General features: G+C 42.3%; 5 protein-coding genes and 2 long non-coding RNA genes across 20 annotated transcripts in view; 2 read left to right on the top strand and 5 right to left on the bottom strand.

The window, feature by feature from the left end:
• LOC126987086 (NHS-like protein 1) overlaps positions 1-4,525 on the bottom strand; it is a 16,827-nt gene extending 12,302 nt beyond the window's left edge. Inside the window, exons 1-4 of one of the 2 annotated variants that reach the window (XM_050843753.1) lie at positions 4,347-4,525; positions 1,066-1,452; positions 613-681; positions 388-499 (exon numbers count right to left, since the gene is read on the bottom strand). In XM_050843753.1, the coding sequence (XP_050699710.1) occupies positions 388-499; positions 613-681; positions 1,066-1,439 (555 nt within the window). In that variant the 5' untranslated portion in view covers positions 1,440-1,452; positions 4,347-4,525. The remainder of the gene's footprint in view (positions 1-387; positions 500-612; positions 682-1,065; positions 1,453-4,346) is intronic. The other variant, XM_050843754.1, reaches the window with a different exon arrangement.
• Positions 4,526-5,946: 1,421 nt separating this feature from the next.
• On the bottom strand, positions 5,947-9,456 carry LOC126987085 (uncharacterized). 5 transcript variants are annotated; one of them, XR_007740162.1, is made up of 5 exons: positions 9,297-9,456; positions 8,431-8,494; positions 7,499-7,921; positions 6,719-6,862; positions 5,947-6,439 (listed from the first exon to the last, which is right to left on the bottom strand). XR_007740162.1 is itself a non-coding variant. In XM_050843752.1 (4 exons), the coding sequence occupies exons 1-3, from the start codon at positions 9,297-9,299 to the stop codon at positions 7,551-7,553; spliced, it is 438 nt and encodes a 145-aa protein (XP_050699709.1). In that variant the 5' UTR covers positions 9,300-9,456; the 3' UTR covers positions 6,473-6,862; positions 7,499-7,550. The 5 variants fall into 5 exon arrangements, 1 of the variants encoding a protein (XP_050699709.1); XR_007740160.1 differs by lacking the exon at positions 5,947-6,439 and adding an exon at positions 6,473-6,579 and having other exon boundaries at positions 6,686-6,862; XR_007740159.1 differs by lacking the exon at positions 5,947-6,439 and adding an exon at positions 6,473-6,685.
• Positions 9,457-11,658: 2,202 nt separating this feature from the next.
• Positions 11,659-39,242, bottom strand: LOC126987083 (holotricin-3-like). Of its 8 annotated transcripts, none has more exons than XR_007740154.1 (6): positions 39,093-39,242; positions 38,444-38,495; positions 37,178-37,368; positions 32,669-33,075; positions 21,677-21,728; positions 11,680-12,177 (listed from the first exon to the last, which is right to left on the bottom strand). XR_007740154.1 is itself a non-coding variant. In XM_050843748.1 (4 exons), exons 3-4 carry the CDS (start codon positions 37,366-37,368, stop codon positions 32,787-32,789), a joined length of 480 nt encoding a protein of 159 aa, XP_050699705.1. In that variant the 5' UTR covers positions 38,444-38,495; positions 39,093-39,242; the 3' UTR covers positions 31,760-32,786. The 8 variants fall into 8 exon arrangements, 3 of the variants coding, with proteins under 3 accessions (XP_050699707.1, XP_050699705.1, XP_050699708.1); XR_007740155.1 differs by lacking the exon at positions 21,677-21,728 and adding an exon at positions 13,033-13,084; XR_007740153.1 differs by lacking the exons at positions 11,680-12,177; positions 21,677-21,728 and adding exons at positions 24,358-24,714; positions 25,157-25,208.
• LOC126987081 (keratin, type I cytoskeletal 9-like) lies at positions 18,936-39,076 on the bottom strand. Of its 2 annotated transcripts, XM_050843747.1 has the most exons (4): positions 34,848-34,991; positions 29,954-30,005; positions 28,810-28,853; positions 18,936-19,900 (listed from the first exon to the last, which is right to left on the bottom strand). In XM_050843747.1, the coding sequence occupies exons 3-4, from the start codon at positions 28,851-28,853 to the stop codon at positions 19,429-19,431; spliced, it is 516 nt and encodes a 171-aa protein (XP_050699704.1). In that variant the 5' UTR covers positions 29,954-30,005; positions 34,848-34,991; the 3' UTR covers positions 18,936-19,428. The 2 variants fall into 2 exon arrangements, with proteins under 2 accessions (XP_050699704.1, XP_050699703.1); XM_050843746.1 differs by lacking the exons at positions 18,936-19,900; positions 29,954-30,005; positions 34,848-34,991 and adding exons at positions 34,191-34,242; positions 38,844-39,076 and having other exon boundaries at positions 28,016-28,853.
• LOC126987084 (uncharacterized) lies at positions 27,874-32,610 on the top strand. Its single transcript, XR_007740158.1, has 2 exons — positions 27,874-28,022; positions 32,565-32,610. It is a non-coding gene; the product is annotated as an uncharacterized LOC126987084 (long non-coding RNA).
• Positions 39,243-39,996: 754 nt separating the features above from the next.
• LOC126987079 (acanthoscurrin-2-like) lies at positions 39,997-67,832 on the bottom strand. Its single transcript, XM_050843745.1, has 3 exons — positions 67,810-67,832; positions 64,676-65,186; positions 39,997-40,368 (listed from the first exon to the last, which is right to left on the bottom strand). The coding sequence occupies exons 1-3, from the start codon at positions 67,810-67,812 to the stop codon at positions 40,355-40,357; spliced, it is 528 nt and encodes a 175-aa protein (XP_050699702.1). The 5' UTR covers positions 67,813-67,832; the 3' UTR covers positions 39,997-40,354.
• Positions 50,737-56,571, top strand: LOC126987080 (uncharacterized). Its single transcript, XR_007740152.1, has 6 exons — positions 50,737-50,839; positions 51,540-51,712; positions 53,066-53,211; positions 54,973-55,455; positions 55,816-56,183; positions 56,362-56,571. It is a non-coding gene; the product is annotated as an uncharacterized LOC126987080 (long non-coding RNA).
• Positions 67,833-70,639: the final 2,807 nt, after the last annotated feature.

Below are 70,639 nucleotides of genomic sequence, written 5' to 3'. Positions count from 1 at the left end.
TGCCGCGGAACCCTGGGGTGCCGTGGACAGTGCCTAGGGGTGCCACAAGATCATCATAAATTTTGAATCATTTTTTTTTCTTCTTTTCATGTTAGTCTGCATTTGTAACTCTTAAGTTAATCTAATTCGACTGATGAGTTCTGTTTGGGCATGTACTGTACCGTATGTTAATTTTGGTTTGAGTATGGATAACAATTTTAATTCATTAATTAAAGTAATTCAAACAGGTACAATTGTGTATAAGAAGTTAATTCATGTGTGTGTGTGTGTGGGGGGGGGGGGGGTGCCACAAAAGGGTTTATATAAGTTCAGGGCGCCATCACTGAAAAAAGATTGAGAACCTCTGCTCTACATACAACCCACACTCCACCTGAGCCCCCTACTCACCCTCACCTTGCCCTTCCCGAGGCGGTGGTTGCAGTAGCGGTCTGATAGGTGGAGGGAGTTGAGGTGGGCCATCATCCTCTCCTCACTGATGTGCTGCTTGGCCACCTGCTTGCTGTGGGGCGGAGGAACGGCATTAGACGGGGACCTTGGTGTGTGGTTCTCTGTTATCACTAATGTCACTCTATTATCCATCTCTCTCTAAATATATCTTTTTTTCTCACTTACATTTCCTCCGGTTCCTCCTCTGGCTTGCGTTTGAACACATAAGGGACTCCATTGAGACTCCCGGCCATTCTGCCAAGAGGGAGAAAATAAATATGAGTTCCCATTACTTAGTGCATGTTCTTATGTCCTTCATTTATGTAAAAGAACTGAGGAAAATAAAATAAAAGATCAGACTTATAAGAAAACAGAGCAACATATTAAAATACAGACAAAAGATAAAATGCCATTCCATAATTATGCTAAGAATAGAAAAAGAAATAGGATAGCAATAAGTAAACAAAATATATTAACAACACTACCTCAACAAACACAAAAATAAGAAAACATGCCCATAAGAATGCAACACAAACCTCAAAGCAACACAAAACAAACACAACATAAAATTGATACCATAAAAAAAACCTCTGCAAACAAAACATATCAAAAAGAAATCAAAACAAAAACTCGACTCACCTAAAATTGAAGCCCATGGGAGCACGGGAGTTAAAATACGTCACATTTGGCATCTGCGGAATACCCAGTGTTGAGGCGATGGTGTTGGGGCAGACTACGGGGGGCGGGGTGGGCATGGGGGGCGTCGTGAACCCCCCGATACCCCACATGGTCGCTATGCTGGGGTGGGAGACGGCAGGTGGGGAGGACAGGCCTGGGGTGCTCTGGAAACTTAGATACGGGGTGGCCTCGGGGGGTGACGGGACTGGTGGGGGTACTGGGGGAAGGCTGGAGTCTGTTTGGGTGGGTGTGGGGGTGGTCGGGGTGTGGGTGGGGGGTAGTCCTGCGCCCCCTAACCCTACGCCGCCCATGGCTCGTACCTCTGGGAAGTTCATGGCAATGGTGCGTCTGTTCGGGGAAATAAGAGGAAAGCGAGTGATTCAGTTTTGTCCGTCTTTGATTAACTATGAGAAAGCAAGGAATGGAAGGGAGAGGAAGGAAAGGAAAGGAAGGGAAGGGAAGGGAAAGAAAGAAGAAAAAGGAACAATGAAAGATAAGAAGAATGGATGAAAAGAAGGAAGAAGGGAAAGAAAGGAAAGGAAGAAGGGAAGGAAGAGAAAGGCATGAGAGAAAGAAAGGAAGAAAAGAAGCAAGGATAAAGGGAAAGGAAAGGAAAGAAAGAAAAGAAAGGAAGGAAAGAAAGGGAAGAGAAAAAAAAGTATATGGTTAACCTAGCTCCACCAAGTAAAGGAAACTACCACCACAAAATAAGTAACCTAATGCAACAAAACAGCTGAAGTAACCTAAACCAACCACACAACTAAAGTAACCTAACCTAACCAAACACCTAAAGTAACCTAATCTACCCAAACAACCAAAGAAATGGTGGTTATTACTGTCTGGTGACGGATATGGTAAGTGTTCCAACTACAAACCGGACCTGACCTAACCTGCCTCAGACCTAACGTGACCTGACCTCTCATGTACCCCCCCCCAAAAAAAAAAAAAATAAATAAATAAAGAGAAGAAACAAAACAAAAACAAAAAAAAGTTGACCTAACCTGACCTCTTATGTGCGGAAAAACGAAAGTGAAAAAGAAAACAAAAAAGCCTGTTTACAATAATATGAAGGAGTGAAGATGCTGGTTAACTCTTGCATGCTAAAAAGGTCAAGAAGATAACCCAACCGAATAGCTAAAGTAACCTAACCCAACCAAACAGCTGTAGAAATGGTTGTGAAGATGCTGGTTGACTCTTGCATAATAAACAGGTGAAGAAGCTAACCCAACCAAACAGCTGTAGAAATGGTGTTATTACTGTTTGGTGGCGAAGATCATGACTGCTCTGGTTACAATATTAGTGGAAAGGATTGGTGTTGGTACGTATATATAGAGAGAGAGATTTGTGTGGCATTGACCTTCTCTGCCTGTTTACTGTGTTCTGACCTGACTTATCCTGATCTCTATTTCTTGACCTGACCTGACCAGCTTTCTCCCTTGATTTCTATTTATACCAGTACTCTTTTTCTTTCTCTCTTTTTCTACAACTAAATTCTAACTGACCTGCATGTTTTTTACCTTGATTTTTCTCTTCATATTCAGTCTATTGATATTATTACCTTTCTTTAATGTTTTTTCTACCTTTTCTACTTCTGAACTCTGACTAACTTGAATGTTTTTGTGGCTAATTTTTCTGATTTGACCTTCATTCTCATTCTTTCTGTTCATCTCTCTATTCCTCATCTTCATTTCATTTGTCTTCTCATTCAGCTTTCCTTCCTCCTTTTCTGTTTCTGAATTCTGGTTTTTATGTATATTTCTGCCTCACTCAACATATCCTAACCTAACTTTCCTCTATTCCTTCTTATCTATTCAGTCTTTAACACGGTAGCTGTGACGGGCCAAATTTGTGGCTTTACCATGTACCAGCGACGGGCCAAATTTCTGCCATGATATAAACCCCCCAAAATAGATGATGCATAAACTGATCACAAATGCATTGATATATATTATGAAATGGTTTGCGTGAGTGATGATTTTTTCTCACTTTTATCGCTTAGAGGGACCTTTAAGAAACAAGATCCCCTACAGCTTCTGGGTTAATTCAGCTCTCCATTCACTTCATCTATATTTTAACTCATTCTTTCCTTCTTCTAAAGTTGTGAATCCTGATTAACCTGCATATTTTTGGCCTGACCTAACTTTCCTTTACATCACATTCTCTATTCATATCATTCTTTCTATTCACCTCATTTACCTTTTAACTCATTCTTTCCTTCTTCTAAAGTTCTGAATCCTAATTAATTTGCATATTTTTGCCCTGATCGAACTTTCCTTTACATCACATTCACTATTCATATCATTCTTTCTATTCAGTCTTTAATTCAGCTCTCCATTCACCTCATCCACCTTGTAACTCATCCTTTCTCTCTTCTCTAGTTCTGAATCCTGGTTAACCTGCATATTTTTGCCCTGACCTAACTTTCCTTTTTATCACACTCCCTTTCCTCCACTCCCTTGACTTAGCAGACCTATTTATATCCCTTCTTTACCTCAGTTCTTGTGTCCACCAGTTTTATCTCCTCTGTCTTTGTTATCTTTATTGATCTGACCCTTTTTATCTCTCTTTATCATGGCTGAACCTTATTTTTTCTACCTGTCTCCTATTGTTTGCTTGTTGATTTGAGTCCATTCTTCTCTCCACCCTCGACACTCTTTCACATCTTCTCTCACTTCCTCCTCTTCTCTACTTCTTCCTCCTCCCTCCTTCACATCTTTCAGCTCCTCCACATCTCCTCCTTCACCTTTTCTTTCCCTCCTCTCACATCTCTCAGCTCATCTCCTCCACATCTTCACCTCCTCTCATCTCCTCCACATCCCTGTCACCTCCTCCTCCTAATCCCTTCATCTCCTCCTTTCCTCTAAATCCCCATCACTTCCACATCTCCTATTCCACCTCTTCCCTCAATCCTCTCCCTCCTGTCAGCTCCTCAACATCCCTTCACCTCCTCATCCACCTCTTCTCTCCCTCCTCTCAGATCCTCCTTAACTCCCTCCTCCTCCGCCACATCTTCTCTCCCTCCTCCATCACCTCTCTCTCCTCCTCCACCTCCCCCCTCCTCCACATCCCTTCATCTCCTCCACATCCCCGTCACCTCCTCCTCCAATCCTCCACATCCCTTCACCTCCTCCTCCTCCACCTCCCAGCTCCTCCACATCCCGTCATCTCCTCCACATCCCCGTCACCTCCAATCCTCCACATCCCCTCACCTCCTCCTCCACCTCCTCCCTCCCTCCTCTCACCTCTCTCAGCTCCTCCTTTCCTCCACTACGCCGGCGGGGGGGCTGCCGTCATGGGTCTGGCCGTCAGGGAGGGCTGGCACACTATCCTCAGCCCCCAAAACGCTATTATAAAGACTTCTTCCACTCTGTTTACCCTCTTCTTCTTCCTCCTCTTCCTCTTCTTCTTCTTCCCAAACATGATCGGCTGCTACAGGTACGAGACGCGTGAGGATCGGGATGCGCACCGCTACAACAAACGGCCTTATTCCAGTGTTATAGGCGTTATTTAATAGGGAATCAAAGTCATTTCAGTGGTCTTTTATAGTTATGTGTAGATATTGGTTACTTAATGCATCAATCCGCCTCTCTAAGTCCCCATTTAGTGTCCATGCATGTCCCACAGCCACAGAGTATGCGTATCGCTAACACACACGTCCTTATTTCAGTGTTATTTGGGTTATTGAATGAGGAATCAAAGTAATTTTGGCGATTTCCCATAATTCTGCGTGGATATGTATTACTAAAGGCATCAGTCCGTCTCTCCAAGTCCCTATTTAAAAATGCCCATGTCTCACAGCAGAGGGGGTCAGTCGGGTTATAATGAGTGATTCTTTAGGTTCAAGGTACAGAAGAAGGGTCAAACTACCACCAGGGTCATAAAGCTACTCCTGGAAATGCCCCAAACTCCTACGAAAGCCTTGTCAGATATGTGAACTTGGGCGACGAAGTGTTTAAAAATACGGTCCCATGTCTCGCGGCCACAGAGTAAGACAGGGAGCACAAGGGACTCACATATAGCCGGATCTTTGTCCCTCTACACAAGTATCGACAACGCCCAAAATGAAACTAAAAGCGATGAGAGGAGTGAAAGAGGGCGAGGGAATTGCAGTGAAGGAAAAAGCAGGAAAAAGATCAAGAAAGGTTTGTGTCGCCCGTATAACCCTATAGCTACGCCCTCAGCACATTAGCCCTACTCAATCTAAGGGGCGTAGACAGAAGTCCCCAGGGCCTCACCTCACCGGGGCATCAAGTATCATTAGCTTATCATGATCTTCCTTTCCCTAGCGACAAGGAGACTGGCTCATGGTGGTGGCTGCCCTACACACACACACACACACACACATAGGAGGCAGGAGTGTACATTGTGTCGGATGAACTCACTTTGATACCTCATGTATATGTATTGTGTCTTATCTTTAATTAGTTGTGTACACCTGACGTGCTACTACTACTACTACTACTACTACCATCTTTATCAATGTTATTAATTGTGACTCTTATCTCTGCTTTTGTTTCGTTGTTGTTGTTGTCATGCACGTGCCTCCTCTCCTCTCTCTCTCTCTCTCTCTCTCTCTCTCTCTCTCTCTCTCTCTCTCTCTCTCTCTCTCTCTCTCTCTCTCTCTCTCTCTCTCTCTCAGCAATACATACCAATGGCGGTAACTATTTTGCCATCACCACCACCAACTTCTTCATTAATAACCAAACCGGCCCTCCTCTTCCTCCCTTTTTAAAATTCTAACCTTCTCTCCCTAATGCATTATGGACGGACTAGAGAGAGAGAGGTGACACATACAAACACCAAACACCACTAGGGGCTCCTGAGTGAATAAAACGAGATATATAGATGTTGACAACGCACTTTATTTCAACCTCGAGTTCAGTATGGGAAGAATAAACGCCCATTGACAACTTATGATAGTGTGTTTTGTATATATTTTTTTTTTCCGACAGATTTCAGCTCTTCCTACCACAGGCTCAAGGGTTTAATGCGACGAGGATGATGCTCCCAACATTGCTTACTTACTTAACATGGCTTTCATAGCGTATCCAACACTAACAAGCAAACCGAGGTCTGTCTATATATCAAGCAATCGGAACCTTTTAAGCAATACATACATAACACCAGTAACATAATTCCGTGGTAACAATAAATACAAAACCAAACAGACACATCAAATGACCCGGGAAATATATTAGAAGACATCAGGGACATTTTCCTTTTTTTTTTTTTTTCTACCTATTTTGAATATATTAGGAACTTGTTTTATACTTTTCATCAAACATATCTGGGACTTTTTTTTGTACCTTTTTGAACATATCAGGGACGTATATACCTTTTTTTCCTTTTCTCCAAACATATCAGAGACTTTTTCTTTCCTTTTCTCCAAACATATCAGGGACTTTTTCTTTCCTTTTCTCCAAACATAGCAAGGACTTTTTTGTACCTTTTTGAACATATCAGAGACGTATATACCTTTTTTTCCTTTTCTCCAAACATATCAGGGACTTTTTCTTTCCTTTTCTCCAAACATAGCAGGGACTTTTTTGTACCTTTTTGAACATATCAGAGACGTATATACCTTTTTTTCCTTTTCTCCAAACATATCAGAGACTTTTTCTTTCCTTTTCTCCAAACATATCAGAGACTTTTTTTCCAACGTCCACGAGGAAGAGAGAAACGGAGGTGCTGCGAGACAAACACACACACACACAGGAACGTGATATGGAAAGAACAGGCGCCTCTTATCTTCCGTAATCTGAAATACGAACAGAAAAAAAAATAGGGAAGTGAGGATCCTAGGAGACAAGATTTTTTTTTTTTTTTTTTTTTTTTTACATCAAAGGACACGACTGATTGGCAACAAAAAGAGTACAAAAAAAAAGCCTGCTACTCGCCGCTCCCATGATAGATAACAGTAAAGAGTAGCCACAAGGGAGGATACGCAAGCGAGCAAGTATTAAGTGTGATTATACTGAAGAAAAAGACAGAAAAGCAGAAAAAGGGGAGAAAAAGGCAATGAAAATAAAATAAAAATATATATCATAACAAACAGGACAAAATATATGATAAAATGAATTACAAGAGAGAGAGAGAGAGAGAGAGAGAGAGAGAGAGAGAGAGAGAGAGAGAGAGAGAGAGAGAGAGAGAGAGAGAGAGAGAGAGAGAGAGAGAGAGAGAAAGGAAGAAGTTAAGAAATAAAGAACGATAGAAAGAAAGAGAGAAAGAACGATAGAAAGAGGGAAAGACAGACAGACAAAGAGGGAGACAAAGAAACAAAGAAAGAACGAAAGAAAGAAAACAAAAAAACGAGAGAAGGAACGAGAGAGAGAGAGAGAGAGAGAGAGAGAGAGAGAGAGAGAGAGAGAGAGCAGTCGTCCCTATAGCTACTTACCTCCCCCGAAAGGTCCAAAAAAGTGGTCGCCGTCGCTGTCTTGCCGCCGCTATCATTTTCTCCCAAAGAAGAAACCGTGGTCGTGGGGAAAACCTTGTCCACCGAATCCACCAAAACCGTTAAAGAGGCCAAAACCACCGTTATGCCCACCAAAACCGCCAAAGCCACCGTGTTCGTGACTACCAAAACCACCAAAGCCACCTTGTTCGTGACTACCAAAACCACCAAAGCCACCATGTTCGCCACTGTGTCCACCAAAACCTCCGAAGCCCCCGTGTTCATGGCTGCCACCGCCGAAGCCCCCGTGTCCTCCAAAGCCCCCGTGTTCATGGCTGCCACCGCCGAAGCCCCCGTGTCCTCCAAAGCCCCCGTGTTCATGGCTGCCACTGCCGAAGCCCCCGTGTCCACCGAACCCGCCAAAGCCTGTGGGAAGGAAGGAATAATGGTGAGCATGAGAGCAATGGCGGAGGGAAAGAAGAGGAAAATGGAGGAAGAAGAGGAGAGGGAGAAAGATAGATAGATAATTAGATATAGATGCATACAGAAAGTCGCCAATACTTGTGGGAATGAAGGAATAAAGGTAAGAATGAGAGAAAAGGGAATAATGGTGAATGAGAGAGGGAGGAAGGAAAGGGAAATGGAGGAAGAAGAGGAAAGAGAGAGAGAGAGAGAGAGAGAGAGAGAGAGAGAGAGAGAGAGAGAGAGAGAGAGATGTGGGTGGAAAAATAAATGAATATGGAGGAGAGAAGAGATAGATAAACAGATAAAAAAGGTAGAGATAAAGAGAAAGGCTATAAATACCTCTCTCTCTCTCTCTCTCTCTCTCTCTCTCTCTCTGTATGGCAGCGTGAATACAAAACACAAACACACCCACACCCACCCACACACACACACACACACACACACACACACACACACACACACTCACGCACCTTGAGGTCTTCCGCTGACGAAGGACATCAGCAAAGCGGCCGAAGTGAGGACCAGCAACGACTTCTGCAGGAGAGAGAAAAGAACATTACCAGAGAGAGAGAGAGAGAGAGAGAGAGAGAGAGAGAGAGAGAGGGTAGGGGGGTATATCTCATAAGGATGCTAAAGAGACATGCCTGGGCGCCTTAACACACGCACACATGACTGTCCTGCATCGCCAAGACCCTGCATACCCACTGGCTAAGACGCACGTGAGTGAAAGGGAGAATGACAACTAGATAGATAGATAGACAAATACACAGAAGGACAGATAGATAGACAATGAGATACATAGAGAGATTGATACATATAGGTAGATAGGAAGAGATAGATAGATAGATAGATAGGCAAATAAGTAAGTGTAAAATTGGTAGATATAAATAGATAGACAGATAGATGGATAGGTAGGTAGGAAGGTAGATACAGATAGATAAATAAATATAAATAAAGATAGATAAATACATATATTGTTATAGATATATAGATACAGATAGGTAGATATATAGATAGAGAGATAGACATAAACACACATACAGAGAGAGAGAGAGAGAGAGAGAGAGAGAGAGAGAGAGAGAGAGAGAGAGAGAGAGAGAGAGAGAGAGAGAGAGAGAGAGAGAGAGAGAGAGAAACACAGCTTCCTATATATGTACAGTCAACCAATCACATCTTAGTATATGGAAACACAAAACATACCACACAAACCTATCCCAAAACAAACCCTTAAAAAACACCCAAAAACCAAAACTAGAACTCTCCTTTAAAACCAACACCACCAAGCTACCTAACCACTTAAAGACACACACACAAAAAAACACTATATAATAATTACCATGATGTCAGGTGTGGCTGAGGAACCGTAGATGAGAACGAGAACGAGGAGGAGGAGGAGGAGGAGGAGGAGGAGGAGGCGTCGCAGCACGTTCTCTGTCACCTCCAAAAATAAACAACTGAGAAAAATGGAGAGGAACCCGTTTATATACTCCCATCATCGTCATCATCAGCTGAGGTGGTGGTGGTGGTGGTGGTGGCGTTGACAGGTAGCCGTGTTGCAGAATCATCAATTATCACCTGCATTCACAGCGTTTGGAGTGGCGCAATATACGATCAGGAAGTGGAAGTAGGAGGAAGAGGAAGAGGAGGAGGAGGAGGAGGAGGAGGACGAGGAGGAATACAGATAATTTGGATATTTCCTTATCCCTTCGCTTCTTGTTTTGTTCTGTTTTTTAGTTTGACGCAAGAGACGATAAGGAGGAAGAAGAGGAAGAGGAAGAGGAAGAGGAGAAGGAGGAGGAATACTGATAAAGTGGGTGTTTCCTCTCGACTTCGTTTATTGTGTCTCTTTTTTTTCTGGTTCACGCAAGATACGACGAGGAAGAGGAAGAAGAGGAGGAAGAGGAGGAGGAAGAGGAGGAAGAGGAGGAGGAGAAGGAAGAGGAATATTGATACAATGGGTATTTCCTTTCTACTTCGTTTATTGTGTCTCTTTTTTTTTTTTGTTCACGCAAGATACGACGAGGAAGAGGAAGAAGAGGAGGAGGAAGAGGAGGAGGAGAAGGAAGAGGAATATTGATAGAGTGGGTATTTCCTTTCGACCTCGTTTATTGTGTCTCTTTTTTTTCTGGTTCACGCAAGATACGACGAGGAAGAGGAAGAAGAGGAAGAAGAGGAGGAGGAAGAGGAGGAAGAGGAGAAGGAGCAGGAAGAGGAATACTGATGATGTGGGTATTTCCTTTTGCCTTCGTTCCTCGATTGTCTTTTGTTTTTTTTAGTTCTCTCCATAACCCCAAAACTAACAATACCAACTAACTAACTAACAACGCTTGCTAACAGACAAAAGCATAATGGAACCAACATAAAGATCTCAATAATTCTCAAGTTTTCCCTACGTCTAAAAATCACCATAAAAAATAAACACGAAAAAAATAAATAGGCGCACCTAACATCACCATGGCCGATCCAGGATTCAGGACATTTCCTAAGTAAAAGAAGGTAATGTAATAATTGTATTTCGTAAAGAATCCTTATAACCAAAAACTAACTAAAATTATGGGTGTTCTTTTTTTTTTTTAACACAACATTGAATAAACATCAGAACAATAATATGAAAATACGTATAGCCACCGTTGCAAGATTGTCATACTCAGAGCATAGTATTTACCGGTTTCTGACGCCTAATGAGTCATCAGGATCTAACTCTTTTAGCGATAACTATAAATGAGTTTCGTTATTGGAGCCCAGAATACAGTTTTGGGGCAGGAAGTCGGGAAATATAAGCAGCTGAGTACGACAATCTGGCAACTGTCTGTGGCCCGAGGCAGCAGCGCCCGTCATTTTGCAGGTATCAGATACCATAAATAGCATAGTTTTACTGCGCAAAGCAGGTGATGTTACTTATTGTGACTTCGTGAACTTTCATATTTATCTATTTGTGTATATTTCATGGTGGCAAAACTTAAATTACTAGTTTCATTTTTACTAGTGACACGAATTTGTGACTGTTTATCACAATAGAATTTCTCTCTAATAAGTGAATCAGACACCACAGAAATATTGCCAGTGTATTTATGAATGCATACAAAGATAAGCACATCTTTGATTTAACTTTAGGATGTCTCGTGGATCATTAATAAATAAAAACAAAATATCCGGATAAGCTACTCTTTGGCAGATTTACCTTCAATGGCCCCCAAAATACAGTCCCTCCGCCAAGTTTGTACCCCACATTTGATGATGTTTGGTGCGCCTATTAGACCCACTTTAGTAATAACAATAATATCTTAAAAATCGATCAGCAGCGTGTTTGACAATATATTTATTTACTTATTCATCTATTTATTTACTTATTTAAAGAAAGGAAGGTAAACTAAAGTAAAATCTAAAACTCACCATTCAAAATAATATCCAAGCGAACCTAAGTAACAATATCATCTCAAACGATTAAGAACGAGAGTAAGACTTCTTTTACTGACTTATTTTATTTTATTTATTTTAAGGAAGGTTAAGTTTTATATTTTCACCCACTCACCCACTCACTCACACACTCACAGTTCAGTCCGAGTTACGCTTTTCCTCCCCCCCCCCCCACCCACCCCCACACACACACACGCACTCATCCATTCACTCACCCACCCACTCACAGTTCAGACGGAGTTCGCATTTCATTTACACCCCCCCGCCCCCCCCTCCACACACACACACACACACAACACACTCACAGTTCAGCCGGAGTTACGCTTTTCATTTCCACACACACACACACACACACTCATCCACTCACACACATACTCACGCACTCACTCGCTCACCCATTCACAGTTCAGCCGAGGAAATTGAAGGCTAGGGGTTCAAGATAATAGGGAGGACGTCAGCGTTCCTGTTGTCGTTGCGCCGGTTTTCTCCGTCGCCGATGAAGCGGTTCACGTGCCCGCGGCCAAGGAGGGATCCACGGTGGCCACTTTCATCACGACCGTCGCCACCATATCCAACATTGCCATTTCCGAAGCCGCCATTTCCAAAGCCACCACCGCTAAAGCCACCTTGTCCGTTTCCGCCGCCAAAGCCACCATGTCCGTTTCCGCCGCCAAAGCCGCCATGTCCGTGTCTGCCGCCAAAGCCAGTATGTCCGTGTCTGCCGCCAAAGCCAGTATGTCCGTGTCCGCGGCTATGTCCATGTCCACCGCCGTGTCCGCCATGTGCGCCATGTTTTCCATCTGCAAATAAAGTTGTGGAAGTCAATGGAAGATGCGAGAAAGAAAGAAAGAAAAAAAGAAAGGGGGAAAGAAAACGAAGAAAGAAAGAAAGAAAGAAAAAGAAAGAAAGAAAGAAAGAAAGAGAGTAAGAAAGGGAGCGAGAAAAAAAAGAAAGTAAGAAAAGAAAGTTGAGAATATACCATCGTCTTTCTTCCATACATGTAACAAACCAACTAACAAACCAACTAACAAACTAACTAACTAACTCCATACATAACCAGCAGTGCAAGGAAATACCCCAATGACTCAGCAAGTGAATAAGCGGGTGAAGAGAATGAATAACAACGCCTTCAGTCCAAGACAGGGGCATACCAATGACATAAAGCACAAAGGCGAGTGAGAGGCGGCAGAGATGCACGGACGGAGGACAACACAGAGTCATATTAAAAGGAAACTACTGCATACACACACGCGAGGAAAGACTCAAACAGTTAAACTTGCGTTCTCTAGAAAGGCGAAGGGTGCGTGGAGACATGATCGAGCTTTATAAATGGATGAAGGGCTTTAATAAGGTGAATAGTCATAAGGTTCTGTTGGTAAGAGAACCGGGTAGGACACGTAGTAATGGTTTAAACTGGATAAATTCAGATTCAACAGGCTGAGCAGTCATGTGGTGAGTGCCAATACAATTCTAACTTTCAAAAATAGATTAGATAAATTCATGGACAGTGATATTAGGTGGGGTTAGATTCACGGGAGCTTAGGATCAAAGGAGCTGCCTTGTACACGCCTACCGGCCTCTTGCAGACTCCTACGTTCTTATGTTCAAAGACTCACCCCCCTCCCATACACAGACACACCCATGCATACACGTACCAGCAAAGGCCATCAACAGGGTCATAGTGGCAGCCAGGACCAGGAGCGACTTCTGAAAGGAAACAGAAAGAGCGGATTAGAGATTCATAGACAGACAGACAGACAGATAGATAGACAGACTGATACAGAAAGAGTAAATCCCGAAGAGTGAATGAAAAGAGGTAACCAAACTATTACATACTAAATAAATAAAACAAGCAAAAATATCCTTTCAGCAAACTATATACTATTTGTTTAGTCTATTTTTTTATCTATCTATTTATTTATTTAATTTTGCGTTCGGCCTGTAGCACCAGTGAGCTATGTTGATGGGGCGCAGCTCGTGGTCTAAGCAAGTGTTTAAGAGGCGCCATCTTGTTTGGCTCCTGCTGCCCCTCGGAACTCATCTTTGCTCCACTGTTGAGAGTTACTCAAGAGTCCGGGTTGAGAAGTGGTCTGCAGGAAAGCATGTGGGTAGTTTTAAGCCACTTGGCGATGGCTGAAAATTGTCATCTTGTAGCGGCGGGGGGGACTTGAACCCGCGTCCTCCTTGACACCGCCCCGGCATTCTGACCACTCAGCCACCGCCTCCGCCTTTAAGGTTCCTCCTTTACTGTAAAAACAACAACAACAACAACAACAACAAAGCCACAAACTGAATACACTTACCATCTTCTTCAAGGAAGCGACGCAGGAGAAATAGGAGGCGAGGAAAGAGGAGGCACACGCGGGCGGAGCAGCTACTCAGTTCTGTGGTCCTTCTCCACCCAAGGCTAGAGGTGGAATATTGCGCATGACCGGTCTCCACCTCTGGCTTCATATATCACCCCCCCCCCTGCAACAGAACGCATAACAAAACACCATGACATCATAATAATCAAAAGTAAGGATGTCCCTAGCTGTTAGTTACTACATGACGACGGCGTAGCAACCATAACCTGCCCTATCATTTCTATGCTACACCTAGATATGCCTCACAAGCACCTACTTATACTAATATAATTAGGGCCTTACGTTAAAAGCCAATGTGAGAACGCGCAGCTACAGGTATAAGTTGAATAAATTTAGGTTCAGAGAGGAAAATAGAGAAAAAATGGATGCGTGGACAAACCGAGAAGGCAAGCTGAGTCATATACCACGGCAGCCACTTTAAATAAGATTCGCTTGCTTCACTAACTGGCTGGGGCCGTCTATCTAACAGGCCCCTCAAGAGAGCCTTCTGACGCTATAGGCAACACGTAAAAAAAAAAAGAAAGAAAGAAAAAAAAACATAACTGAAGATTTTAAATGGAGGATAGATTTCTTTTATAGATGGGAGGGGAATTTGGCGAACAACCCATCTTCAAAAGCTGCCAAGTGTAGGCCGTTTGTCTAGCAATATACGTTTTTTTTTTCTTAAGTCAGACTGTATTTCGTATCTTGTCCCGTTTTCTTCTGTTTGTGCTACACCGTTTTCTTTCAGGTGTAACTGCTCCATTTTTATCAATATTTTCATTTTCTTTATTTTTTCATCTTTATCTATTATCTTGGTGCGATATTTAGTTTTTTTTCAGTCAAACTGCATTTTGTAATTTTAATTCCGTTTTCTTCAATTTGTTCAGCACTTATTTCATTTTCTTTAAGGTGTAGCAGTTTCTTTTTTCCCAATATTTCCGTTTTCTTTATTTTTTTCTACGTTATGTATTAGTCATTATTGTTTAGAGCACAAATTAAACGTGAAGGTATTTCTTTACTTCAACAGTCCAACATTTCTTTATATAAGGACTTCGATTCACTTCTTTCGTTTATTACGTTATTGTTAAGTAGACGTCATACACTCCATCTTATCTTAAAAGGAATACAGTAAACAACCAAATGCTTCCAGTCTCACTTTTATTCGTAGTGCGTGGACATACATTTAACTAATCTTACTCCAATTCACTTCTTTTTGTGGGAATCTTTTATGTCATGGCAAGAGAAATTTATATAAAAGAACATAAATATTTAAATGAAAAATACTTAAAATGAAAAAAAAAAGATAAAGAGTAACTGGCGATTAACCCTTCTTAGTTATTCTGGCGGAGGAGGAGGAGGAGGAGCAGAGGTGGAGCTGAATACATAAGAACATAAGAACGTAGGAGTCTGCAAGAGGCCGGTAGGCCTGTACAAGGCAGCTCCTTTAAACCTAAGCTCCCGTGTATCTAACCCCACCTAATATTGTTGTCCATGAATTTATCTAATCTATTTTTGAATGTGACAATTGTATTGGCACTCACCACATGACTGCTAAGCCTATTCCACTCATTCACCACCCTGTTAGTAAACCAATTTTTGCCTATGTCCCTATTGAATCTGAATTTATCCAATTTAAACCCATTACTTCGTGTCCTACCCGGTTCTTTTACCAACAAATCCTTATGAATATCCCCCTTATTAAAGCCCTTCATCCATTTATAAACCTCAATCATGTCTCCACGCACCCATCGCCTTTCTAGAGAATGCAAGTTTAACTGTTTGAGTCTTTCCTCGTATGGCAAGTTTCTCAACCCCTGAATCATCTTAGTCATCTTCCTCTGCACCGATTCTAACATTTTGATATCCATTCTATAGAAAGGTGACCAGAACTGAACCGCATAGTCAAGATGAGGTCTAACTAATGCTAACTGAAATAATAGAAACATAATAAAAACATAGAAGGAGGATAAGGCATAGAAATACGAAGATGGATGGATCACTCACTCACCCACTCACAATTCAAACGGAGTTACGCTTTTCACTTCCACACACACACACGCACTCATCCACTCACACACATACTCACTCACTCACTCACTCACCCATTCATAGTTCAGCCGAGAAAATTGAAGCCTGAGGGACCATGGAGTGTATTGAGAAGCTGTCGGCGCTCTTCCTCACTGTCGGGGCGCCGGTTTTGTGTTTAGCCCAAGAAGCGGTTCACGTACCCGCGGCCAAAGGGGAATCCACCGCGGCCACTACGCGCAAGACCGCCGCCGTCATATCTGAAGCCACTATATCCAAAGCCAATACCGCCAAAGCTACTATGTCCGCGTCCGCCGCCAAAGCCAACATGTCCGTGTCCGTGTCCGCCGCCAAAGCCACCAAGTCCGCCCCCATGTCCACCGTGCCCGCCCCCATGTCCACCGTGCCCGCCGCCGTGTCCGCCGCCATGTCCATCTGCAAATCAAGTTGTGGCAGTCAATGGAAGATGCGAGAAATAAATAAATAAATGAATAAATAAATAAATAAAGAAAGAAAGAAAGAGAGAAGGAAAAGAAAGATAAAGAAAGAAAAGAAAGAAAGAAAACGAGTGAGGAAGGGAGAAAGAAAAAACGCAGAAAGAAAGAAAAAGAAGAAAGTAAGAAAAGAAAGTTGAGAATATACCATCGTCTTTCTTCCATACATGTAACAAACCAACTAACAAACTAACTAACTAACTCCATACATAACCAGCAGTGCAAGGAAATACCCCAATGACTCAGCAAGTGAATAAGCGGGTGAACAGAATGAATAACAACGCCTTCAGCCCAAGACAGGGGCATACCAATGACATAAAGCACAAAGGCGAGTGAGAGGCGGCAGAGATGCACGGACGGAGGACAACACAGAGTCATATTGAAAGGAAACTACTGCATACACACACGCGAGGAAAGACTCAAACAGTTAAACTTGCGTTCTCTAGAAAGGCGAAGGGTGCATGGAGACATGATCGAGCTTTATAAATGGATGAAGGGCTTTAATAAGGGGGATATTCATAAGGTTCTGTTGGTAAGAGAACCGGGTAGGACACGTAGTAATGGTTTAAACTGGATAAATTCAGATTCAACAGGCTGAGCAGTCATGTGGTGAGTGCCAATACAATTCTAACTTTCAAAAATAGATTAGATAAATTCATGGATAGCGATATTAGGTGGGGTTAGATTCACGGGAGCTTAGGATCAAAGGGGCTGCCTTGTACACGCCTAGCGGCCTCTTGCACACTCCTACGTTCTTATGTTATGTTCAAAGACTCACCCTCCTCCCATACACAGACACACACATACAAACACGTACCAACAAAGGCCATCAACAGAGTCACAGTGACAACCAGGACCAGGAGCGACTTCTGAAAGGAAACAGAAAGAGCGGATTAGAGATTCACAGACAGACAGACAGACAGACAGACAGACAGATAGATAGATTGATACAGACAGAGTAAATCACGAAAACAGTGAACGAAAAGAGGTAACCTAATTATTAAATACTAAATAAACAAAACAAGCAAAAATATCCTTTAGGCAAACTATATACTATTTGTTTAGTCTATTTTTGTTTATCTATCTATTTATTTATTTAATTTTGCGTTCGGCCTGTAGCACCAGTGAGCTATGTTGATGGGGCGCAGCTCGTTCGTGGCCCAGGCAAGTGTTTACAGAGGCGCCATCTGGTTTGGCTCATGCTGCCCCTCGGAACTCATCTTTGCTCCACTGTTCAGAGTTACTCTAGAGTCCGGGTTGAGAGGTGGTCTGCAGGAAAGCATGTGGGTAGTTTTAAGCCACTCGGTGATGGCCGAAAATTGTCATCTTGTAGTGGCGGTCGGGACTTGAACCCGCGTCCTCCATGACACCGCGCCGGCATTCTGAAATTCAGCCACCACCTCTGCCTTTAAGGTTCCACCTTTACTGTAAAAACAACAACAAACCCACAAACTGAATACACTTACCATCTTTTCAAGGAAGCGACGGAGGAGAAATAGGAGGTTAAGAAAGAGGAGCCACACACACGGGAGAAGTAGCGACTCAGTTCTGTGATCCTTCTCCACCCAAGGCTAGAGGTGGAATATTGCGCATGACCGGTCTCCACCTCTGACTTCATATATCACCCCCTGCAACGGAACGCAAAACAACACACCATGACATCACAATAATCAAAAGTAAGGAAGTCCCTGTTAGTTACTACATGACGACGGCGTGGCAACCATAACCTGCCCTATCATTTCTATGCTGCACCTAGATATGCCTCACAAGTACCTACTTATACTAATATAATTAAGGCCTTACGTTAAAAGCCAATGTGAGAACGCGCAGCTACAGGTATAAGTTGAATAAATTTAGGTTCAGAGAGGAAAATAGAGAAGAAATGGATGCGTGGACAAACCGAGAAGGCAAGCTGAGTCATATACCACGGCAGCCACTTTAAATAAGATTCGCTTGCTTCACTAACTGGCTGGGGCCGTCTATCTAACAGGCCCCTCAAGAGAGCCTTCTGACGCTATAGGCAACACTTAAAAAAACAAATAATAATAATATTAATAATAAATAAAAAATAAATACAAAAAAAAAACATAATTGAAGACTTTAAATGGAGGATATTTTTTTATATTTTTTTTTATAGATGGGAGGGGAATTTGGCGAACAACCCATCTTCAGAAGCTACCAAGTGGAGGCCGTTTGTCTAGCAATATACAGTTTTTTTTTTTTCTTAAGTCAGACTGTATTTTGTATTTAGTTCCGTTTTCTTCTGTTTGTTCTTCAGTTCGTTTTCTTTCAGGTGTAACTGCTCCATTTATACCAATATTTTCATTTTCTTTATTTTTTTTCTTTATTTATTATCTTTGTGCGATATTTAGTTTTTTTCAGTCAAACTGCATTTTGTACTTATAGTCCCGTTTTCTTCTAATTGTTCAGCACTTTTTTCGTTTTCTTTAAGGTGTAGCTGTTTATTTTTTACCAATGTTTCCGTTTTCTTTATTTTTCTGCGTTTTGTATTAGTCATTATTGTTTAGAGCACAAATTAAACGTGAAGGTATTTCTTTGCTTCAACAGTCCAACATTTCTTTATATAAGGACTTCGATTCACTTCATTCATTCATTACGTTATTGTTAAGTAGACATAATACACTCTATCTCATCTTAAAAGGAATACAGTAACCAACCAACTGCTTCCAATCTCACTTTTATTCGTAGTGCGTGGAAGTACATTTAACTAATTTTACTCCAATTCATTTCTTTTTATCTGAACCTTTTATGTCATGGCAAGAGAAAAAGATATAAAAGGACAAATATTTAAATGAAAAATACTTAAAAAAAAGATAAATAGTAACTGGCGATTCATCCTTCTGAGTTATTCTGGAAAAGGAGGAGGAGGAGGAGGAGGAGCAGAGGTGGAGCTGAATACATAGAAGGAAGATGAAGCATAGAAATACGAAGATGGATAGATCACTCACTCACTCACTTCTCCACTCACAGTTCAAACGGAGTTACGCTTTCCACTTCCACACACACACACACGCACTCATCCACTCACACACATACTCACTCACTCACCCATTCATAGTTCAGCCGAGGAAATTGAAGACTGGGGGACCATGGAGTGTATAGAAAAGCCGTCGGCGCTTCTCACTGTCGGGGCGCCGGTTTTGTGGGTAGCCCGAGAAGCGGTTCACGTGCCCGCCGCGAAAGGGGGATCCACCGCGGCCACTGTGCGCAAGACCGCCGCCGCCATATCCCAAACCGCCATGTCCGAAGCCGCTATGTGCAAAGCCACCACCGCCAAAGCCAACATGTCCGTGTCCGCCGCTAAAGCCACCGTGTCCGTGTCCGCCGCCAAAGCCAACATGTCCGTGTCCGCCGCCAAAGCCACCGTGTCCGTGTCCGCCGCCAAAGCCAACATGCCCGTGTCCGCCGCCAAAGCCACCATGTCCGTGTCCGCCGCCAGAGCCACCATGTCCGTGTCCACCGCCAGAGCCACCGTGTCCGTGTCCGCCGCCAGAGCCACCATGTCCGTGTCCGCCGCCAGAGCCACCATGTCCGTGTCCGCCGCCAGAGCCACCATGTCCGCCCCCGTGTCCGCCATGTCCGCCATGTCCGCCGCCGTGTCCGCCATGTCCGCCGCCGTGTCCGCCATGTCCGCCCCCGTGTCCGCCGCCGTGTCCATGTCTTCCATCTGCAAATGAAGTTGTGGCAATCAATGGAAGATGCGAGGAATAAACAAATAAAGAAAGAAAGAAAGAGAAAGAAAAGAAAGAAAGAAAGAAAGAAAGAAAGAAAGAAAGAAAGAAAAAAAAGAGAAAGAAAGAAAGGAAGGGAGTAAGGAAGGGAGAAAGAAAAAACGCAGAAAGAAAGAAAAAGAAGAAAGTATAAAAAGAAAGTTGAGGATATACCTTCGTTTTTCTTCCACCTATCAACTCGACACAATCTTCCAAACACCTATCCCCTATTCTTCGACAACACTCAGCTGTCACTGTCTTCAACACTAAACATCCTCGGTCTATCCTTAACTCAAAATCTCAACTGGAAACTTCATATCTCCTCTCTCGCTAAATCAGCTTCCTCGAGGTTGGGCGTTCTGTATCGTCTCCGCCAGTTCTTCTCCCCCGCGCAGTTGCTATCCATATACAGGGGCCTTGTCCGCCCTCGTATAAAGTATGCATCTCACGTGTGGGGAGGCTCCACTCACACAACTCTTCTGGACAGAGTGGAGTCTAAGGTTCTTCGTCTCATCAGCTCTCCTCCTCCTACTGATAGTCTTCTACCTCTTAAGTTCCACCGCGATGTTGCCTCTCTTTCTATCTTCTATCGATTTTTCCACGCTGACTGCTCTTCTGAACTTGCTAACTGCATGCCTCCCCTCCTTCCGCGGCCCCGCTGCACACGACTTTCTACTCATGCTCATCCCTATACTGTCCAAACCCCTTATGCAAGAGTCAACCAGCATCTTCACTCTTTCATCCCTCACGCTAGTAAACTCTAGAACAATCTTCCTTCATCTGTATTTCCTCCTGCCTACGACTTGAACTCTTTCAAAAGGAGGATATCAGGACATCTCTCCTCCCGAAATTGACCTTTCTTTCGGCCACCTCTTTTGATTCTTTTTTTGGGAGCAGCGAGTAGCGGGCTTTTTTTATTATTGTTTTTTTTTGTGCCCTTGAGCTGTCTCCTTTGTTGTAAAAAAAAAAAAAATACATGTAACAAACCAACTAACTAATTAACTCCATACATAACCAGCAGCGCAAGGAAATACCCCAATGACTCAACAAGTGAAAAAGCGGGTGAACAGAATGAATAACAACGCCTTCATTACAGCCCCAAAGAGATGTAGCCACCGTTAAGAGACCAAGGGGCGAAGAGGCATACCAATGACATAAAGCACAAAGGTGAGTGAGAGGCGGCAGAGATGCACGGACGGAGGACATCACAGAGCCATACTAAAAGGAAACTACTGCATACACACGCGCGAGGAAAGACTCAAACAGTTAAACTTGCGTTCTCTAGAAAGGCGAAGGGTGCGTGGAGACATGATCGAGCTTTATAAATGGATGAAGGGCTTTAATAAGGGGGATAGTCATAAGGTTCTGTTGGTAAGAGAACCCGTAGTAATGGGTTTAAACTGGATAAATTCAGATTCAACATGGACATAGGCAAAAATTGGTTTAATAACAGAGTGGTAGATGAGTGGAACAGGCTGAGCAGTCATGTGGTGAGTGCCAATACAACTGTCACATTAAAAAATTGATTAGATACATTCATGGACAGCGATATTAGGTGGGGTTAGATTCACGGGAGCTTAGGATCAAAGGAGCTGCCTTGTACACGCCTACCGGCCTCTTGCAGACTCCTACGTTCTTATGTTCTTATGTTCAAAGACTCACCCCCCTCCTATACACAGACACACCCATGCATACACGTACCAGCAAAGGCCATCAACAGGGTCATAGTGGCAGCCAGGACCAGGAGCGACTTCTGAAAGGAAACAGAAAGAGCGGATTAGAGATTCATAGACAGACAAACAGACAGATAGATAGATTGATACAGATAGAGTAAATCCCGAAAACAGTGAATGAATTATTATTAAATTAATAATTATTAAATACTAAATAAATAAAACAAGCAAAAATATCCTTTAAGCAAATTATATACTATTTGTTTAGTCTATTTTTTATCTATCTATTTATTTATTTATTTTTGCGTTCGGCCTGTAGCACCAGTGAGCTATGTTGATGGGGCGCCGCTCGTTCGTGGCCCGGCAAGTGTTTACAGAGGCGCCATCTTGTTTGGCTCCTGCTGCCCCTCGGAACTCATCTTTGCTCCACTGTTGAGAGTTTCTCTAATGTCCGGGTTGAGAGGTGGTCTGCAGGAAAGCATGTGGGTAGTTTTAAGCCACTCGGCGATGGCTGAAAATTGTCATCTTGTACGGCGAGCGGGATTTGCGGCCGTAGTATTAATCTCCCCCGTTCCCGTTCCCATCCCATCCCTTTCCCTTGGCTGTGACCCGCAGTTTTAAGCGTCCCGGGGGGTTGGGGTTGATTAACACTACCTGGAGAGAGAGCAGATGGGGTCGAAAAAGTGTTGACTCCGCGGGGTGCGAGGCAGGACATCTTAAGGTTCCCCTTCGTATATTTCATGAATAAATAGTGTTCTATTTGTTATTATAGAAGAAAATATATTGAAAAGTATCAGAATATTTCTATGACTGATAATGTATCGCAAACTTTGCTGAAGTTAATATATTTCTTTTAGTTTGTAAAGACTCTTGTGTTTCCATTTGATTGTAAACATACAGTTATTCCTGACGATTCCTTTAAAATTGCCCCAAAAATGGCAAAAGACGGCAGATAGATGACTAAATATGGCATTATTATAGTAATACTTAACGTATACCATAAAAAGGGCATTTCCTGGTGACCACCTTGATTTAAGACAAAAATGCCACCAATGACACGACCTGGCAACCCCTATGTGGCTGCCCCATGGCTGACCAGGTGTGTGTCACCAGTCATGGATACCAACCTGTCTCATAAATTAACTTACCCGCGTTACCTGTTATTTACATGTAGATCAACAACGCTATTGTTTTGTTTTATAATATTTAATGTATATGAATACAATGGTGTGTGAAAAATGCATTATTTATCTCGTTTTCTGTAATTATTGGTTTGAAAGTGCTGCCAACATTATTATGACCTGCGGGCTGGTCTTGTCTGGCCCGCCGGGGACGGGGAGGGGATGGGGCGGTTTACACATACCTCAGACCCGCGTATGGGGATGGGGACGGAAAGGGAATGGGGAAGATTAATACTACGGCCGTTGAACCCCCGTCCTCCATGACACCGCGCCGGCATTCTGACCACTCAGCCACCGCCTCCGCCTTTAAGGTTCCTCTTTTACTGTAAAAACAGCAACAACAACAAAGCCACAAACTGAATACACTCACCATCTTTTCAAGGAAGCGACGGAGGAGAAAGAGGAGGCGAGGAAAGAGGAGCCACACGCGGGCGGAGCAGACACTCAGTTCTGTGGTCCTTCTCCACCCAAGGCTAGAGGTGGAATGTTGCCATGACCGGTCTCCACCTCTGGCTTTATATATCCCCCCCCCCCCTGCAACGGAACGCAAAACAACACTCCATGACATCATAACAATTAACAAGTGGGGATGTCCCTGTTAGATAATGGTGACGACGGCGTAGTAACCATAACCTGCCCTATCGAATCTATGCTGCACCTAAATATGTCTCACAATTACTTATACCAATGTAATCGAGGCCTTACGTTAAAAGCCAATGTAAGAACATGTGGCTACAGGTACAAGTTGGATAAATTTAGGTTCAGAAAGGAAACAGGCAAGAAATGGATGTGTGAAGAAACCGAGAAGGCAAGCATTTGGTCATAATGTATCACGGCAGCCACTTAAAATAAAATTTGCCTGCTTCACTAACTGGCTGGGGCCGTCTGTCTACTGATCCCCTCAAGAGAGCCTACTGACGCTATAGGCAACACTAAAAAAAAAAACATAATTGAAGACTTTAAATGAAGGATAGATGTTTCTTATTATGGATGGAAGGGGAATTAGGTGAGCAACCAATATTGCTTCAGGAGCTGCCAAGTGTAGGCCGTTTGTCTGGCAATATACAGTATTTTTTATTAAGTCAGACTGTATTTTGTTTTTAGTCCCGTTTTCTGTTTTTCTGCAGTTCGTTTTCTTTCAGGTGTAACTGCTCCATTTATACCAATATTTTCATTTTTTTTTTAATCTTTATTTATTATCTTTGTGCGATATTTAGTTTTTTTCAGTCAAACTGCATTATGTACTTATAGTCCCGTTTTCTTCTATTTGTTCAGCACTTATTTCGTTTTCTTTAAGGTGTAGCTGTTTATTTTTTTACCAATATTTCAGTTTTCTTTATTTTTTTCTGCGTTATTTATTAGTCATTATTGTTTAGGGCACAAATTAAACGTGAAGGTATTTCTTTACTTCAACAGTCCAACATTTCTTTATATAAGGACTTCGATTCACTTCTTTCATTTATTACGTTATTGTTAAGTAGACATAATACACTCTCTCATCTTAAAAGGAATACATTAACCAACCAACTGCTTCCAATCTCACTTTTATTCGTAGTGCGTGGACATACATTTGTATAGAGAAGCTGTCGGCGCTCCTCCTCACTGTCGGGGCGCCGGTTTTGTGTTTAGCGGAAGAAGAGGTTCACGTGCCCGCGGCCAAAGGGTGATCCACCGCGGCCAATATGCCCAAGACCGCCGCCGCCATATCCCAAACCGCCATATCTGAAGCCACTATATCCAAGGCCTTCACCGCCAAAGCTACTATGTCCGAGTCCGCCGCCAAACCCATGTCCGTGTCCGTATCCGCCACCATGTCCGCCCCCACGTCCACCGCGTCCGCCACGTCCGCCGCCGTGTCCGCCGCCATGTCCGCCGCCACGTCCATCTGCAAATCAAGTTGTGGCAATCAATGGGAGATGCGATAAGTAAATAAAAAATAAATAAATAAAGAAAGAAAGAAAGAAAGAAAGAAGGAAAAGAAAGAAAGATAAAGAAAAAAAGAAAGAAAGAGAGAGAAAGAAAGAAAGAAAGGAAGGGAGTAAGGAAGAGAGAAAGAAAAAAAAGAAAAAAGAAAGAAAAAAAAGAAAGTAAGAAAAGAAAGTTGAGAATATACCATCGTCATTCTTCCATACATGTAACAAACCAACTAACTAACTAACAGCGCTATTAGGTGGGGTTAGATACACGGTAGCTACACGGGAGCTTAGGTTCAGAGGAGCTGCCTCGTACAGGCCTACCGGCCTCTTGCAGACTCCTACGTTCTTATGTTCTTATGTTCAAAGACTCACCCCCCTCCCACACACAGACACATACATGCATACACGTACCAGCAAAGGCTATCAACAGGGTGATGGTGGCAGCCAGGACCAGGAGCGACTTCTGAAGGAAACAGAAAGAGCGGATTAGAGATTGATAGACAGACAGACAGACAGACAGGCAGACAGACAGAAAGATAGATTGATACAGATAGAGTAAATCAGACAGACAGACAGACAGACAGACAGACAGACAGAAAGATAGATTGATACAGATAGAGTAAATCACGAAAACAGTGAATGAAAAGAGGTAGCCTAATTATTATATACTAAATAAACAAAACAAGCAAAAATATCCTTTAAGGAAATATACACTATTTGTTTAGTCTATTTTTTATCTATTTATTTATTTATTTAATTTTGCGTTCGGCCTGTAGCACCAGTGAGCTATGTTGATGGGGCGCAGCTCGTTCGTGGCCCAGGCAAGTGTTTACAGAGGCGCCATCTGGTTTGGCTCATGCTGCCCCCCGGAACTCACCTTTGCTCCACTGTTGAGAGTTTCTCTAGAGTCCGGGTTGAGAGGTGATCTGCAGGAAAGCATGTGGGTAGTTTTAAGCCACTTGGCGATGGCTGAAAATTGTCATCTTGTAGCGGCGGGGGGGACTTGAACCCGCGTCCTCCATGACACCGCGCCTACATTCTGACCACTCAGCCACCGCCTCCGCCTTTAAGGTTACTCTTGTACTGTAAAAACAACAACACCAAAGGTACAACTGGATACACTTACCATATTTTCAAGGAAGCAACGGAGGAGAAAAAGGATGCGGAGAAGGTGAGGAAAGAGGAGGTACACACGCGGGATCAGTCAGCAAATTATATGGCCCTTCTCCACCTAAGGCTAGAGGTGGAATGTTGCCATGACTCACCACCTCTGGCTTTATATACCCCCCCCCCCCTCTTCTGCAACGAAACGCAAAAAAAAACACCATTGCATCATAACAATTAACGAGTGAGGCTGTCCCTGTTAGCTAATGGTGACGACGGTGTAGCAACCATAACTTGCCCTATCGTATCTATGCTGCACCTAAATACGCCTCACAAGTACTTATACTAATGTAATTGAGGCCTTGCGTTAAAGCTACAGGTATAAGTTGGATAATTTTAGGTTCAGAAAGGAGAATAGGGAAGAAATGGATGCGTGAAGAAACCGAGAAGGCAAACATTTGGTCATAATGTATCACGGCAGCCACTTAAAATAAAATTCGCCTGCTTCACTAACTGGCTGGGGCCGTATGTCTACCAGGCCCCTCAAGAGAGCCTACTGACACTATAGGCAACACGTAAAAAAAAAAAAAAAAACATAATTGAAGACTTTAAATAGAGGATAGATGTTTTTTTTATTTTTTTATGGAAGGGAGGGGAATTTGGTGATCGACCCATTTTCAGGAGCTGCCAAGTGTAGGCCGTTTGTCTGGCAATATAGTTTTTTTTTCTTAAGTCAGACTGTATTTTGTACTTAGTCCCGTTTTCTTCTGTTTGTGCTGTACTTCGTTTTCTTTCAGGTGTAACTGCTCCATTTATACCAATATTTTAATTTTCTGTATTTTGTAACTTTATTTATTATCTTTTTTAAGTTAAACTGCATTTTGTACTTATAGTCCCGTTTTCTTCTATTTGTTCAGCACTTATTTCGTTTTCTTTAAGGTGTAGCTATTTATTTATTAGCAATATTTCCGTTTTCTTTATTTTTTCTGCGTTATTTATTAGTCATTATTGTTTAGAGCACAAATTAAACGAAGGTATTTTTTTTACTTCAACAGTCCAACATTTCTTTATATAAGGACTTCGATTCACTTCTTTCATTTATTACTTTATTGTTAAGTAGATGTAATACACTCTATCTCATTTTAAAAGGAATACATTAACCAACCAACTGCTCAGAGGCAGGCCAGTCCTCGTCGACAGACCGACTCGGTCGGCTAGATTTCGATCGCCGATAGAGTAGGTCTGTCGGCATCTTGCTACGGGCCGCCAATCGGCTTAGCCCGTGCTCCCCCGCGCAGGGAGGGATCATTTTTGCACTCCTAACAGGCCGTCTAAGGACACGGGCCCGTTTCCCCTAGTGATACTAGGGGATAAAAAAAATAAAAAAATAAAAAACTGCTTTCAATCTCACTTTTATTCGTAGTGCGTGGACGTACATTTAACTAATCTTACTCCAATTCATTTCTTTTTATCTGAATCTTTTATGTCATGGCAAGATAAAAAAAAATATATAAAAGAACATAAATATTTAAATGAAAAATACTTAAAAAAAAAAAAAAAGATAGAGTAACTGGCGATTAACCCTTTTTAGTTATTCTGGAGGAGGAGGAGGAAGAGGAGGAGGAGCTGAGGTGGAGCTGAATACATAAGAACATAAGAACGTAGGAGTCTGCAAGAGGCCGGTAGGCGTGTACAAGGCAGCTCCTTTGAACCTAAGCTCTCGTGTATCTAACCCCACCTAATATCGCTGTCCATGAATTTATCTAATCAATTTTTTAATGTGACAATTGTATTGGCACTCACCACATGACTGCTAAGCCTATTCCACTCATCCACCACCCTGTTAGTAAACCAATTTTTGCCATGTCCCTGTTGAATCTGAATTTATCCAGTTTAAACCCATTACTTGGTGTCCTACCCGGTTTTCTTACCAACAAAACCTTATGAATATCCCCCTTATTAAAGTCCTTCATCCATTTATAAACCTCAATCATGTCTCCACGCACCCATCGCCTTTCTAGAGAATGCAAGTTTAACTGTTTGAGTCTTTCCTCGTATGGCAAGTTTCTCAACCCCTGAATCATCTTAGTCATCCTCCTCTGCACCGATTCTAACATTTTGATATCCATTCTATAGTAAGGTGACCAGAACTGAACCGCAAAGTCAAGATGAGGTCTAACTAATGCTAAATGAAATAATAGAAACATAATAAAAACATAGAAGGAGAATAAGGCATAGAAATACGAAGATGGATGGCTCACTCACTCACTTCTCCACTCACAGTTCAAACGGAGTTACGCTTTTCACTTCCACACACACACACGCACTCATCCACTCACACACATACTCACTCACTCACTCACTCACCCATTCATAGTTCAGCCGAGGAAATTGAAGACTGGGGGACCATGGAGTGTATAGAGAAGTTGTCAGTGCTCCTCCTCACTGTCGGGGCGCCGGTTTTGTGTGTAGTCAAAGAAGCGGTTCACGTGCCCGCGGCCAAAGCGGGATCCACCGCGCCCACTATGCGCAAGACCGCCGCCGCCATATCCCAAACCGCCATGTCTGAAGCCGCTATGTCCAAAGCCACCACCGCCAAAGCCACCATGTCCGGGTCCGCCGAAAAAGCCAACATGCCCGTGTCCGTGGCCAAAGCCACCATGGCCGTGTCCGCCGCCAAAGCCACCATGTCCGTGTCCGCCGCCAAAGCCACCATGTCCATGTCCGCCGCCAGAGCCACCATGTCCTTGTCCGCCGCCAGAGCCACCATGTCCGTGTACGCCGCCAGAGCCACCATGTCCGTGTCCGCCGCCAGAGCCACCATGTCCGCCCCCGTGTCCGCCGCCAGAGCCACCATGTCCGCCCCCGTGTCCGCCATGTCCGCCGCCGTGACCGCCATGTCCGCCGCCGTGTCCGCCATGTCCGCCGCCGTGTCCGCCATGTCCGCCGCCGTGTCCGCCACCGTGTCCGCCCCCGTGTCCACCGCCGTGTCCATGTCTTCCATCTGCAAATAAAGTTGTGGCAATCAATGGAAGATGCGAGAAATAAATAAATAAAGAAAGAAAGAAAGAGAAAGAAAAGAAAGAAAGAAAGAAAGAAAAAAAGAAAGAAAAAGAAAGAAAGGAAGGGAGTAAGGAAGGGAGAAAGAAAAAACGCAAAAAGAAAGAAAAAAAGAAAGTAAGAAAAGAAGGTTGAGAATATACCATCGTCTTTCTTCCATACATGTAACAACTAACTAACTAATGCAGGATGGCGCCACTATAAACACTCGCCTGAGCCAGAACGGGCTGGGCCAACCATCAAGCCCCACCGGGAAGAAGCCTTGGGCCGACCATCAGGCCCCACCGGGAAGAAGCCTACTGGGGCAATAGGCCGCGACGTAAAAAAAGAAAAGAAAAACTAACTCCATACATAACCAGCAGTGCAAGGAAATACCCCAATGAATCAGCAAGTGAATAAGCGGGTGAACAGAATGAATAACAACGCCTTCATTACAGCCCAAGAGAGATGTAACCACCGATAAGGTTCCAAGGGACGAAGAGGCATACCAATGACATAAAGCACAAAGGCGAGTGAGAGGCGGCAGAGATGCACGGACGGAGGACAACGCAGAGCCATACTAAAAGGAAACTACTGCATACACACACGCGAGGAAAGACTCAAATAGTTAAACTTGCGTTCTCTAGAAAGGCGAAGGGTGCGTGGAGACATGATCGAGCTTTATAAATGGATGAAGGGCTTTAATAAGGGGGATATTCATTCGGTTCTGTTGGTAAGAGAACCGGGTAGCACACGTAGTAATGGTTTAAACTGGATAAATTCAGATTCAACAGGGACATAGGCAAAAATTGGTTTTATAATAGAGTGGTAGATGAGTGGAACAGGCTGAGCAGTCATGTGGTGAGTGCCAATACAACTGTCACATTAAAAAAATAGATTAGATAAATTCATGGACAGCGATATTAGGTGGGTTTAGAATCACGGGAGCTTAGGATCAAAGGAGCTGCCTTGTACACGCCTACCGGCCTCTTGCAGACTCCTACGTTCTTATGTTCAAAGACTCACCCCCCTCCCATACACAGACACACCCATGCATACACGTACCAGCAAAGGCCATCAACAGGGTCATGGTGGCAGCCAGGACCAGGAGCGACTTCTGAAAGGAAACAGAAAGAGCGGATTAGAGATTCATAGACAGACAGACAGACAGATAGATAGATTGATACAGATAGAGTAAATCCCGAAAACAGTGAATGAAAAGAGGTGACCTAATAATTAAATACTAAATAAATAAAACAAGCAAAAATATCCTTTAAGCAAATTATATACTATTTGTTTAGTCTGTTTTTTTATCTATTTATTTATTTATTTATTTTTGCGTTCGGCCTGTAGCACCAGTGAGCTATGTTGATGGGGCGCAGCTCGTTCGTGGCCCAGGCAAGTGTTTACAGAGGCGCCATCTGGTTTGGCTCCTGCTGCCCCTCGGAACTCATCTTTGCTTCACTGTTGAGAGTTTCTCTAGAGTCCGGGTTGAGAGGTGGTCTGCAGGAAAGCATGTGGGTAGTTTTAAGCTACTCGGCGATGGCTGAAAATTGTCATCTTGTAGTGGCGGGCGGAACTTGAACCGGCGTCCTCCGTGACACCGCGCCGGCATTTTGACCACTCAGCCACCGCCTCCGCCTTTAAGGTTCCTCCTTTACTGTAAAAACAACAACAACAACAACAGCAACAACAAAGCCACAAACTGAATACACTTACCATCTTTTCAAGGAAACGACGGAGGAGAAAGAGGTGGCGAGGAAAGAGGAGCCACACGCGGGCGGAGCAGCCACTCAGTTCTGTGGTCCTCCTCCACCCAAGGCTAGAGGTGGAATGTTGCCATGACCGGTCTCCACCTCTGGCTTTATATATCCCCCCCCCCCTGCAACGGAACACAAAACAACACTCCATGACATCATAACAATTAACAAGTGGGGATGTCCCTGTTAGATAATGGTGACGACGGAATAGTAACCATAACCTGCCCTATCGAATCTATGCTGCACCTAAATATGTCTCACAATTACTTATACCAATGTAATCGAGGCCTTACGTTAAAAGCCAATGTAAGAACATGTAGCTACAGGTACAAGTTGGATAAATTTAGGTTCAGAAAGGAAACAGGCAAGAAATGGATGTGTGAAGAAACCGAGAAGGCAAGCATTTGGTCATAATGTATCACGGCAGCCACTTAAAATAAAATTCGCCTGCTTCACTAACTGGCTGGGGCCGTCTGTCTACCAGACCCCTCAAGAGAGCCTACTGACACTAGAGGCAACACGTAAAAAAAAAAAGCATAATTGAAGACTTTAAATGAAGGACAGATGTTTCTTTTTATGGATGGAAGGGGAATTAGGTGAGCAACTAATCTTCAGGAGCTGCCAAGTGTAAACCGTTTGTCTGGCAATATACATTTTTCTCTTAAGTCACACTCTATTTTGTATTTAGTCCCGTTTTCTTTTGTTTGTTCTGCACTTCGTTTTCTTTCAGGTGTAACTGCTCCATTTTTATCAAGATTTTCCTTTTCTTTATTTTTTTATCATCTTTGTGCAATATTTAGTATTTCTTTAAGTCAAACTGCATTTTGTACTTATAGTCCCGTTTTCTTCAGAGGTAACCAAACAATTATATACTTATTTCGTTTTCTTTAAGGTGTAACTGTTTCTTTTCACCAATATTTCCGTTTTCTTTATTTTTTCTGCGTTATTTATTAGTCATTATTGTTTAGAGCACAAATTAAACGTGAAGGTATTTCTTTACTTGAACAGTCCAGCATTTCTTTATATAAGGACTTCGATTCACTTCTTTCGTTTATTACGTTATTGTTAAGTAGACGTAATACACTCCATCTCATCTTAAAAGGATTACAGTAACCAACCAACTGCTTCCAATCTCACTTTTATTGGTAGTGCGTGGACATACATTTAACTAATCTTACTCCAATTCACTTCTTTTTGTGTGAATCTTTTATGTCATGGCAAGAGAAAAAGATATAAAAGAACATAAATATTTAAATGAAAAATACTTAAAAAAAAAAAAAGATAAATAGTAACTGGCGATTCATCCTTCTTAGTTATTCTGGAGGAGGAGGAGGAGGAGGAGGAGGAGGAGGAGGAAGAGGAGGAGGAGCAGAGGTGGAGCTGAATACATAAGAACATAAGAACGTAGGAGTCTGCAAGAGGCCGGTAGGCGTGTACAAGGCAGCTCCTTTGAATCTAAGCTCCCGTGTATCTAACCCCACCTAATATCGCTGTCCTTGAATTTATCTAATCTATTTTTGAATGTGACAATTGTATTGGCACTAACCACATGACTGCTAAGCCTATTCCACTCATCCACCACCCTGTTAGTAAACCAATTTTTGCCATGTCCCTATTGAATCTGAATTTATCCAGTTTAAACCCATTAATTCGTGTCCTACCCGGTTCTCTTACCAACAAAACCTTATGAATATCCCCCTTATTAAAGCCCTTTATCCATTTATAAACCTCGATCATGTCTCCACGCACCCTTCGCCTTTCTAGAGAATGCAAGTTTATCTGTTTGAGTCTTTCCTCGTATGGCAAGTTTCTCAACCCCTGAATCATCTTAGTCATCTTCCTCTGCACCGATTCTAACATTTTGATATCCATTCTATAGTAAGGTGACCAGAACTGAACCGCAAAGTCAAGATGAGGTCTAACTAATGCTAAATGAAATAATAGAAACATAATAAAAACATAGAAGGAGGATAAGGCATAGAAATACGAAGATGGATGGCTCACTCACTCACTCACTCACCCATTCATAGTTCAGCCGAGGAAATTGAAGCCTGGGGGACCATGGAGTGTATTGAGAAGCTGTCGGCGCTCCTCCTCACTATCGGGGCGCCGGTTTTGTGTGTAGCCCGAGAAGCGGTTCACGTGCCCGCGGCCAAAGAGGGATCCACCGCGGCCACTATGGGCAAGACCGCCGCCGCCATGTCCAAGGCCACCACCGCCAAAGCTACTATGTCCGTGTCCGCCGCCAAAGCCAAAATGTCCGTGTCCGTGTCCGCCGCCAAAGCCACTATGTCCGTGTCCGCCGCCAAAGCCAAAATGTCCACCTCCGTGTCCGCCGCCAAAGCCACTATGTCCGTGTCCGCCGCCAAAGCCACCATGTCCGCCCCCATGTCCACCGTGTCCGCCATGTCCGCCGCCATGTCCGCCGCCGTGTCCGCCGCCATGTCCGCCGCCGTGTCCGCCGCCATGTCCGCCGCCATGTCCGCCGCCGTGTCCGCCGCCACTGTGTCCGCCTAATCCATCTGCAAATCAAGTTGTGGCAATCAATGGAAGATGCGAGAAATAAATAAATAAAGAAAGAAAGAAAGAAAGAAAGAAAGAAAGAAAAAAAAGAAAGAATGATAAAGAAAGAAAGAAAGAGAAAGAAAGAAAGAAAAGAAGGGAGTAAGGAAGGGAGAAAAAAAAGCAAAAAGAAAGAAAAAGAAGAAAGTAAGAAAAGAAAGTTGAGAATATACCATCGTCTTTTTTCCATACATGTAACAAACCAACTAACTAACTAACAGCGATATTAGGTGGGGTTAGATACACGGGAGCTACACGGGAGCTTAGGTTCAGAGGAGCTGCCTCGTACAGGCCTACCGGCCTCTTGCAGACTCCTATGTTCTTATGTTCTTAACTAACTCCATACATAAGCAGCAGTGCAAGGAAATACCCCAATGATTCAGCGAGTGAATAAGCGGGTGAACAGAATGAATAACAACGCCTTCATTACAGCCCCAGAGAGATGTAGCCACCGTTAAGAGGCATACCAATGACATAAAGCACAAAGGCGAGTGAGAGGCGGCAGAGATGCACGGACGGAGGACAACACAGAGCCATACTAAAAGGAAACTACTGCATACACACACGCGATGAAAGACTCAAACAGTTAAACTTGCGTTCTCTAGAAAGGCGAAGGGTGCGTGGAGACATGATCGAGGTTTATAAATGGATGAAGGGCTTTAATAAGGGGGATATTCATAAGGTTCTGTTGGTAAGAGAACCGGGTAGGACACGTAGCAATGGGTTTAAACTGGATAAATTCAGATTCAACAGGCTGAGCAGTTATGTGGTGAGTGCCAATACAATTCTAACTTTCAAAAATAGATTAGATAAATTCATGGACAGCGATATTAGGCGGGGTTAGATTCACGGAAGCTTAGGATCAAAGGAGCTGCCTTGTACACGCCTACCGGCCTCTTGCAGACTCCTACGTTCTTATGTTCTTATGTTCAAAGACTCACCCCCCTCCCATACACAGACACACCCATGCATACACGTACCAACAAAGGCCATCAACAGGGTCATAGTGGCAGCCAGGACCAGGAGCGACTTCTGAAAGGAAACAGAGAATGCGGATTAGAGATTCATAGACAGACAGACATACAAACAGACAGACAGATAGATAGATTGATACAGATAGAGTAAATCACGAAAACAGTGAATGAAAAGAGGTAACCTAATTATTAAATACTAAATAAACAAAACAAGCAAAAATATCCTTTAGGCATACTATATACTATTTGTTTAGTCTATTTTTTTATCTATTTATTTATTTATTTAATTTTGCGTTCGGCCTGCAGCACCAGTGAGCTATGTTGATGGGGCGCAGCTCGTTCGTGGCCCAGGCAAGTGTTTACAGAGGCGCCATCTGGTTTGGCTCATGCTGTCCCTCGGAACTCATCTTTGCTCCACTGTTGAGAGTTTCTCTAGAGTCCGGGTTGAGAGGTGGTCTGCAGGAAAGCATGTGGGTAGTTTTAAGCTACTCGGCGATGGCTGAAAATTGTCATCTTGAAGCGGCGGGCGGAACTTGAACCGGCGTCCTCCATGACACCGCGCCGGCATTCTGACCACTCAGCCACCGCCTCCGCCTTTAAGGTTCCTCCTTTACTGTAAAAACAACAACAACAACAACAAAGCCACAAACTGAATACACTCACCATCTTTTCAAGGAAGCGACGGAGGAGAAAGAGGAGGCGAGGAAAGATGAGCCACACGCGGGCGGAGCAGACACTCAGTTCTGTGGTCCTTCTCCACCCAAGGCTAGAGGTGGAATGTTGCCATGACCGGTCTCCACCTCTGGCTTTATATAACCCCCCCCCCCTGCAACGGAACGCAAAACAACACTCCATGACATCATAACAATTAACAAGTGGGGATGTCCCTGTTAGATAATGGTGACGACGGCGTAGTAACCATAACCTGTCCTATCGAATCTATGCTGCACCTAAATATGTCTCACAATTACTAATACTAATGTAATTGAGGCCTTACGTTAAAAGCCACTGTAAGAACATGTAGCTACAGGTACAAGTTGGATAAATTTAGGTTCAGAAAGGAAACAGGCAAGAAATGGATGTGTGAAGAAACCGAGAAGGCAAGCATTTGGTCATAATGTATCACGGCAGCCACTTAAAATAAAATTCGCCTGCTTCACTAACTGGCTGGGGCCGTAGGCCCCTCAAGAGAGCCTACTGACGATATAGGCAACATTAAAAAAAAAGAAAAAAAAACATAATTGAAGACTTAAATGAAGGGTAGATGTTTCTTTTTTTATGGATGGGAAGGGAATTAGGTGAGCAACCAATCTTCAGGAGTTGCCAAGTGTAGGCCGTTTGCCTGGCAATATACAGGTTTTTTTTTTCTTAAGTCAGAATGTATTTTGTATTTAGTTCCGTTTTCTTCTGTTTGTTCTGCAGTTCGTTTTCTTTCAGGTGTAACTGCTCCATTTATATCAATATTTTAATTTTCTTTATTTTCTAATTTTATTTATTATCTTTGTGCAAATTTTTTTTTTTAAGTTAAACTGCATTTTGTACTTATAGTCCCTTTTCTTCTATTTGTTCAGCACTTATTTCGTTTTCTTTAAGGTGTAGCTGTTTATTTTTTTACCAATATTTCTGTTTTCTTTATTTTTTCTGCGTTATTTATTAGTCATTATTGTTTAGAGCACAAATTAAACGTGAAGGTATTTCTTTACTTCAACAGTCCAACATTTCTTTATATAAGGACTTCGATTCACTTCTTTCGTTTATTACGTTATTGTTAAGTAGACGTCATACACTCCATCTTATCTTAAAAGGAATACATTAACCAACCAAATGCTTCCAATCTCACTTTTATTCGTAGTGCGTGGACATACATCTAACTAATCTTACTCCAATTCACTTTTTTTTGTCTGAATCTTTTATGTCATGGCAAGAGAAAAAGATATAAAAGAACATAAATATTTAAATGAAAAATACTTAAAATGAAAAAAAAAAAAAGATAAAGAGTAACTGGCGATTAACCCTTCTTAGTTATTCTGGCGGAGGAGGAGGAGGAAGAAGAGGAGGAGGAGCAGAGGTGGAGCTGAATACATAAGAACATAAGAACGTAGGAGTCTGCAAGAGGCCGGTAGGCGTGTACAAAACAGCTCCTTTGAACCTAAGCTCCCGTGTATCTAACCCCACCTAATATTGCTGTCCATGAATTTATCTAATCTATTTTTGAATGTGACAATTGTATTGGCACTCACCACATGACTGCTAAGCCTATTCCACTCATCCACCACCCTGTTGGTAAACCAATTTTTGCCTATGTCCCTATTGAATCTGAATTTATCCAATTTAAACCCATTACTTCATGTCCTACCCGGTTCTCTTACCAACAAAACCTTATGAATATCCCCCTTATTAAGGCCCTTCATCCATTTATAAACCTCGATCATGTCTCCACGCACCCTTCACCTTTCTAGAGAATGCAAGTTTAACTGTTTGAGTCTTTCCTCGTATGGCAAGTTTCTCAACCCCTGAATCATCTTAGTCATCCTCCTCTGCACCGATTCTAACATTTTGATATCCATTCTATAGTAAGGTGACCAGAACTGAACCGCAAAGTCAAGATGAGGTCTAACTAATGCTAAATGAAATAATAGAAACATAATAAAAACATAGAAGGAGGATAAGGCATAGAAATACGAAGATGGATGGCTCACTCACTCACTCACTCACCCATTCATAGTTCAGCCGAGGAAATTGAAGCCTGGGGGACCACGGAGTGTATTGAGAAGCTGTCGGCGCTCCTCCTCACTGTCGGGGCGCCGGTTTTGTGTGTAGCCCGAGAAGCGGTTCACGTGCCCGCGGCCAAAGAGGGATCCACCGCGGCCATTATGCGCAAGACCGCCGCCGCCATGTCCAAGGCCACCACCGCCAAAGCTACTATGTCCGTGTCCGCCGCCAAAGCCAAAATGTCCACCTCCGTGTCCGCCGCCAAAGCCACCATGTCCGCCCCCATGTCCACCGTGTCCGCCGCCATGTCCGCCGCCGTGTCCGCCGCCAAAGCCAAAATGTCCACCTCCGTGTCCGCCGCCAAAGCCACCATGTCCGCCCCCATGTCCACCGTGTCCGCCGCCATGTCCGCCGCCGTGTCCGCCGCCATGTCCGCCGCCGTGTCCGCCGCCACTGTGTCCGCCATGTACATCTGCAAATCAAGTTGTGGCAATCAATGGAAGATGCGAGATATAAATAAATAAATAAATAAATAAATAAAGAAAGAAAGAAAGAAAGGAAAAGAAAAGAAAGAAAGATAAAGAAAGAAAGAAAGAGAAAGAAAGAAAAGAAGGGAGTACGGAAGGGAGAAAAAAAGCAAAAAGAAAGAAGAAAGTAAGAAAAGAAAGTTGAGAATATACCATCGTCTTTTTTCCATACATGTAACAAACCAACTAACTAACTAACAGCGATATTAGGTGGGGTTAGATACACGGGAGCTACACGGGAGCTTAGGTTCAGAGGAGCTGCCTCGTACAGGCCTATCGGCCTCTTGCAGACTCTTATGTTCTTAACTAACTCCATACATAAGCAGCAGTGCAAGGAAATACCCCAATGATTCAGCGAGTGAATAAGCGGGTGAACAGAATGAATAACAACGCCTTCATTACAGCCCCAGAGAGATGTAACCACCGTTAAGATTCCAAGGGGCGAAGAGGTATACCAATGACATAAAGCACAAAGGTGAGTGAGAGGCGGCAGAGATGCACGGACGGAGGACAACACAGAGCCATATTAAAAGGAAACTACTGCATACACACACGCGATGAAAGACTCAAACAGTTAAACTTGCGTTCTCTAGAAAGGCGAAGGGTGCGTGGAGACATGATCGAGCTTTATAAATGGATGAAGGGCTTTGATAAGGGGGATATTCATAAGGTTCTGTTGGTAAGAGAACCGGGTAGGACACGTAGTAATGGTTTAAACTGGATAAATTCAGATTCAACAAGGACATATAGGCAGAAAGTGGTTTACTAACATGGTGGTAGATGAGTGGAACAGGCTGAGCAGTCATGTGGTGAGTGCCAATACAATTCTAACTTTCAAAAATAGATTAGATAAATTCATGGACAGCGATATTAGGTGGGGTTAAATTCACGGGAGCTTAGGATCAAAGGAGCTGCCGAGTACACGCCTACCGGCCTCTTGCAGACTCCTACGTTCTTATGTTCTTATGTTCAAAGACTCACCCCCCTCCCATACACAGACACACCCATGCATACACGTACCAGCAAAGGCCATCAACAGGGTCATAGTGGCAGCCAGGACCAGGAGCGACTTCTGAAAGGAAACAGAAAGAGCGGATTAGAGATTCATAGATAGACAGACAGACAGACAGACAGACAGATAGATAGATTGATATAAATAGAGTAAATCACGAAAACAGTGAACGAAAAGAGGTAACCTAACTATTATATACTAAATAAACAAAACAAGCAAAAATATCCTTTAAGTAAACTATATACTATTTGTTTAGTCTATTTTTTATCTATTTATTTATTTATTTAATTTTGCGTTCGGCCTGTAGCACCAGTGAGCTATGTTGATGGGGCGCAGCTCGTTCGTGGCCCAGGCAAGTGTTTACAGAGGCGCCATCTGGTTTGGCTCCTGCTGCCCCCCAGAACTCACCTTTGCTCCACTGTTGAGAGTTTCTCTAGAGTCCGGGTTGAGAGGTGGTCTTTAGGACAGCATGTGGGTAATTTTAAGCCACTCGGCGATGGCTGAAAATTGTCATCATGTAGCGGCGGGCGGGACTTGAACCCTCGTCCCCATGACACCATGCCTGCATTCTGACCACTCAGCCACCACCTCTGCCTTTAAGCTTCTTCCTCTACTGTAAAAACAACAACAATAAAGGCACAAACTGAATACACTTACCATATTTTCAAGGAAGCGACGGAGGAGAAAGAGGATGCGGAGAAGGTGAAGAAAGAGGAGGTACACACGCGGGAGCAGTCAGCAAGTTCTATGGTCCTTCTCCACCTAAGGCTAGAGGTGGAATGTTGCCATGACCCACCACCTCTGGCTTTATATATCTCCCTCCCCCCCCCTTCTGCAACGAAACGCAAAAGAACACACGATTACATCATAATAATTAACAAGTGGGGATGGCCCTGTTAGCTAATGGTGACGACGGCGTAGAAACCATAACTTGCCCTATCGTATCTACGCTGCACCTAAATACGCCTCACAAGTACTTATACTAATGTAATTGAGGCCTTGCGTTAAAGCTACAGGTATAAGTTGGATAATTTTAGGTTCAGAAAGGAGAATATGGAAGAAATGGATGCGTGAAGAAACCGAGAAGGCAAGCATTTGGTAATGAAGGATAGATGGTTTTTTTTTTTATGGAAAGGAGGTGAATTTGGCGAACAACCCATCTTCAGGAGCTGCCATGTGTAGGCCGTTTGTCTGGCCTCTTGTAGTCTCCTTATACCCTCGTGTGTCTGTGCAATATTTAGTTTTTTTTTTTAAGTCAAACTGTATTTTGTATTTACAGTCCCGTTTTCTTCTATTTGTTCAGCACTTATTTCGTTTTCTTTAAAGCGTAACTATTTCTTTTTCACTAATATTTCAGTTTTCTTTATTTTTTCTGCGTTATTTATTAGTCATTATTGTTTAGAGCATAAATTAAACGTGAAGGTATTTCTTTGCTTCAACAGTCCAACATTTCTTTATATAAGGATCGAGTTCAATTCACTTATTGCATTTATTCCATTATTCTTATGTAGACTAAGTACATTTTAATACATCTCAAAAGGAATTCATTAAACCAACCAACTGTTTCCAATCTCACTTTTATTCGTAGTGCGTGGACATACATTTAACAGATCTTACTCCAATTCTATTTTTTATCTGGATCTTTTATGTCATGGCAAGAGAAAACAAATATAAAAGAACATAAATGTTTAAATGAAAAATACTTAAAAAGAACAAAAAAAATAGTGACTGGGGATTAATCTTTCATAGTTATTCTGGAGGAGGAGAAGGAGGAGGAGGAGCAGAGGTGGAGCTGAATACAAAGAAGGAAGATGAGGCATAGAAATACAAAGATGGATGCAGAGGCAATGCTAATTCCTCCTCCTCCTCTTCCTCTTCTTCTTTCTCTCTTCTTCTTTCTTCATCCTGGTGCGGGTTGCTTACTTGCCGTAGCCTGAAAGGGAGAAGAAAACGGGAATGTAGATAAAAATAAATAGTTCACCATAAAAAGTAAATATATGCAAGAAAAATGTCAGAAAAAAATATAAAGAAACAGTCCATCTTAAAAACTAAAAATAATGGAGAGAAATGGAAGATAATGGATATATAGATAAAAAAAAGGGCTAGTTAGACCTTAAAGTGCAGTACGAATAGAAGAAAATGGGAATATGAATAAAAAGAAACATTTTACTTTACAAAAACTAAATAAAGGGAGAATAAACAATAAATAAAAAAAAATGGAAATACAAATAAAAAAGAAACTACATCTTATAATAACTAACTTAATAAATAAAAAAAATAGGCAAATATAATCACAAGAACGAGATAGAGAAAAAAAAATAGAGAAAGAAATGCAAAGAAAATGACAAATATAATAACATGAACGAGAGAGAGAGAGAGAGAGAGAGAGAGAGAGAGAGAGAGAGAGAGAGAGAGAGAGAGAGAGAGAGACTAAAAACAATCACTAATCCAACTCACCTCCACCAGATCCACCACCAGAACCACCGCCATGTCCTCCACCACCACCACCACCACCACCACCACCATGACCACCACCAATTCCACCACCGCTTCCACCACCACCATGACCACCACCAGAACCACCACCAATTCCACCACCGCTTCCACCACCACCATAACCACCACCAGAACCACCACCAGCACCAGAACCACCACCACCATGACCACCACCGCTTCCACCTCCGCCGCCGCTGTAGCCTCCATCTCCTCCACCGAAGCCTCCACCGCTACCTCCAATCTGCCCGCCACCTATTCCTCCTCCACTGCCTCCTCCACTATAGCCTCCGTTTCCTCCACCAAAGCCTCCACCGCTGCCCCCAATCTGTCCGCCGCCATGTCCGGCCCCTCCGCCGTGTCCGCCGCCGCCGCCGCCGCCGCCGCCACCACCATATCCACCTGTGAGGGAATCATCGTCATCATTATCATTATCGTCATCATTATCATCAATATCATCATTATTATCATTATTGGTGTTATCATTCCTAATTCATATTCGTTCTTAAAGGTTTTGTATGACCGACTGACTGGCTAAATGAATGAATGAATGAATGATTAATTGACTGACTGACTGACTGACTGACTGAATGAATGAATGAATGATTGAGTGATTGACTGACTGAATGAATGAATGAATGATTGACTGACTGACTGACTGAATGAATGAATGAATGATTGAGTGATTGACTGACTGACTGAATGAATGAATGAATGATTGACTGACTGACTGACTGACTGAATGAATGAATGACTGACTGACTGACTGGCTGACTGACTGACTGACTGAATGAATGCCTTAACTGATTAACTGACTGACTGACTGACTGACAATGACTAACTGAATGACTACATGAGTGACTGACCGAGAACTTAACTGACTGACTAGCAAGCTAAATGAATGACTTACTGAATAACTAACTAGCTGACTGACTGTATGGCTTACTTTCTAACCCCCTGTTTAAGGCACCAACTGACTGACTGACTGACTGACTGACTGAGTGACACCTGAGTTAATTAGTGGCTCAGGTGACACAATCTAGTATGAGGTAAACCGTAGTAGGAAAAAATGCATATCACGAGACGGAGGTAGAGGGGGGAAGGGGGGAGGGGGAGAGGGGAGACTTTCGTAATGAGCAAGCAGATGTGACATGACTTCCAAACACACACACACACACACACACACACACACACACACACACACACACACACACACACACACACACACTTCCAAGGCGACTCCCGTAGACGGAAGCCACCAGGAGGGCCGAGGTCAGGGCCAGGACCACGAGGGGCTTCTGTAGGGGGAGAAAACAAAAGTAAATTAGAGTGGAAAGAAAAGAGGACAGAGAGACAGACACAGACAGGAATACAAACACCAAGACAGGCAGACAAACAGACAGACAAAAAAAGTAAGAAAAAGATTTAAAAAAAAGAAAAAAGAAGTAAATTAGAGAGGAAAAAAAATAGACACAGACAGGAATACAGACACAAAGACAGACAGACAAGCAGACAGACAAAAAAAGTAAGAAAAAGAAAAAAGAAAAAAAAAGGAAATTAGAAAGGAAATAAGAGGACAGAGAGACAGACACAGACAGAAAGACACAGACAAACAGAAAAAGACAGACAGAAACAGATAGGCACAAAGAAAGAGACGGATACATATAAATGAATATAGAAAACATAACCTCAATGAAATTTTAATCCATGAACTATAGAGGAAGGAAATAGAAGGGAGAAAGAGAAGAAAGAGAAATAGAGAAAACAAATCAAGTTACTTATAAAAAAGGAAGAGATCTGATTAAGTTACCCTCATTCAGATCTTAACATAAAAGAAAATTACTAATGTGATTGAAGCTTCATAAAATAAGCCACAAAATATACAAGAGATAACCAAACATATTCAAAGTATACACAAAAAAATTCATAGTTACCATATTCCCAAGCTGACTATACGACCACGAGGAAGCAGAAGCAGATGTAGGAGGATGAGGAGGACGAAGAAGGCACTGAGGTTCTTATCCTTCCACGGCTGACGGTGGAATGATGCAGAAGCTTGGGGGACGCCGCCTTATATACCCGAGCTTCCTCCGGCACCATCATCGTCATCAGCAGCGATATGGGGTGCCGAAGGACGTGCCGTTAGGTCTTCTTGGGGGTTAATGGAGTTTGCTGAGGAGGAGGAGGAGGAGGAGGTGCAAGAATAAGAAAGTTGTAAAAAGAGAAAAGGAAGAAGAAAGTTGAAGAAGAGAATGTAATGCAAAGAAGAGAAACTGGAGGAAGAAGACAGCAGAAAAGAAATATAAGAGGAATGGATGGAGGAGGAGGAGGAGCAGAAGAAGAAAAACAAGAACAAGTATGACAAGGAGGAACTGGAGAAAAAAAAAACCGAACTTCGAGGAGGAGGATAAGAGAGAAGAAGAACGAGGAGGAGGAGGAGGAGGAGGAGGAGGAGGAGGAGGAGGCGGAGGAGGAGGAGGAGGAGGAGGAGCAGGAGCAGAATAAGAATAAGAAAAACAAGAAGGACGAGGAGGAGGAGGAAGAGAAGGAGGAGGAGGAGGAGGAGGAGGAGGAGGAGGAGGAGGTGATGCTGTTGAGGATAGGGAGAAGGAGGAGGAGGAGGCGGAGGTGTTGACATTGAGGGCGTGGTTGAGAACGGCAGAGACCCAACACTGGCGGAGGTTAAGAGCATGCACGAAGGCCACGCATGCCGAGAACTCGCTATGACAGACGACCAACAAGAGGAAGACGAGGAGGCTGGAGACGGGTGAACATGTGGTAGACGATTATAGTGGTACGTAACTCTGTCTCTTCTTAATGACGGCCATCCAGTGTGTCTCAATCTCTCTTGCGTTACGAGGAAAGCGACAAAATAACGAGGGCGAAGTGTAAAGACCAGTTTCTTAATTCCACGGCAAAAAATGCAGCCAAAATGAACCGGAAAAAGAGGAAAAGTTACAAATTCGAAGTCAGATTATATTGGAGGGACGTTTTGACCCTCCCATGTTGAAGGCGTTTAAAGCGTAGGACGAATGTAATTATTAAACATTATATTCCCTCTTTCCCTTTACAATAAGAAGCTAGGTAAAGGATGGAGGGTACGAGGATAGGGGGAAAAAGAGGAGGAAAATAATAGGGACAAGATTGGGATAGGGGAAGGGAGAGGAAAAGGAAGGAAGGAAGGAAGGAAGGGTGAGAAAATTAAAAGATTGTAGAAAGGGGAGTAAGGGAAGGGGGACCGACAAAAGGGGGAGGAAGGGAAAAAAAGAAAGGGACCAAGAAAGAAAAGAGAGGAGGTAAAGAACAAAGAATGGGGGTTAAGGAAGAGGAGGAGGAAAGGAATGGAGAGAAGACTGGAATGAGAGAGAAAGAGGAGTAAGGGGAGGGGGAACGGAAGAAAAGAAAAGACCCATGCCCTGTTATGTTTCTCTCTCTCATGAGTTATTAAGAAAGAAGACGACGAAGATATTGACGGAAAACTAATCTTTAAATATTCAAACGGCATAAACCATTTTCCCGTCACAGTACGGCTCATAAATTGTCTATATCTTTCTTAACTCACTGGAAGAAAAACAAGACCAAACTGATACTGGAAGACCGATCATTATTCCAGTGACGCACATCTCCAGGGTCACAATTTCTTAACCCAATAGAAGAAGGACATGGTGACGAAACTGATACTGCATGGACGATCACTGTTAAATATTACAATACCTTACTTTCCCCGGGCCACAGTTTTTCCTGGTAGTCTATATTCAAGGTTCTGGGCCGAGGCACGTGAGGCGGATTTTTATAATGATGATTTTGGATACTCATTCTTACCCTCCACCCCCCAACCTCAATCCCTCCTGGAGACTCTTTTTTTTTCCCCTCCCTTTCCTTTCCCCTCCCTCTATGTACCTCCTTCTTTGTTCCCCTATCATCACTCTATCTCCCCTATCTTTGGCTTCAATCCCTCCTGGAGACTCCTTTTACCCCTCTCTTTTCCTCCTCTCCCTCCAACTACCTCCTTCCTTTTTCCCTTGCCATCCCTCCAGCTACCTTCCCCTTCCTTTAGCTTCTTCCCCTCCATTTACCCCAATACTTGAAGTACCACCTTCTTCCCCTCCATTTCCCCAGCTATCCCCCTTCCTTTCCTCCTCCAATTCCTTCAGCTACCTCCCTCCCTTGACCTCATCCCTTCCATTTTCCCCGTCTCCTTCCCCCTACATTCACTGCATCCCTCCAATGACCACCCCCTTTCTTGGCTCTTTTTCCACCTATCCCCTCCCTCAATCCCTCCAGTTGCCTCCTTCCTTTGCTTCTTTCCCTCCATTCCACCATCCCTTCCTATTTCTTCTCTGTTACCCTCTTCTAATCCCTCCAGTTATGACCTCCTTCCTTTCTTCGCTTCATTTACAAATCTAATACATAATAAATACACCAAGTTAAGAATGCCCGGCAGCCACAGTTACCCACACAAGGACATACAATAATATCAACACACCACCACGACCACCACCATCTTCACCACCACCACCACCACCATCTTCACCACCACCATCATCATCACCATCGTTAACTAACCACTAAGACAAGGCTAAGGAAAGAATAGCAACTCACCACCACACCATCACCATCATCACCATCACCAACAATAACCACCCGTCAACCTTCCGTCCGTATTGCACTTAACTTCCTTTCTTCTTTCCTCATATAGCTTAAAATTGCTCGGAGCGTCATTGTGGTTGGTGCTCTCAGCCGTTTCCGCCTCTCACAACAGCTACACTATTTGCAGAGGGAGAGAAATCACGCATATAGGAGTGTTCTTTCTTTTCCTCGTTCATGATAGCACAGAGGGTTCGACGCACTGCCACCAGGCTCATAAAACTATAATACAGAAGCTTCGTCGAACTACCATCAGGCTCATAAAACTACAATACAGAAGCTTCGTCGAACTACCACCAGGCTCATAAAACTACAATACAGAAGCTTCGTCGAACTACCACCAGGGTCAAAGGTCATCAAACTACTATACAGAAGCTTCGTCGAGCTACCACCAGGCTCATAAAACTACAATACAGAAGCTTCGTCGAACTACCACCAGGGTCATAGGTCATCAAACTACTATACAGAAGCTTCGTCGAACTACCACCAGGGTCATAGGTCATCAAACTACTATACAGAAGCTTCGTCGAACTACCACCAGGGTCATAAAACTACCACAGAAGCTTCGTCGAATTACCACCAGGGTCATAAAACTACTTGCAGAAGCTACGTCGAACTACAACCAGGCTCCTAAAACTACCACCAGGGTCATAAAACTACTACCAGGCTCATAAAACTACCACCAGGCTCATAAAACTACCACCAGGATCACAAAAATACTACCAGGGTCATAAAACTACCACCAGGCTCATAAAACTACCACCAGTCTCATAAAACTACCACCAGGCTCATAAAACTACCACCAGGCTCATAAAACTACCCACCAGGTTCATAAAACTACCTCCAGTGGACATCCTCATAACTCTACGAAAGCCTTGTCGAAATATGTGTGTGCCTGGGAGCCGATTTGTTTGTGTAATGAAAATATGGGTCAACACACGTCAGGAACCCAACACAATCTTTCTTTTCCTTATATCATCTGTTTTCGTTAAAGGAGCAACACATGGCAGACTTGTTCTTTCTTATTTTTTATTCTGGTTGCTCTTCCTTACAGTACACACACAAATACACAAAATAAGGAGAAATAACATAATGGAGAAATAACACGCATAGCCGAAATAACACTTAACAAAAATAACATAGAGCAGATTTTATTTTCCTTTTCCTCTTCTTGATCTTTACTATATGCAAAAAATAAAAATAAATAAATAAATAAAAATAAATGAAATAAAATAAAACAATAGATAACTAACAAAAGAAATAGACTGATGAATATTTATATGTAGTAAATCCAGCAACCTTCGCCACACACACACACACACACACACACACACACACACACACACACACACACACACACACGGGCAAACAAATCTGACAAGTACTGATTAATTAAAAGTTTCCAGCCTCGCCGCCTCACCCTAAAGACCTTCCGCTTCGTTAAGTTTATTCTATTTCTCTTTATGTCTGTGTTTTTGTTTTTCTTTCTCTTTTCCTCTTCTTATTCTTTCTGTCTCTCTTTCTCCCTTCTTCTCCTTCGTTCTGTCTCTTTTTCCCTCTTTCTTTAACTCCCTTTCCTCTTGTTAAGTTTACCCGATTTCTCTTTATGTCTGTTTTCTTGTCTTTCTTTCTCTTCCTCTTCTTCTTGCTGTCTCTCTTTCCCTCTTTTCTTTCTTTCTTTCTGCCTCTTTTTCCCTCTTTCTTCTTGTTAAGTTTATTCGATATCTCTTTATTTCTGTTTTCTTGTTTTTCTGTTTTTCTTCCTCTTCTTCTTCCTGTCTCTCTTTCCCTCTTTTCTTTCCCTTTCCTTCCTCTCTATTCTCTCTTCCCTTCCTCTCCCTCTCCTTCCCTTTCCCTTCTCTCTTACTATCCACATCTTCCTTCATCACCATCTCCCTTCTTCCTTTCTTTCCATCTCCTTCCTTACCTATCATATCCCTCCCTTCCTTCCTTCCCTCCTATCTCCCTTCTTCCTCTCTCTTCTTGCCTCCCCTCTCTCCCTCTCCCCTTTTATCATGCATCCCTCTCTTCCTCTTCTATCATCTCCCTTCCTCTCTCCCTCTTTTCCCTCTCCTTCACCTCCTATCCTCCCTTCTGTCATGTCTTCTCTCTCCTCTTTCACTCCTCTCTCCCCTCCTCCTTTCCTCTGCCTTTCATCTCCTCTGTTTTCCTTCTTCTTCTTCTTCTCGTTTCCACCTGTTATTCTCTTCTCCACTATCTCTTTCTCTCCCCTTCCCTCCCCTTCCCTCCCCTTCCTCCTCTTCCCTCCCTCCTTTCCCACAGCCTCCCCTTCCTTTCCCCTCCTTCCTGCTCTTCCCTCTTCCCTCCTCTCCTCCCCTTCCCGCCCCTTCCTCCCCTTTGCTTGCTGACTCACCGGCCATGAGTTTCCTGAGTCAATATTGAATTGCCATGAACACCGGTAGCACTCTCTCTCTCTCTCTCTCTCTCTCTCTCTCTCTCTCTCTCTCTCTCTCTCTCTCTCTCTCTCTCTCTCTCTCTCTCTCTCTCTCTCTCTCTCTCTCTTCGTTATTTTCACCTCTTTCCGCCTTTCCCTTCTCCATGAATTACTATATAACATTTTTATTTATTTATTAGTCAATCTATTTCTTCATATATATTTTAATTACTATATGACCCCTTCCCCACACCATCTTTCTCATTGACCTTTGACCTACCCGGGAACAGGTAAAGGGGAGGGATTAAGGGAGGTAACTGAGGGAGAGAGGGAGAGAGGGAGAGAGGGAGAGGAGAAGTAAACAGGAGGGGAGTAAGCAATGAGGGAGGGAAGTAAACAGAAGGGGAGTAAGCAGTGAGGGAAGGAAGGAAGGGAGGGGAGAGACCGAGCAAGCAGACTAGGGCCGAGTACTGTTTGCCAAGGGAGGAAGTTCTTCGGAGGTTCTATTCCATGCAACACAAATATAAGAAAATTCCCTTGACCCTCCTCCTTCTTTCCCTTCCCCCCCCCCCTCTCTTCCCCATCTTTGCTCCCCTCTCTCTCTCCACTTCTTCTCCCCTTCCTCTCCATTCCCTCAACATTTCTCTATTTCCCTCTCTCCCTCTCTCCCCCATTATCTATCTATCTATCTGTCTTTCTATCTATCTCCTTTTCCTTCCCTCCCCTCTCCCATTTTCTTCCTTCACTCTCTCTCTCTCTCTCTCTCTCTCTCTCTCTCTCTCTCTCTCTCTCTCTCTCTCTCTCTCTCTCTCTCTCTCTCTCTCTCTCTCTCTCTCTCTCTCTCTCTCTCTCTGAATTTACTCCCCTTTCCCAACTTTTCTCCCCTCTCTCCCTTGTCTCTCCCCTTCCTCTACCATTTCTTCCCTCTCCCCCTCTTCTCCCCTTCCTTCCTACCCCCAACACAGCATCCCAACACATTCCATTTAGCTCCCCATCTTCCCTTCTCCCCAAAACATATCTCCTCTTCTTCTTCCTCCTCCTCCTCCTCCTCCTCCTCCACCAGTACACAAATCACGAGTACTAAGAAGTGGAAGAAGTGGAGGAGGGAATACCCAGTGTGCCTCCTCCACTTCTCTCCACCTCCTCCTCCACCTCTTCTTCTCCTCCTTCTCCTCCTCCTCTCCTCCTATCCTTCCTGAATTCTAAGAGGCAATGATACTGACAATATTCTTTTCTCCTGCTCTTCCTCCTCCTCTTCCTCTTCCTCTCCTCCTCCTCCACCTCTTCCTCTTCCTCTCCCTCCTCCTCCTCTTCCTCTTGACCTTAGAAGACGACGTAAGTTCCAGGAATACAAGCAGAAGGAGGAAGAAAAGGAGGAGGAGAAGGAAGAGGAAGAGAAGGAGGAGGAGAAGGAAGGAAGAAGAGAAGGAGGAGGAGAAGGAAGGAGGAAGAGAAGGCAAACGGATAATTAATAAGCATAAATAGGTGTAAGTATGTGTGTGTGTGTGTGTGTGTGTGTGTGTGTGTGTGTGTGTGTGTGTGTGTGTGTGTGTGTGTGTGTGTGTGTGTGTGTGTGTGTGTGACCTTCCCTTGCCCCTTAAATAAATACACAAATAATTACAGAAACACAATAGACAGATAAAGATAGATAGATAGATAGATAGATAGATAGATAGATAGATAGATAGATAGATATTTCCCATTATATTATTCTTTCGTGCATTTATAATCTTGTTTAATCGAAGAAAATAATATTAAAAGCTTTACCTGCAGTTTCTATATACATCTATTCTTTATTTTCTTCTTCTTCTTCCTCTTCTTCTTCTTCTTCTTCTTCTTACTCTCCTTTTACACACTTTCAAATCGTCGTCGTGGTCTCGTATGGCGCCGCGGTTGTATTTCTTTTTATATTTGCTTCCTCTCCTTCTTTCTCTTCCCTTCGTTTATTCCTCACTTTCTTCTTCTCCCTTCTCTCCATTCTTCCCTCGTTCTTTATTCAGCGTGAGTCAATCTTTGTTTTCCTTGGTCTCCTTCTCTCTCTCTCTCTCTCTCTCTCTCTCTCTCTCTCTCTCTCTCTCTCTCTCTCTCTCTCTCTCTCTCTCTCTCTCTCTCTCTCTCTCTCTCTCCCACACTAATTCAATTTCTTCTATAATTATTAAACTTTCCCTTCCTTTTCATATTCGTAAATTTTTCCCTATTTATAAAGTCCAATCTTTTGATGCCATACGAATGTCTTTTTAGCATAAACTATAAAATAATATCAACACACATAAGAGGTGACGATTTAGTTAATCAGTTATATATATAGACATCAAATAGTCGGATATATTATCTGGAAGGGAATTAATATAAACTTGGTAATTGTTAGACTATAAGTAACTGTGACAGACGAGATAAATATTTAATTGAATAAGTATATAAAAAAATATATTAGTAAAACTGTAAAAATAATAAAATAACGGCGAATATTAGACTAGATATATATTACACTGTACGAATATTGAAGTAATTTGTACAATCAGAGAGAGAGAGATAGAGAGAGAGAGAGAGAGAGAGAGAGAGAGAGAGAGAGGAAGTCATTTTACTACGGCTACTTCTATCACTACTACTACTACTACTACTACTACTACTACTACTACTACTACTACTATTACTATTACTACTACTATTAACGTACACGGGATGAAAAGACGCTGAGTACGACTATCGATCTGGCACCACCGAGCTCCCTGAGGCACCGAGACCCAGACCAGGACCGAGACGCGGCCGTGACATCAAGATCAAGCGCCAGCTGACCCCAGAAGTCCGTCATGTTTTCCTTGTTTTCTGCGGATTTAAGGTGTGGCGGAGGACCAGGCGCGAGGACACGGTAAATATATGGATGGTGCAGGTGTGGAGGTGGGAGGGAAGGTGAATTAAGGCGTGGAAGAGGTAATAATGGCGGAAATAATATGACCTCTGGAGTGGACGTGGGTTCTCCCCTCCTCTCTTCCCTTCTCCCTTCTCTTCCTTTCCTTTTCTTCCCTTCCCATTCCTTCCTTTCTCTTTCTTTTACTTCCCGTCTGTTCCCTTCCCTTTCTTTTCCTTCCCTTCTCTTCTCCCTCGCTTTCCCTTCCTTTACCTTCCCTTTCCTTTTCCCTTCCCTCCCTTCTCTTCCCTTCCTTTCCTTTCCTTTCCTTTCTCTTCCCTTCTCCCTTCCCTTCTCCCTTCCCTTCTTTTCCCTTCCCTTTCCTTTTATTCTCTTCCCTTCCATTCTCTTCCTTTCCCTTTCCTTCCCTTCTCCTCTTCCCATTCCTTCTCCTCTCTTCCCTTCCCTTCTCTCCTCTCCTCTCTTCCCTTTCCTTCCCTGCTCTTAAACCTGCCCAAAGTAGGGGAGTGGGGAAGGAGGAGGAGGAGAGAACAGAGAAGATCATAGAGTTTGAGGGACAGACAGAGAGAGAAGGGGAATAAATGCCATAAAATACACTATACTATTACTACTACTACTACTACTACTACTGCTATTACCACCACCACTACTACTATTACTACTACTACTACTACTACTACTACTACTACTACTCTTCCAGGTCAGATGTTGATGGCAGCGGACAACACATGCATCATTTGCTTTGGATGAAGAACGAAAGCAAGCTGACATTCTGAGACACTTCCGGCTCCCACGAGCATGAAAAACTAAGAGGCTTGTATTCTTAACCCGTCCGCTTCGATTGGTGTGGATTTCGCCTTCACTGGTAGCCTGGTAACATATAGTCCCAAGTCTTTCTCTGCCTCTGTGGTGGATAGTGGAGTGTTTCCCAGGTGGTATTGGTGTGCTGGATATCCCCTCCCAAGGTGCAGGACTTTACATTTTTCTTCATTGAATTGTTGCAGCCACTTTTTGTTCCATTCCTGTAGCTTGGTGATGTCTTCTTGTAGGAAATCCACAGTCAAGAGGTTAACATATTTGCCTTCTTCCTCCTCTTCCTCCTCCTCTTCTCACTTCTTGTTCTCTATATCACTCTCTGAACCAAGCCAACTGTTTCTCATTTTCCTCTTTCTTATCTTCTCTTTATTTTCATTTTTTTGTTCCTCATTCTCTTTATCCTTCCCTCTTCAAACACATGATAGCCTGCAACTTATGGTATAAATCAACAAAGAATGACCTCACTTTGTTGTATAGAAAGTCTCATTAGTAAGGAAGCATATATGAATTTTCTGATTCAAGACCTGTAGTAACTGTTTGGGGTTTTGTTAGGTTAGGTTAGGTTAAGTTTAGGGTATCTTCAAACATATGATAGCCTGCAACTTATGGTATAAATCAACAAAGAATGACCTCACTTTGTTGTATAGAAAGTCTCATTAGTAAGGAAGCATATATGAATTTTCTGATTCAAGACCTGTAGTAACTGTTTGGGGTTTTGTTAGGTTAGGTTAGGTTAAGTTTAGGGTATCTTCAAACATATGATAGCCTGCAACTTATGGTATAAATCAACAAAGAATGACCTCACTTTGTTGTATAGAAAGTCTCATTAGTAAGGAAGCATATATGAATTTTCTGATTCAAGACCTGTAGTAACTGTTTGGGGTTTTGTTAGGTTAGGTTAGGTTAAGTTTAGGGTATCTTCAAACATATGATAGCCTGCAACTTATGGTATAAATCAACAAAGAATGACCTCACTTTGTTGTATAGAAAGTCTCATTAGTAAGGAAGCATATATGAATTTTCTGAGCCAAGACCTGTAGTAACTGTTTGGGGTTTTGTTAGGTTTGGTCAGGTTAACCAGAGGGCGGCATAACCTTCAATAGGCGTCACTTAAACAATCCTGCCTGCGCCATCATGGGGCTAAGGGACATTCACTAACAGCCCCCTAAAACTGAAGTCTAAAGAGGCAACAATAACCTCAGCCTAAAAATTAAATAAAAGGCATCATTGTAAATTTTTCTCAATTCTCAAAGTTCCCAAAAATTCCCAAAATTCACATGGAAAATTTCCCAGTTCAAAGTTCCTGGAAATTTCACAACCCTAGGTGCGCTAGTAATATTATTATTATTTTTTATTGATGTTAGATATTATTATTATTATTATTGTTATTATTATTATTATTATTTACAGGCATTATGGAAGACCCCAGGAAGAATCAGCCCCAGACAGTAATGGAGAGGGAAGAGAAGAAGGAAGATAAGGAGGGAGAACTGTCCAGCAGGAGTATATGTGGATTCGCACCCAAGATCCGTCCAACACCATGAGAGAAATTTGAGGTGCAGATGTGTATGTGTGTGTGTGGGGGTGGGGTGGGGGGGGGGAGTAAAGGTGTGAGAGAAGAAAGGAAGCGGAGGAGAATTAATGAGAGAGAGAGAATGAAGGAAGAAAAGGAAAAAGGAAGCAAAACAGAAAAAGAGGAAGGGAGGGAATGAAGAAATGAAGGAAGAGAAAAGGGAAGAAAGGAAGTGGAGAAGAAAATTGATGGAGAGAGAGATGGAGGGAGGAAGGGGGGGCAAGTGTGTGTGTGTGGGAGGTGGCAGATGTGTAACCACGGCCTGATCATGAGTTGAACTCACTTTCGCCAGCAGGTACCCTCCCGACATGAGCAAGTGCATGCTCATTAGTGTCGATCTCTGGGTACTGCCAGGACCTCACACACCACACACCCCATTCCCCTTGCTCAAGGAGGGACAGTAACCATTCCTAGTCAGTGGAAAGAATTCGGCCTGAGCGGGGCTCAAACCGCCGCCTGTTTAGCCGTGAAGCCTTGCAGCGTGGCGGTCTAGCCGATTGAGCTACCGGAGCGGTGTGTGTGTGTGTGTGTGTGTGTGTGTGTGTGTGTGTGTGTGTGTGTGTGTGTGTATTTATCTTATTGTTCAGAATAGGGTATGAGAATCAACCAATCAAAGACCAATTCTTTTGTGATAAATGAAGTTGTTCGTGATTCGGAGGTATTTGTGGTGAACTGGTTGGTGGTGGAGCCTGGCCAGATGTATGTGTGCCTCGGCCCACCGTTCACGAGCGGTGGTTCAGTCACTTCTGCCGTTGCCGCTCACACAATCACCAAGATGTCCCTTGTGCTAAATTCTGTCTCTTTGCAAAGATAAATAATGATGGTTTTTGTATGTAATGCTGTATAATTTTTCCACTAATTAGTTCCAACTCTATAATAATTAATTGTCAGTTTATATCTCTAATATGTTCTATCAAATTCTGTGGCAATTTTTAATCGTGGCTTTATCTTCCTTTTAATGCATTTTTCTGGGATTATAGGATTGTTTCTTTACTTTATTTGATTTTTTAATTTTTTTCCCTGTGCCATCCTCACTTGAGAAAATAACGAATCCTTAATTATTTCAAGCAACGCAAAGATAAGACTTCATTTCTCTATCAATTATTCTTGACGACCAACTTCTGCGGCACTATATAATTCTTTCTTGATTTCTCTATGCCATGTTTGTTTAAATAGACAATAAATCCATAAATATTTCAGACAAAACAATAATGAAGCAAAATTCACCTCTTTGTATACAAATACTAATAAACTCATCTCTTTTTTTAATTTTTTATACGTAGCTTAACCCTTTGGCGGCAGCAATAATAAAGCGAAATTCACCTCTTTGTATACGAATACTAATAAACTCATCTCTTTTTTTATTTTTTATACGTAGCTTAACCCTTTGGCGGCAGCAGTGTTTGAAGAGTAGCTCCCCCAAAATGAATGGTCTATGTATAGTCACTGCCGACCTTAGGACCATAGCATGAATATAGTTACGCCACATAAGAGATGTTTTAACTATCGTCTATATATAGATTCTACCACGATCTGGAAGTTTTGCTATATTTCTGCCATACAAAACTGATTGACTGAATTTTGCACCGTCTATATATAGTTTCACCGCCGTCTAAGGGTTATTAAGTATTTGTGCCATTTTACTATTTATTTATTTTCCTTTATCATCCTTTTTTCAGTAAATAAGTAATTCCTAACCATTCCAAGCACCACACTAACAACATGTGATTTCTCTTTCTTCCAGTGTTAGGCGGACACGGGCGAACTATAGTCAAACCATTTCAAATAGTCCGTTGAGGTGATGACTTCCATGGGTCCTTTCCTCTCCCCTGCTCTACCACACAATCCCAACACCTATTTTTTCCTCTCATATGTTACTTATAGCTAACATATGAGGGGAAGAGATGAATGTTGGGGCTGTGTGGCAGAGCAGAGGGGAGGAAAGGACCCACGAAAGCCAACGCCTCAATGGACTGTTTGAAGTGGTTTGATTATAGCAGTTATCCGGAGCAGTGGTTCACCGCCCCTTGCCTCATTGTTATCCGAGAAATCTGCGGGTGTGAAGCGAGTCTATGTCTTCACTCTTCACCGTGAGGCGGGTCTTGGCCATTTGACCCACGATCTCCACGCCAAGAACTCCTCTACCTTCTAACCATCTCCACTACCACGTTGCTGAGTATATGGCGCTGACCCCTGTCCATTGACCTCCACCCCAACCCCCCACATGGTGAAATCATAATTTGACAACGCTCCATAGTGTGTACTGATATATTTGAGATAGTTTCACGTGATTTGTATGTGTTTTGACTTATCCACGGTGACCACACATCCCACGCTGATGTGTGCTGACTACGCTCATGCTGTCAACCTCCTGTCAGCATGTCTGTGTGTACTGTCTTGTTTTTTCCTCACTTGTTTCACTCCTCAATTTGTTTTTATTTTCATTTTTTCTTGCATTCTTTTCTTTATTTGTCTACTTTTATTCTTTACTTTATTATCTTCCTTATTTTCTTCCTACTTTTTAGTTTTTCTATTATTAGATTTGCTTCATACTTTATGCTGACATCTGTACCTGTGTCTTCCGTAGGCTGAGGGACCTGAGGACATGACGCCCTCCCTATGCTGACTACATCGCAGACACCTGTGCACTGACCTCCACGCCAACCCCTCATCCCCCCACCCACAATGAAATCTTTAACCCCTTGACTGTGGATTTCCTACAAGAAAACATCACCAAGCTACAAGAATGAAATAAAAAGTGGCTGCTACAATTCAGTGAAGAGAAATATAAAGTCCTGCACCTTGGGAGGGGAAATCCAGCATACCAATACCACGTGGCAACGCTCCACTATCCACCACAGAGGCAGAGACCTGGGAGTATATGTTACCAGGCTACCAGTGAAGGCAAAATCCATGCTAATTGCAGTGGATGGGTTAAGGTGACATCGCCCTCCAGTAAGTGTTAAGTGGTGTTTGTGACAGCTCTGTGTGATTAGCATGTTGTGTGTGTTGTGATTTGTGGGATCGCATGCCCTATGCTGATATATATGCTGAATGCACTCACTCTGTCAATCTCCTCACTGACATTCATGCTGACACCTCCATGCTAACGTTTACCCATGTCATCCCGAAGGTTCCATGGCAGATGAACCCTGGGTGACCTGATGTCCCACGGTGACAACTCAACCCCATGCTCACTTGTTCTGACTACTAACTGTCAACATACCCACTCTCATTCATATGCTGACACCTCCATGCTGACCTCTGTACCTGTGTCTCTTTGACCCAACTGTGCTTGCTGGATATTGATACGGAAGTTCTGTAATAAAGATCTGTCCATATAGTTTCTGGTTTGACTCTCCCCATTGACTAGTTAGACTGATGTTTGTCTAAGTCGTTTTTTTCGGACTTGTGAATATTCCCTGTAACTATTAAGTCAGTGTATCTCTGGTCAGCAACTGTGTGTAACAATAATAATAATAATAATAATAATAATAATAATAATAATAATAATAATAATAAATGGCTTATTCATAGAGTGTGCACCCAGAGGCTGAAAATTTACATGTTAACATAGATATATAGGTATACATAAAATGAATATGAACTTAAATTGTATAATATAAATTAAATTAATATAAGTATGCAGATAAATTGCTCTTGTGAAGTTATTTGTTGTTTATTAAATTTACAATTGCAGAGATGGGACACTTCCTGTACCTTTCCGTCCTTGCATGGATAGGTATCAGTAGGATGCTGTGTCTGACGGCATGGCGAGAGGGAGGCGCGGTGTCCGGGAGCAGTGTGTGTGTGTATTTATCTATTTGTAGTATACAGGGCCTGAGTTAGTCTCGAATAGTCCTGTCTCCTTGTCTCATCATCATCATCATTTCGTTTAACGTCCATTTTCACTCTTCCTGAGCGGTTGGATGCTTTATGGCTCTCCTCCATTCTACTCTGTCTTCTGCCTGATGCTTATCCAATCCCATCAGTGCTAAGTCTTCCTGTATACACCTTCACGTTTTCCTAGGTCTACCAACTGGTCTCCTTCCTTCTGCCTCCAATCTCTCCTTGTCTACTTTTATCCAATCCATCTTTCATTTGGTGGACACTCTTTGCCTCCACCACTTCCTCTTCCAAACTGTTCCACAAATTCACACTTCTACGAGGAAAGCTGTAGGCTACTTCTTTTTGTCTCTCAAGGATGTTCCCTTTCTCAGCTTATTGTTGTGTCCTCTCAGTCCTCTCCTTAGCTCTCTCTCCATCAAGTCTTCTCTATCTACCATATCCATACCACTCATCAACTTAAAAAAGACATCATCAAGTCTCCCCTTTCTCTCCTCTGCTCCAAAGTTGGCAGGTTCATGCATTCCAATCTTTCTTCATCTGGCAGATCTGAGAGTTCAGGGACCATTTTTCCAGTTCCTTCAAACACACAACAAACACATCGACAACACCCCCAACCTCCCCTTCTTTCTCCCCAGGAGGGGAGATCTTCGAAACAACCAAAAAAAAACAATAAACACATAATAAACAATATCCACAAAAAAGCAATAGCCACAAAAAAAAAAAAAAACAATAGCCACAAAAACAAGTCACAAAAACAAATGCCACAAAAAACAATAACCACAAAAAAATAGCCACATAAAAAAACAATAACCACAAAAAAATAATAGCCACATAAAACAACAATAGCCACATAAAAAACAATAACCACAAAAAACAATAGCCACATAAAACAATAGCCACATAAAAACAATAGCCACATAAAACAACAATAGCCACATAAAAACAATAACCACAAAAAAACAATAGCCACATAAAACAACAATAGCCACATAAAAACAATATAGCCACATAAAACAATAGCCACATATAACAATAGCCGCATAAAACAATAGCCATAAAAAACAATAGCCACATAAAACAACAATAGCCACATAAAAACAATAGCCGCATAAAACAATAGCCGCATAAAACAATAGCCATATAAACAATAACAGATACAATAAATAATACCACATAAACAATAACCACATTAAACAATAGCCACAAAAAATACAATAGCATCAATTTGAGAGATGCAGACCGACACACACACACACACACACACACACACACATAAGAATAGGAAGAGAAGGAGGCTGGAGTGACGAAAGAAAAAAGAAGAGGAGGAGGTCGAGGAGGAGAAGACAAGAAGGAGGAAGAGGTCGAGTAAGAGGAGGAGGAGGAGGAGGAGGAGGAGGAGGAGGAGGGCCGTATAAACTAATAACTCTTTCTCTTAATAATTTTGCTTCATGTATTTTCATAATTATTTTCTTTACCTTTGGTTATCATTAATTTTCCTCTCTCTCTCTCTCTCTCTCTCTCTCTCTCTCTCTCTCTCTCTCTCTCTCTCTCTCTCTCTCTCTCTCTCTCTCTCTCTCTCTCTCTCTCTCTCTCTCTCTCTCTCACCTCTCCCACACACACACACACAAACACACACACACACACACACACCATATATATACATATATATATATATATATATATATATATATATATATATATATATATATATATATATATATATATATATATATATATATATATATATATATATATATATATATATATATATATATATATATATATATATATATATATATATATATATATATATATATATATATATAGCATTGTAATATTTTTTCCTTTAAACCGAGAAAGAAAAACAAAAGAAAAACATGATCAATGTCTGCGATCATAGGCGGTTAGTAGATGGAGGGAGGTAGAAGGGAGGGAAGGAGGGAGAGAAGGGAGGGAGGGAGAAGGTGGCTGCTGTGTGCTATTCACTTTTTGCTTATAAAACTGGTTCTTAGATGACGTTGCAATTCTTTAAGGAGGAGGAGGAGGGGGAGGAGGAGGAGGGGAGCTTTGGAGGAAGAACTAGAGGAGAAATGAAAAAGAGAAAGTCCATCGAAAGTTAATGGCAAATAGAAATAAAAGAATAAGAAAAAAAGAAGATAAAAACAACGGAACCGAGTAAAACAAGACAATGAAATATACCAATAAAGCAAAACTAATAATAATAGAAAAGTAATAATAGAAGAAAAGAAGGAAGATGATAATGTATAAGGGAAGCAAAGAATAGAAGCAGAAAATGAGGAACGGGAATTAAAACCAGGAAATAAATGATAATAGTAAAAATAAAAATATAAAAAGAAAAAAAAGACAACGGAACACGAACAAAAAAAAAATCAATAGAATAAAACAAAATAATATAAATACAATAAATAAAATAAATTACCAACACAATGAACAGCAAGACTAACAAACAAACGAACAAACAAACAAACAAAAAATAAAAATAAATAAGTTAGTGGTAAAATTTGAGCAAAAAACAAAACAAAAAGAAAACAACAAAAACAAGTTCACCGTGTAGCGAATTTTGAAGACAATTATAATAAGACGAAGAAAAAAAAGGGAGATTGAGAGAAGGGAGAAAAAAACTCTCTCTCTCTCTCTCTCTCTCTCTCTCTCTCTCTCTCTCTCTCTCTCTCTCTCGTTATGGATGGAATATATAAGTTCCTACATGCATTAAATCACCTCTCTCTCTCTCTCTCTCTCTCTCTCTCTCTCTCTCTCTCTCGTTACGGATGGAATATAAAAGTTCTTACAAGCATTAAATCACCTCTCTCTCTCTCTCTCTCTCTCTCTCTCTCTCTCTCTCTCTCTCTCTCTCTCTCTCTCTCTCTCTCTCTCTCTCTCTCTCTCTCTCTCTCTCTCTCTCTCTCTCTCTCTCTCTCTCTCTTCCTTTCCCCCCTTTGCTCCAATCTCCCTCCCTCCCTTTCCTCCAATCTCCCTCCCTCCCGTTACTCTAATCTCCCTCCCTCCCATTCCTTCCTATCTCCTCCCTCGAAATACATTACTAACGCTCCCCTTTCTCTCCCTCCCTCCTTGCCTCCCGTCTCTCCCTTCTCCTTCTCCTCCTCCAGCTTCGCCCTATGTCATAACAGCCACACCCCTCCCTTCCTCCCTCCCTCCCTTCCTCCCTGTCTTACCTAACCTTTCTTGTCTAACGCCCTGTCTGACTGCTTGCCCTCTTCTCTCCCTCCCTCTCTCTCTCTCCCTCCCTCCCTCGCACGTAAACACTTCCTGCTTCTTCAACTTATGACTTAGTGAAGGTTGTCTCTTGATCTGATGCGTTTCTCCTCCCCCTCCTCCTCCTCCTCCTCTCCTCCTCCTCCTCCTCTTCATGATCTCCCTTCTGCGTGCTCTTTCTATCTCTCTCTCTTTCTTTTAGCCTTTTGTCTCTTCTTTTTCTATGGGTCTTTTGTTTGAGTTTCCCCTCTCTCTCTCTCTCTCTCTCTCTCTCTCTCTCTCTCTCTCTCTCTCTCTCTCTCTCTCTCTCTCTCTCTCTCTCTCTCTCTCTCTCTCTCTCTCTCTCTCTCTCTCTCTCTCTCAAAACCATTAATTATTTGTCCCTTTTACATTCCTCCTCCTCCTCCTCCTCCTCCTTCTCTCACCTTTTACACCCGTTTGCCTTCCTTCCCTTCCCTTCCCTCTCCTCGTCGTGATCTCAATTAAAATCTTACGTCAGTATTTAAACGAAAGCCTTGGAGAACACTATTAGTCTCATCGTCTTGATTATTATATTGTTTTTTCTTGCACTTGTTGTATCATTTTTCATTTTACTTATTTTTATTATATTATTTTGATTCCACTTATATTATTATCATTTTTTGTTTTTGTTTTCATATTGTTCTTGTTTTTATACTTTTCCTCTATTATATAATTCTTAGTTAAGTAGAAAGACTTGAGTTTCTTTTTTTTTGTTTTGTTCTAAATGTAGGATGTGTGTGTGTGTGTGTGTGTGTGTGTGTGTGTGTGTGTGTGTGTGTGTGTGTGTTGTTATTATTATCATTATTATTATTATTATTATTATTATTATTATTATTATTATTATTATTATTATTATTAGTCATTATCTTACGACCTTGATTCTTCCACTTATTTCACAATGGTATAGTTCACTTACTCCATCAATCTTTTACCTTTTGCCCACCTTCATTTTTTTTTGTCTCTTTTCCAAGGAGTACTACGCGTGTAATAAGTTCTAGAGGTTTACAATAAAAGGTTTTGTTCATCTATTGTTTCGTATGTTCCATTAATGCATTTGTCTCATTATAATATTCAATTTATCTGCGTATGTGTTTAATTATATGTCTATTTGTCTCTCTCTCTCTCTCTCTCTCTCTCTCTCTCTCTCTCTCTCTCTCTCTCTCTCTCTCTCTCTCTCTCTCTCTCTCTCTCTCTCTCTCTCTCGCCAAGGTTGCCTCCAGGTATAACAAACACACTTTTATCTTTCCCTTTTAAGTGCTCGCTGATTGGTCGCCACAAAACAGGTGACTATGACTTTTAAAAGGTGAGGGAGGTATACTTTTACTAGGTGTGAAGGGCGGGGGGGTAAGGAAGGTAGGTAGGTAGGTAGGTAGGTAGGTTAGGCAGGTAGGTTAGGTAGGTAGGTAGGTTAGGTTAGGTAGGTAGGTTAGGCAGGTAGGTAGGTAGGTAGGTAGGTAGACAGCTAAGAAGTAGATATAGAATTGCTGTGTGTGTTTGTCTGTTTGCCCGCCTGCCTATCTATGTTTATGTACTTTCTTTGTTTTTCTTTCCATACTGATTCGCTTGTCTTTCTTTCCTGGCAAACGTTTTATCAAGCACGAGATGAAGCCTTCCCTGCCGATCACGTTCCTTGCCTCATTATATAACAGACTCTCGCCAAAGACAGAAAGAGGTAACCAGTAATTCGACGTAAATAGAACCCACACTGGCAGACGATCGAGGTATATTTTTTGCCAGTGTGGGTTTTATTTACACCAAGATCATGTCAGTGTAGTTAGCCCAGTCAACCAATAATTCAAGAGAAGGGAAAAAGAAAAAGAAATACAGGAAAATAATAAAAACAAAAACGAACAAGAAGAACAAGAACAGCTAATAGTAATACGATAAAAACTTATGTCAGAAAGTAATTAAAAACGGAGAAAATGATGTGTGAGAATAGTAAGCGGAAGACCGGGGAACATGACTTTTGTGAAAATAATTACTATAAGTTTGTTGATTATAGGAAATTGATTGAAGGAAAAAAGGAAACGAAATACAGGAAAATAATTAAAAATAGAACAAGAAAACGAAAAAGAACAAAAAGAACAAGAACAAGAACAGCAAATGCAAATACGAGGAAAATTTAGGTAAGAAAATATGAAAACAAAAAAAATATGTATGCAAAAAAAATATAAAGTAAAAATATATATGCAAGGAAAGTAAGCGAAAGATCAGAGAACACAACTTGTGGAAAAGTATATCTAGTTTGTTGATTAAATATATGTGGGAGCGAAAAGCAGTAATTATAAATAACATTTTTATGAGAGACATAAATATGAGAAATAATGCACAAAAAATAAATCAACTGTGTATATAGAGAATAGTTTATTCGTGAAAATACAAACAAACGAAGACCCTTAGAAATATATAAAGAAATATATACAAAAAAAAAGCAGGAAAAACAAAAAAAAGTGTATACAAAATTGAAAAAAATAAAATAAATAAGTAGATATATGAAAATAAACGAAGCAATAACAAAACAAAAAAGATAAATAAAAAATCAGAAAACACATACACACACAAAAAAAAACAGAGGAACGAAAACAAAATAACAAAAATAGAAATAAAACACAAGTAGTATATTTACAGTAAAGTTTATTATTAAAAATACTTCATTGAAAATAATGATAATAATAATAATAAAAAATCACGTGAGTCAGAACGGGCAGGAAGCGACGAAACGAGAACAAAACACGTATTAGACATATGCTTCAGGTAACCGAGACAAGGGGGGAAGGGGGGTAATGAGGTACTGGTGAGGGGGGTTGAGCAGGTGAAAAGGGGGGAGGTGAGTGGGTGAGGGGGTGGAGGGTGGTTGAGACAGGTAATGTGGGCTGTGGGGAGTGGACGGAGGGGAGTGGTTGGACGGGAGTGGACGGACGGGAGTGAATGAAGGGGAGTGAAGGTACAGACGGCGAGACGGAGAGAAGAGGAGAGAAGAGGGAGAAGAACGTTGCCTCCTCTCACACTCTGCAAAGAATAAAAGAGAAAAAGAGACGGATTAGTATAGAGAAATTTCATAATATAATCGACGAAAGAAATGCTACATGAAAAGAGAATAAAAACAACTACTTAACAAAAACTGTAATAACGCTAACAAGGGGAAGAAGGTGATGATAATAATAATAATGATGGAAATAATGATAATAGTGACAATAACAATAGTAATAATAACATAACAACAATAACTAGAAGAATATGCAGAGGAGTAGGATAAGAAAAATAATAAGGATATGAACAAGGAAACGAAAAGGAAAAGGAAGAAGAAAAAGAAGAGGACAAAGAAGAAGAAAAACAAGAAAAAGAAGACAATGAACAAGAAAAAGAAGAAAATGAACAAGAACAAAAACCGGAACAAGAAAATAGAAAACGAAGAAGACAAAAAAAAAAAAGAAGAAACAGCTGTGAAGGAAAAAAAAATACACTTACAAAAAAAAAAAACAGCCATTTGAATCACTTGAATTTCTCCGTCCCCAATTAAAAGATAAAAAAAGATATATAAAAAGATGAAAGTGACAAATTATACATAAGAGAAAAAAATAATGTTTAACTTGAGGATTATAAAGCGGAGAGGAAAAACCCGCAATTTTTTTTTCTCTCTCTCCTTCTATAGATGACTTGATACTAAGGGTTTTCCCGACATCCTATTCGAGTGAGAGAGAGAGAGAGAGAGAGAGAGAGAGAGAGAGAGGAATGAGTTGGCAATATTCTCTCTCTCTCTCTCTCTCTCTCTTCACTTAACCTCCTTTCCCTCTCATCTCAACCTGTTGTCTTACTATCTCTCTTTTCTCCTCCTCCTCCTCCTCCTCTTCCTCTTCCTCTCCAAGAAAGATGATTCTAAATTACAGATAAGAAAGGAAAAAAATTCTATAAAATGAATACAAAAAGAGAAAGAAAATGTAAGGAGTACTTGAGAAGAAAACGGAGACGGGAAACTTAGGAAAACAGCTTAAAAATAGAGAAAAAATCAATAAAGAAGAGAAATAGAGATGGAAAGCAAGAAAGATGAGATAAAAATAATGCAATAAAGAAATAAAAATAAAAAAGGATGGATATAAATGGAAAAATAGAGCAGAAGAAGGGAAAAAAAAGGAATCAAGGAGAGACAAAAAGAAATTAAGGAAAGAGATCAAATAAAGCAAGATAACAGAGAGAGAGACAGAGAGAGAGAGAGAGAGAGAGAGAGAGAGAGAGAGTAAAGGTAGCTCACTCACCTTAATGATAGCCGCCGCCGCCGCCACCGATGAAGATGTCGCTGCCGTGTCCACCACCACCACCAAATCCACCACCACCACCGTATCCACCTCCACCAAATCCACCACCACCAAATCCACCACCACCATGACCACCACCACCATAACCACCTCCTCCACCGATGATTCCACCACCATGGCCTCCACCACCGAATCCACCACCGCCATAACCACCACCACCATGACCACCTCCACCGAATCCACCACCGCCGTATCCACCTCCACCATGTCCACCGCCGCCAAAACCACCGCCGCCAAAACCACCACCACCATAGCCACCACCGCCGCCGCCATAGCCACCACCACCGCCGCCATAGCCACCACCACCGCCGCCGTAGCCACCACCACCGCCGTATCCACCTCCACCTACATACTTGACGGTGGTGTGGTGGTGGACGGGAACGTGGACGGGGACATAGACGTACTCATATTTCAACCCACCACCTCCGCCCCCCTTCCCTTTGCCCTTTCCTCCCCCTCCCCCATAGCCGCCGAAGCCCTTGAAGCCGGGGTCCGCAGCCACCCCCGCCACCAACGCCACCAGAAGAATCGCCGCCGTACGCTGTTCACGGAGAGACAAAGAAGGTGAGGTAAGAGGTGAGAGACGGCTAGAGGGGATAATGAAGGATGGGTGATCGATGATAAATGAAGAGAATGAAGGTATGAGATTTATATCAATGACTTGGACACAGGAATTAGTAGTGATGTCTGTAAGTTCGCAGATGATACCAAGATCGGTAGAGTAATCCAATCAGACAGAGACGCTAGCGTTCTCCAGGATGAGCTTGGCAGACTTTATGATTGGGGTGGGGTGGTGGGGGAGAAAGTGGCAGATGGAATTCAATGTCGGGAAGTGTAGTATTCTGAGTGTAGGTAGGAATAACCCCTCATACAATTACTCTTTAAATGACACTCCTCTAAGCAGGTCTGGGTGTGAGAGAGACTTAGGAGTCCAAGTGAGCGCTGACCTCCGTCCTAGGGCTCAATGCATTCAGGCTGAAAATCGTGCAAACAGGGTACTTGGTTTCATCTCAAGGAGCGTAAACAATAGGAGCGCTGAGAGGTGAGAGGTGAGAGGGAAATTAAATTAAATGAAGAACAGGTAAAAGGTGATGAATTAACGAAAAGAAGATGCGAGCAAAGAAATTAATGAAAGTGGGGAGAAAAAAGGAAAAAAAACGGAGGAAAAGTAGGAAAACACAGGTAAGGTGAAGGGAGAACTTGAGGAAAAGGAAAAGTGTGATTAAGAGAAAGTGGAAATGAAGGAACAGGGACAAGGTTAAAAGCGAGAAATGTAAAGAGAGGAAAGAGGAAAAAAAAGGAAGAGAAAGAAGAAGAAGAAGGCTAAACTGCAATATAATGTATGGGAAGAAGAAAGAGAAGACAAAAAATAAAAAAATAAAAAATAAAAAAAGAATAGAAGACGAAGAAAATGAAGCCAAATAAAAAAAAAAATACAGTAACAAAACCAGCAGGAGGATAAGAAGAATGAGGAAGAGGAAGAGAAGGAGGAAGAAGAACAGGAAGCATAAGAAAAGCAAGAAAAAAACAAGAGCAACAAGTTCTAATCAGGAAGAGAGAGGGAAAGTGAAAGAGAGCAAGCAAAAACAGGAAGGTTGACCCGCCACGCCCACGTAAGAGAGAGAGAGAGAGAGAGAGAGAGAGAGAGAGAGAGAGAGAGAGAGAGAGAGAGAGAGAGAGAGAGAGAGAGAGAGAGAGAGAGAGAGAGAGAGAGAGAGAGAGAGAGAGAGAGAGAGAGAGAGAGAGAGATAATGAGCCACGTTAGTGATGTAATAATAGTGAGTTATCAGAGTGAGTTGGTGATAGTGAATTCAGAGATAATGGCATGAATAAAGTGTTAGAGATAGTGAGCCAGAGAGACTGAGATAGATAGTTAAAAAAAAAAAAAGATATTGAACAAAAAATAGGAAGTTAGAAATAGTGAGAAAGAGATAGTGAGATAATGAGTTAGAGAGTGAGCCAGAGATAAAGATAGTGAGATAATGAGATAGAGATAGAGTGCCAGAAAGAGAAATAGTGAGTCAGAAAGTGAGCTAGAGATGAAGATAGTGAGATAATGAGATAGAGATAGAGACCCAGAAAGATAAATAGTGAGTCAGAAAGTGAGCCAGAGATGAAGATAGTGAGATAATGAGATAGAGATAGAGACCCAGAAAGATAAATAGTGAGTCAGAAAGTGAGCCAGAGATGAAGATAGTGAGATAATGAGATAGAGATAGAGACCCAGAAAGAGAAATAGTGAGTCAGAAAGTGAGCCAGAGATGAAGATAGTGAGATTATGAGATAGAGATAGAGAGCCAGAAAGAGAAATAGTGCGTCAGAAAGTGAGCCAGAGATAGAAATAGTGAGCCAGAGATGAAGATAGTGAGTCAAAAATAAAAATAGTGAGCCAGAGATAAAGATAGTGAGATTATGAGATAGAGATAGAGAGCCAGAAAGAGAAATAGTGAGTCAGAAAGTGAGCCAGAGATAGAAATAGTGAGCCAGAGATGAAGATAGTGAGTCAAAAATAAAAATAGTGAGCCAGAGATAAAGAGAGTGAGTCAAAAAAATTAAAATAGTGAGCCAGAGATGAAGATAGTGAGTAAAAAAATAAAAATAGTGAGCCAGAGATAAAGATAGTGAGTAAAAAAATAAAAATAGTGAGCCAGAGATGAAGACAGTGAGTCAAAAAAATAAAAATAGTGAGCCAGAGATAAAGATAGAGAGTCAAAAATAAAAATAGTGAGCCAGAGATAAAGATAGTGAGTCAAAAAAATAAAAATAGTGAGCCAGAGATGAAGATAGTGAGTCAAAAAAATTAAAATAGTGAGCCAGAGATAAAGATAGTGAGTCAAAAATAAAAATAGTGAGCCAGAGATAAAGATAGAGTCAAAAATAAAAATAGTGAGCCAGAGATGAAGATAGTGAGTCAAAAATAAAAATAGTGAGCCAGAGATAAAGATAGTGAGTCAAAAAAATAAAAATAGTGAGCCAGAGATGAAGATAGTGAGTTTGATAAAAAAAAAAAGTGATCCAAAAGTAGATAGGGAGATAGAGGTAAAGATAATGAACTAGAGATGGAGAGTCTCAATTAAAGATAGTGAGTCAAAGATAAAGATAGTGAAAAAGTGAGTTAGAGATAGTGAGCCAGGCAGCCCCCTCGTCGCCGCCGCCGCACTCACCATGTCTGCAGCAGCTCTCAAAACCCAAGACAGCGACCCCACTCATTCCCGGTATATATACAGAACACAAATGCCTCTCTCTCTCTCTCTCTCTAGTGTGCTGCCTCCACTTCTCCCCCCTCCAACTACTTTCCTCCCTCTCCTCCACTGCCCTCCTTTCGACCTCCCTCTCATGCACCCCTCTCCTTTCTCTCCCCCTCCTCTTTCCTTCTCCCTCCCTCCCTCCTCTGGTAGACACAACACACATTCACCTGACCTGCCTCCTCCTCCCTCCCTCTCTCCCCCCTCCTCTCCCCCCTTTTGCCGTATCCGGAGGGGGTCAAGGAAGTCATCTTACTCCCTCCCCTTCGCTCCCCTTTCTCCCACCCTTCTCTCACCCCCCTCCCTCCTCTCCCATTTCTCCCCACCCCAAAATCATTGCTTTATACTTCCGGTCTCGTGACATGACCCAACGACCCTCCCCTTCTCCCCTTCTCTCCCCGCCACCACACCCAAAATATATGACCTCTCCCCTACACACGCACACACGTACACACACACGTACATGTACCATTCACACTTCACCCCATTCAAACCCCTTCACAAACAATATCTTTCCTCCTCCTCCTCCTCCTCCTCCTCCTCCTCCTCCTCCCCGCTCATGCAATCACCCCAGGAATACGTAACCTCTCCTCAACCTACCCCAACACACACTCACACACGTAATATAGGCATCATTTTCGACCCTTCACCCCTTCACCCCTCCGCAATGCTTCAATCACATGCAATATTTCTACCAACTGCAAGCCCGTCATCCTCAATCCCTTCCTCTTCACCTAACCTATAGCATTCGATACGACGTCAATCCTCTTGCTCACACCTTCACGCCCATCTCGGTCTATCATTCTATTCACACATCATCACAAGCAATATTTTCACCTCAATTTTCTGCCTACCGTAAGCCCGTCATCCCCAATCCTTTCCTTCTCACCCATAGCTAAAGACAAGACTCTCGCCCTCTTCCACACACCTTCACACACGTCTCAATCTATCATTCTATTCACACATCATGACAAGCAATATTTTCACCTCAATTTTCTACCTACCGTCATCCCGTCATCTCAAATCCCTTCCCCTGTACCAATAGCTAAAGACAAGACTCGCCCTCTTCCACACACCTTCACACACGTCTTAATTTATCATTCTATTCACACATCATCACAAGCAATATTCTCACCCCAATTTTCTACCTACCATAAGCCCGTCATCTCAAATCCCTTCCCCTGTACCCATCGCTAAAGACAAGACTCTCGCCCTCTTCCACACGCCTTCACACACATCTCGGTCAATCATTCTATTCACACAAGCAATATTTTTACCTCAATTTTCTACCTACCATAAGCCCGTCATCCCAAATCCCTTCTCCTGTACCCATAGCTAAAGACGAGACTCTCGCCCTCCTCCACATGCCTTCACACACGTTTCGGTTTATCATCCTATTCACACAAGCAATAATTTTACCTCAATTTTCTGCCTACCGTCATCCCGTCATCTCAAATCCCTTCCCCTGTACCCGTAGCTAAAGACAAGACTCTCGCCCTCCTCCACACGCCTTCACACACATCTCGGTCAATCATTCTATTCACACAAGCAATATTTTTACCTCAATTTTCTACCTACCATAAGCCCGTCATCTCAAATCCCTTCCCCTTTATCCATAGCTAAAGACGAGACTCTCGCCCTCCTCCAAACGCCTTTACACACGTTTCGGCTTATCATTCTATTCACACAAGCAATAATTTTACCTCAATTTTCTGCCTACCGTCATCCCGTCATCTCAAATCCCTTCCCCTGTACCCATGGCTAAAGACAAGACTCTCGCCCTCCTCCACATGCCTTCACACACGTTTCGGTTTATCATCCTATTTGCACGCCATCACGAGCGCTATTCTGTTTCCCTCCAAGCAACCCCAACCACATCCTAAAAGTGTTACCATTGCAGCTTCCATGACTAAGTACAGTTTAGCTAACCCTTAAACACCCCAGTTTAAAAACACTTTCCAACTTCACAATCCACCAAAAAGCTCAAAAGAAGAAGTATTTTAGCCCAAATTCAAAACCTAGCACTCACAAGCCTCACGCCATTAATGCAATCCAGTTTAGTAATGTTACCCCTAAAGTTATGACCACACTGCGAGGCATGACCACACCGCTTTCAGATTACGACCACACCTAGGAAATGAACGGCCACACCATCATATAATCAAGAACTACACCACTTCAAAGTTAACTACCACCCACCTCTATAAATATGACCAGGCCGAAAGCTCTAAGATTATGACCACACCACGGATATGAACGGCCACATCATCATATAATTAAGAACCCCACCACTCTAAAGTTAACCACCACCCACCTCTATATATATGACCACATCACCAATACACTGCACTTGGACAACATAACCATAGCATTTAACCCCATCTCCCCTTCATCTTCCCCTCCTACAACCACCCTCATACAGTATATATTGATCTCTAACACAACGAAAGGTATATATCCTCCACCCACATACCTATTTTTTCCTCTGCTTTCCAAACCCCAATAGAGTGTTAGAAGTTTAAACTGAAATCTGCGTAACATCTCGGTATTAAAACGAAAATAATGCAAAGAAATAGAAAGCGATCATTGGACTCTAAATACAACTGTTGTTTTTACCACCGTTTCATATCTGTGTGTGTGTGTGTGTGTGTGTGTGTGTGTGTGTGTGTGTGTGTGTGTGTGTGCTTTCCCCCGGTGAAAATCTATGAAAAAAAACACAAAAATCTCCGTCTGATTCTTCATTTATTTT

The sequence above is a fragment of the Eriocheir sinensis genome, chromosome 64 (genome assembly GCF_024679095.1).
Source record: "Eriocheir sinensis breed Jianghai 21 chromosome 64, ASM2467909v1, whole genome shotgun sequence".
NCBI classification, from domain to species: Eukaryota; Metazoa; Arthropoda; class Malacostraca; order Decapoda; family Varunidae; genus Eriocheir; species Eriocheir sinensis.
Note: the sequence above shows the minus strand (reverse complement) of the source record. Positions and strands in the feature narration are given on the sequence as shown.

Excerpts from the sequence above, each read along its gene's own strand:
- LOC126987085 (XM_050843752.1), bottom strand. Across the intron at positions 7,922-8,430 it reads CGTCAGCGGAAGACCTCAAG|GCTTTGGCGGGTTCGGTGGA; the intron begins GTGCGTGAGTGT and ends TCCTTCCCACAG.
- LOC126987081 (XM_050843746.1), bottom strand. The coding sequence starts at position 34,215 with ATGACCCTGTTGATGGCCTTTGTTG. Across the intron at positions 28,854-34,190 it reads CCTGTTGATGGCCTTTGTTG|ATGGAAGACATGGACACGGC; the intron begins GTACGTGTATGC and ends CTTTATTTGCAG.
- LOC126987083 (XM_050843748.1), bottom strand. The coding sequence starts at position 37,368 with ATGTACATGGCGGACACAGTGGCGGCGGACACGGCGGCGGACATGGCG. Across the intron at positions 33,076-37,177 it reads GCGGACACGGTGGACATGGG|GGCGGACATGGCGGCGGACA; the intron begins GGCGGACATGGT and ends GGCGGACACGGC.